Source organism: Urocitellus parryii, chromosome 5 (genome assembly GCF_045843805.1).
Source record: "Urocitellus parryii isolate mUroPar1 chromosome 5, mUroPar1.hap1, whole genome shotgun sequence".
Taxonomy (NCBI): Eukaryota; Metazoa; Chordata; class Mammalia; order Rodentia; family Sciuridae; genus Urocitellus; species Urocitellus parryii.
This window is the reverse complement of record NC_135535.1, coordinates 158,546,586-158,617,324: the sequence shown is the minus strand read 5'-3', so window position 1 is coordinate 158,617,324 and position 70,739 is coordinate 158,546,586. Positions and strand designations below refer to the sequence as shown.

Sequence of the window (70,739 nt, the reverse complement as noted above, 5' to 3'; positions counted from 1 at the left end):
CAGCCCCTCCAGAACAGGACCACTCGCCATCTCTAGCCAGCTGACATCTGACGGTCACACCCTGCCAAGGCAGGAGGGGTCAGGTGGTTTAATTCATGACCTGCATCACCTGGGCAAATGGTGCCTGCAAGGCACCCTTGGTCTTCATTGACCTCAATTCTAATTCAGTCTTTTCTACTGACTGGCTCTGCAACCTTGTCACTGGGCCTGGGTTTCCCTAAGTGCCCGTAATGAGATTGAACTAAGTGACCTCCAAATTCCCTCCCAGTACTGAGCCGTCCCCACCCAGTTTCCTTCACCCACAAACAGCAGGAACAATTCTCTCCCTTCTCTACAACGTCAGCTCCACCAGAAGTCAGCCAGCTGTGTCTGCCTGATTCACCCAGGGTCCCGAGGACCTAGAGCAGGACCTGGCACACAGTGGGCACTCAGGGAATCCTTATCAGTGAAAGGTCGAGTCAACAACAGCCACTATTTATGAAGTGCATATTATGAGCCAAACACATGGCTCAAGGCTCTACACATGATCACAGACGAGCTCTCCAGGACGGAGGGGAGATGATGGGGGGAGGGAACGGGCTGGTGAGTTCAGCAGGGGGCCCTGGAGACTTCCAATGGCTCAGGGTCTCTCCCTTTACAGTCTGCACAGCCCTGTAACTGAGGTCCTTTCTTAAGTCCGCATTTAAGTCTCTTCAATTTCATTGTTCCCGGTTTAATTTTCAGAGAAGGGGAAGTGCCATTTAATATCAGGTATCAACATACCCAGGAACAAAGTCAAAAGGCAGGTGACTAACTGGATAAAATATTTGTACCATATGTGAGGGACAAATATTAAAGGTCTTAACATAACGAACATTTCAAGTCACTGGGAAGAGATGAACTAAGATTCACAGATTCAAATACTCCATAAGCTACAAGGAAATTTTTTAAGTCATCAACTTCACTAATAATCCAAGACATGCAAATCCGAATAACAGTAAATGTAACGTATCACCTGGGAAACTGGCAAAGAGCTGCTAAATCCAGGGCCAGTTGGAGAGTCAGCAAAGGAGACTCCTGATGGTATATTGTGGGTACAGGGCAACTGGACAGTCAGAACTGAGTCTTTAAAAGGTGCATGCTTACATAGGGACACGACCACATCAATCTTTATAGCAGCTCAATTCACTAAGCTATGGAACTGATTTAGGTGCCCTTCAACAGATGAATGGATAAAGAAACTGTGGTACATATACACAATGGAATATTAGTCAGCCATAAAGAAGAATGTCATTATGGCATTTGCAAGTAAATGGATGGAACTGGAGACTAGGATGCTAAGTGAAATAAGCCAGTCCCCCCAAAACCAAAGGCCAAATATTCTCTCTGATATTTGGATGCTAACACACAACAAGAGGCAGGGGAGGACAGAAGTTCACTGGATTAGACAAAGGGAAATAAAGGGAAGGGAAGGGTGGGAATGGGAAAGATAGTAGAATGAACCAGACATAACTTTCCTCTGTTCATATAGGAACACACGACCAGTGAAACTCCGCACCATGTACAACCACAAGAACAGGATGCTAAGTTACACTTCATGGGTGTATGATATGTCGAAAAACGCTCTACTGCCACGTATTTTGAAAAGAACAAAAAAACTGCAACCCAGTGATCCTACCTCCTGAGTATTTATCCCAAGGAAAGCCTCAAGGATGTTCATCCAGATGCCCATCAAGTGGCACTGGATAAGTGCCTGGTTGCCCAACAACACAGAATTAGGTGAACCTGGCACCTGCACACACCGACTATCAAGAGCCACGCAGATGGCTGTCCACGAGTCCCCGTCCTCAGAGCATCCTTAGGAGGCCTCAAGACAGTGGAACAGTGGCGGGCCTCTGGAGGAGAATGGGGTAGGGGACGGACGTAGGAGAATTCATTTTGCGTTCCGTTCTCTTTCGTACTGTTTGAGTTATTTGTTTATCGTGTGTGTGCACTAACCTGTAAAAACAAAATTAATTAAAGATTAATTAAAATTTAAAAGGACAAATCGATATAGAAATATACTTTTGTCAGAAGGATCATTAAAATGGAGTTGGGGTGGGCGCCACCCATCCAATGGCGGCTCTGCCTACTCCTGGGAGCACAGCCCCCAGAAACGCCCTCAGCCTCCCTTCCCACCCTGCGCCCCCTTTCTCGTTTTCACCCCGTAAGTGAGAAGGACTTTCGCTGGGAATCCTCACAGGCGGGGGTCAACTTCCCCAGTGGGCAAGGTGACCTCACTACAAAGCCACAGTGGAGCCCTCTCTGTCCCACTCCCTGTGCCCGTGCCTGGGATCCGAAGGTGGGCTGGTCCTGCCCTGAGGATGCGGCCATCTCAGACTTTGGGGGAAGGGACAGGAAGCCCCTCGGAGGCCCCAGGCTGGGCTGGGGTGGCCATCCTAACCCTGAACGAGTTCCACACTTAATTCCACATTTCTTCATGGGGTAACATTCGGAATCCTGCTCGGCCACTGTTTCTAGTGCATGCTTCTCTAGATCCGCACTCTGCATGGGGTCATGGAACGGGGTCCCGATCTGGGACTTGCTGGGTGTCTAGCTCCACTCAAAATAGCCCAGAAACTTCTCCCCAAACTCAGAGCAATTCTCCCTGGATACTGGGATATTATAGAATCGTTTTCATGCTTGTGCCCGTCTGCATTTCCTCATCTGTCCATTATTTATTAATTCTAAATAGTTTTCTATTTAAAAGCAGGAAACGATCACCTCTGGGACGGCCTCACTGAAGACAGTGCCCTGGCCAACGTTTTTCGAGAGACAGACACCTGCCGGCACAACTTCCCTTTTAATCAGGTCATCGAATTCTCCGAAGAAGACTTTTGTAGACATGGAATTGGCACCATGCTTGGAGGGGATTAGGAAATGCCAGTTTTTATCCCGGGGGATTGGTTTTGGAAGCATCATGTCTTCTGAGGACCAGAGGGGCGGTGAGAGAGGGCCCGGAGTCAACACGCATTAATGCCTGACATTTGTACAACATCCTGCGATTTACAGAGAAGATTCACATCCATTATCCCCTTTGATCCTCCCAGAAACCCTGGGAGAGGCAGGCCTTCCTCCTGGGAATGGAAAAAGAATTATTAGTATTTCCACTGAACTCCTGGGGAAACTGAGGCAGAGAGAGGTTAATTGTCCCCCCTGCGGGGGACCCAGACTATAAATGCAAATTATCTGACCTGTGCATGCTACACCCTAGCGCTTTCCCAAGTTGTGTAAGGTGAGCCTCAGTATCTCTGAGAAATGGGGAAAATAATAGTACCCCCGGCCCCAGGGTGGTTGTTAGAATTAAGTGAGTGAACAGACGGGCTGTCTTAGGACCAGGTTCTGCATACAGCAAGTGTTCAATAAGTGAACTGGTCTTAAAGGTGGCATCTCCGAGGTGTGTGCGCCTGGCCGCGGTTTGAGCCTACTTCCTGCATGTGAGCCGAGCACCTCCTCTGCATAGGGATCTGGAATTAGGACAGGGAATTAACGAAGGGAGAGGGGCGGCTTATAAGGGATTCACCCTCTAGCAGGGCAGGGGCAGGCAGCTAGGCATCACCACAGCCTTGGGACTGGGAAGGCTTCCTGGAGGAGGCTCCTGGCACCTGGCTGATGTGACCTCCGTGGCTGTGTACAGAGTGGCCTGACAGGTGTGGTGTGTGCCCAGACACAGTACGGATGTTCCCCTCTTGCCCGCCCAGCACAAAGCAGGAGGCAGATAATGGCATGGAGGGGTTGCCTTCTGGAACTGCTTCCCCTGTTGCAGACCAGGTGGCGTGGCCAGGCTGGTGGTGTGGTGCGGCCTCTATGGGATTGGAGAGGGAGGGCAGGGAGGACATAGGCACCCCCTCTGGCCGTCTCCTGTCACAACCTCAGCCAGGTCCACAAAACCTTCCAAAGCTGGGCTGCCCTGTTTGGGGGCCAGAGTCTGCAGACAAATTTTCAGTGCAGGGAGAAGACTGAGCCGGTGGAGTCTGCCCAGGCCCACTGTGCCCTTGGCAGCCATCCTTTCCACAGGACTTCTACACCTTCGCTCTCTCAGGCCCTATCAGGAAAGGCTCCAAAGTCCTGGATGCCATTTGAGGCCAAGTACCTGCAAGCTTTGTGACTGCAGAGGGCTCTTTTGAGCCAGGGGGACACGTACAACCTACCTATAGTCATCCCCAGGACCTTGCCCCTGAACAGCCCAGAGGAGCACCTGTCCTGCCTACAGCTGTGTGACCTGAGCAGGCTAGTGACCCTCTGCAGGCAGGAAGTCCCTCCCTGCATGGTATCTGGGGGAGATCCAGTTCACGTCCGTTTTCCTGATATAAAAAGAACCACCTGTCAGTCTCAAACACTCTGCTCTGGAGGACAAAGGATTGGACTCCCCACACTGCCCGTGAGGTGGGTCTAGTTGTGCTGCAGGCCTCTCGGGGAATCCACGGAGCCAGATCATAGGAGAGCTTCATGCTTTGCCCGCTGTGACCGCTCTGGGATATCAGAGGCTAAAGTCAGTACTGCATGCTTAACAGTTGTCATTGTCTTAATTTAATGCCTTCAAGAGGGGGTTTTGATGTGGTGATCATCAAGGGGTCTGTGACGCTCCCATTCTGCTGGCATTTTTTCTGAAAAAGAATGTTCATGCAAGCCATGGACCTTACAGCTTCCCCCCTGTAATCCCAGCAATCCTCTTGGCTGAGACAAGAGGATCCAAAGTTCAAGGCCAGCCTCAGCAACTTAGCAAGACCATGTCTCAAATTAAAATCTTCAAAAAGGCTGGGGACGTAGCTTAGTGACAAAGTGCCCCTGGATTCAATCCCAAGACCCCAAAAAGAAAGAAAAAGAACACTCAGTGCTCTTAGTTCATCCCTGCGGGTAACTCCTTCAGGTTTCAGGTAAAATTAGCCAAAGTGTCCTAAGAGAAGCAAAGGGGACAGCAGTGCACCTTGGGACACACAAGAATTTCATCTTGTGATGGTCGTGTGCTTTGCAGTGGCCTTGCAAACAAAATCCAAAACCCACTAGAGCTTTCTTGCACAGGTGCGAGCCGGCTCTAGGAGAGGTCCAGGTGAGGGGCGTTGGACTTTGAACACTCCACAAGCTCTAGTGGGTTTTGGATTTTTTTTGGTTTGGGGCCACACTGGGAGTATTTACAGCAGCGAAATCAACAGACAATACAAAACAGGGAGCCGCCCCACCACCTCGCAGAGAGCCCCTAGTTACAGCTCCAGCAGCACACCGCTGCTAAGAGCCCACAGAGTTTAGCAATCCATGATGAAAGGTCGAGGAGAAGGTCCCATTTTTAATCCAGGGGCTACCGTGTGTGCAGCCTCTTCCCTTCCTCCTGATTTCTTTCCAGCCTTGGGCTAGTGAAGTCCAGGAGCTCCCTCTGGGCTTGGGGATCAGGAGGGAGGGGCTGCAGTCTGATGCCCAACAGGATGTTTACCTGCAGTTGGGAACTTTCCAGGATCCGGAGGTCTGGATTACTAGGTCAGGCATCTGGGGTACCCAGTGTCTGGCTGGGTGCCCTTCTGCCAGCTCTCCTGCCTGGCCCAGGGTCCACACTGCCTGGGGTTTGCAGTGTGCCTGTGTCTACAGGCTCACCTCCTCAAACAAATGAGGGCCCAGTGGATATCCTGCCCCAAAGCCTTCCTGCCGGGTATGCAAAGCCTAGGCAAGCAGCCGCCTCCGCTCCACCAGGCCACCTGGACCCTGAGACTGGAGGTCACACCAGGTGGACCTCGAAGAGCCCTGTTCTGGTCCTATCCAATGGTGCTGTGCCCACTGCCTCCCTCCCCACCTCCGTCTGCCCTTCCATAAGACAGAGGTGACAAGGAGGAGGCACTATATTCCCTGCCATTACTCTTAGAATTTGGGGGGACAGCCCTACATTTATTTGGGAAAAATACACTGATCTTCCTCTTGAGGAAGGAGACCCCAAGGAACAGGGCAACAGCACGAAGTGTGGCCGTGGAACTCACTGGCTTCTCAGGTCCTGGTCACCGGTCCGCGGCCTGTGGTGCCTCACACGGATGTGAGTGGGGAAGGCTGGGGCGGGAGTGTGACTGGCGGGTGGGGGGGGGATGCCAGGTCCTGGTGACCCATCTGGAGCTGACACGGTGGGGACACAAGAGGTAAGAACGCAGCACTGAGTCAGAGGGGCTGACGGAGGGGCTTCGGAGAGAGGAGACTCAGCTGATGGGTTTCTTCTCAACTTCCTGTCGTGCAATGTCATCTGCTGCAGCCCTATGGACGCTCACCAGGGGAGGACGCTGCAGGCACCTGGCAGATAGGACACCCGCCCCTCGGACCCCCGTCAACTCCTGCCCCACCAAGCCATCACCCGCCTGCCCTCCCACACCTCCGGTGGCTCCTGCCTGCTTTTAGCATCACATAAAATGGGTCATGCAGATGCGTCCTCTGGGTCTGGCTTCTCTCACTCAACACTGGGATCAAGACCCCACCAGTCTGCACGAGGCCATGGACGTAGAGTATTCGGCTGCATGTGCAGCCCTGGATTTGCTCACCTCCTCCACCTGCTAGGGGTGTCTGGGAGTCTCTGCTCTTGGCTACCCTGGGTCACACTGCTCTGGCCACCCTTCTGTTGTGCCCAGGCGTGGGACTGACAGACCGGATGCACACGTGTGCATCTTGGGTAGATACTGCACAAGCATTTTCTCTCCTTTTTGGTACCAGGGATGGAACCCATGGGCGTTTAACCACGGAGCCACATCCCCAGCCCTTTCTTATTTTTATTTTTTATTTTTTGAGACAGGATCTTACGAGGTTGTTTACAGCCTCACTAAATTGCTGAGCTGGCTTCGAACCTGTGATCCTCCTGCCTCGGCCTCCCCAGCTGTTGTGATTACAGACGTGGGTCACCGCGCCAGGTGACAGGAAGGTTTGAAAAATAGAAGGAGCTCATTTGGGGAACTGTTCACAGCTGTGAAGTAGCTGAATGATGGGAGAAGGCGTGGCTGGGAGGAGGCGGACCAGCAGTTTTAAGTAGGAAGACCCCAGAAGGCTATCTGAGGAGGTGACATTGGAGGGGAGATTAGAGAGGAGCCAAGTGCATGAAGACACCCGGAAAACATTCCAGGCGGGAAGAAAGGCAGGCACAGGGGTCTCGAGGCAGGAAGGAACTTTCTAGAAACCAACAGAAGGCTAGCGGGTAGGGGTGTGGAGAGTAGGGAGAGGGTCATTAGGGCTGGTCAGGCAGCCTCAAAGGTCACCCTAAAAGGCTGAGCTTTATTCTAAGTGCCACAGAAAGCGCTGGCTTCAGCTGCCGCGGGTGCCTCCCACCAACAGGGAGCCCCCAGCACCTGCCGCTCCCCTTTCTGTGTCCTGCTCAGGGAGGGGCGCTGGCCGGGCCCTGGCCATGCAGAGGTTGGGTTCCGGCTGTTTGGAAAGACGAAGGCAGGGCTCCAGATGATCTGCATCTCTCCACCCACAGGACTCGGAGGCTCCTGGCATAACCTTGCGTGGGCAATTGGAGGCTTGGGTGATGCCCTCCTCCTGACACCCCATGTGAAAAATTGTCCAGAGGAGGGACAATAGGAGCACAGACTTTAAAGGCTTTAGCAATGATGGAAGGGGACCAGGGTGGGGTGAGTACCACCGTGCACCCCGCACTCCTGCATCTGCAGGGTCTAGTAAAGTAGCTCACAGCCCTGTGAGGCTGTGAGCCCTTGATGGAGATGTGCTTAGTAAATGTCAAATACTCAGCAAATGCCAAGGGCTTCCTATAAAAAAAGAATATGAACTCTCTCTAACACCTTTTTATATTGGTTACATTTTTTTAGAGAGAGAGAGAGAATTTTTTAATATTTATTTTTTCAGTGTTCGATGGACACAACATCTTTATTTTTATGTGGTGTTGAGGATCGAACCCAGCGCCCCGTGCATGCCAGGTGAGCGCATTACTGCTTGAGCCACATCCGCAGCCCTAATATTGGTTACATTTTGAACTAACAACTTGGATGCATTGGGTTAAATTAGATATATTACAAAGATTCATTTCCACTGTTTCTTTTGACCTCCTTGGTGGGACCATTAGAAAATATGCAATGACACCTGTGTACCCTCTGTCCCGGCCAGTGCTGGGTGAGGAGCTGACGGCCACTTTCCATTTCTGCCCCAGTGTCAAACCCTATGAGCAGATGGATCCTGCCTTTCCCAGTGTGAAGGCTGGCGTTCAGGGAAGCCGCGCCCCTCGGTCGTGCTCCCTCCTGGGCCCCTGGGTGCTGGCGTGAGGGGCAGCGGCTTTTTATACCAGAGTCTTCTGGCCCTTCAGGTAAGGCTTCAAGCCCAGGTACAGAGGTCAAGTTCAGGCAGTTGACCCTGGAGGGCCCACCCCGCCTGGAGACTCTGCTACGGGGGTCAGTGGAGTGCGCTAGAGACACCCCCTCGCTCCCCGGGACCCCCTGACTCCAGGACTGGTGACTTCCCAGCCCCACCTCCTGCCCCCCCAGCTCCACCCCCTCGACACCATCCCTGGTAATTTATAGCCGCTATCAAAGTTAATTAATGCCCTAGTTACCAAGCCATCCCAATATAATTACTGTGTAATTGGATTAGAACTTAGGTAATTCCCAACAAAGTGCCCCTTCTTATGCGGGAAAGCCAGGGATTTTACCAAGTGATGGATGGGGGTTGTTGGGGATGGTCAGGGGGGCTGGGAGGCTGAGGTTGGGGGGCACTCCCCGTCAGGGGGTCGCAGCTCGCAGCCTTGGGCCCGGTTGGAGAGCTCAGAGCGAGGAGAGCAGGTGGGGAGGAGCTGCATGGCCTCTGAGACTCGGGGTTGCTCTCCAGCAGGACTGGCGGGGCCCTCGGGAGTCACTTGTCCTGCCCCACCTCCCTCCCCCTCCACAAGCTTCTGCCTCCAGCTCACATCTGGCTTCAGCTCCAGGCCACCCAAGACCGTGGTGGCCTGTCCACGTCCTCACCTGAGTCCTGCTCTGTCCTGCCCAGGAGCAGGGGAGGCCGTGTTTCATTTTGCAGGACTCTTCCCCCCACCCACCCCTCCCCGCCCCCTGCTGCTGGAGCTCAGTGATCCCACAGTCATTCAGCAACAGGAAGAAAAGGTCAGCCAGACACCAACGCCGGACAGACTCGGGGCAGGAGCAGCCACGGCGTCACCCATACCCTCACGCTGAAGGTAGACAGAATACAGCCCTCTGCTGCCCAGGACACCTCCAGCCACCTAGACCTTGGCCAGGAGAGTGACTCTGGACTCCACCAAGGTTCAGAGTGGCCAAGAGCCTCAAGTGCTCCCAGAGCAGCCTCACACCCGACTTGACTTGCCAGGCCGCCACCTGTGTGGCCTCCGGGAGGTCAAAACTTTCTGGAGCCTTGGTCTGCCTCCTTGCTACAGGGGAGGGTAAGAACACTGTGCCTTTAGAGTTTGTGGCTGGGAACCACAGAAACCGAACACATAGAATCTCCTAGAAAACTCCAGGGGAACTTAAAGGGTCTGCAGAAAGAACTTAGAGGATCTGTTCCAGGCTCGGGAACAGATTCCCAAGGACTATCAGGAACAGAAACGCAAACCAGCCATGACCTCGGGCGGGAAGTGCCCACTCCCATCTAGGACACACTGGTGGGCGCTCGTCTCTTGCCTGGGCTCCTCCCCCCCATGGTCACAGCCCCCCTGTGTGGCTCCCCTATGGATCCCTCTCCTGCTATACAGCCTCTCCCACCCTCTGCCCCTCAGGCAGGGTGGTGACAGTCCCTACTGTAGACAGCCTCAGGTGACCGCAGCACCTCGTGTTCCTTGACCCCATTCTTGCACTGAGAAGCTGTCCTCACTAAATTCCCCCCCTACCGCCCCATTTCCTGCAGGAGCCTCAAACCATGGGGGCTCTCAGCCAGGCTGCCATGACACCATCTCCACCCACCCGTCTGTCCCCCTTCACCCCCCGGGATCCAAAGTCCCTGGGGGATGTTGGGTGGGTCAGTTCAAGTCTCAGCTCACCTCCCAACCGTCACCAAGTGGACCCCTGTCACCAGGGGAAAGATGTGTCCTGCTTAGCATCTGGCTCTGAGTTCCTGGAATTGCCCTTTCCTTAAGGCTGGACACAATAAGGACAGGTCAGGGCCACCAGGAAGGGCAGGGGATGTGGAGCATTAGAGAACGTCCTGCTGAGCCCTCTGCAGCTGTGGGCAGCAGGTGTGAAGTGCCCGGTCAGTGCCTGTGCACAGTAGTGACCACAATGACTGACAGCAGTTCCCATGGCCCCCGGCTGCCCTCAGGGCCACAGATACCCTCCAACCTGCCTTGTCCCTTGAAGCAGGCTAAGCGAGTATCTGCTCCTTGTGCCCTGAGATCCCCGTGTGCTGGAGATGGCTCACTTTGCGGTCTCTTCCCTGCATGCTGGTGGTCTGGCGCATTCGAGGAACACGGGGCCTGCCTGGGTACCGCGTCCACCCTTGGGCTCGGTGCGGCCATTTCCAAGGTACCTCCATTGCGGTCATTGCACAGCATTGACTAAGCAGCTTCTGTGTCGGGCTCTGTCCTGGGTGCTGGAATGCGGCACAGAGACCCAACGTGAGGAATAGCAGATGTGGAATGCGTGGTCACAGGACGAGGACCGACATGGAGTGATGTCTACACTCTGACCTGAGGGGTGACAGTAACTCAGATATCTGCTGACCGTCAGGGCTGGAGAGGTTCAGAGGATGGAGCACTCCCCGTGGACTTCCTGGAGGAGGTTGAGTTTGGAAAGGTGACATAAAGAGACTGAGACAGGAAGATTCCACCTGGTGCTGCCTGAGCATCTCCACCCAAGCGCTCCCTGTGTGGCCCTGGAGCGCCATCTGGGCAGGAGCCCTGATCACTGAGGCTGGCTGAGGGCAGGCGTCACCAGCTTGCTCTGTGTCTCCCCAGACTCCAGCAGGGCCCACCTGGAACACACCCAGTTTGGTGGGCGTCCTCTTCCTGGGTGTCACCCGCACCTTCAACCTCATGTCCTTCCCGGCGCAGCTCTGCCCAGAATGTCCGAGGAGTGGCCAGCCCTCGCTTTCAACCAATCTATAGTGGCTTTCTGGTCTGTTTGGGTTATTTTCTCTCTAAAAATAATATGGTTGCAAACTGTGCTATTTCTGCGTAGGACTCCATGAGTCGTGTTGTGGTTATATTTAGAAGAGGCGCATCAGGGTCCCTCCTTTCTCCTGTCAGGCCCTGGAAGCAGAGCCCAGGCAGGGATTGGGGCATAGGATTTACCAGGATTTCCCCGGAAATTCTCTCAGCAGGGAGCAGAGCGGGACAGGAAGAGGGCAGGCCCAGCCCAGCTGTCCTGGTCCCCTGTTGGTAAGTCACAGGAGCCTGCACTGAGAGGAGCAGGGTGGGCCCTGTCCCAGCTTCCTGGCTCTCGGGGAGGGGGGCTGGGGGGCTCTGGCGCCCCCTGGGGACATCTCCAGAACTGTGACCAGTGCAGGAGGGTGGCCCGGGAGAGGGCCACCACCCGTCAGAGGGCCCTGGGAGGGACCCGACATCTCTCCCGGATCTCTTCACCACACCAGGCCCCCTTTAATATTTTCTTTCTGTGCAACTGAGAGAAAGAAAGAAGAAGGAGGGAAAGAAGACCCACACTCCACCTGGCCGATGCCTGCAGAGTAAAATCACACAAAATGTGTCAGAAAGAAAATAAATAATAGGAAATATGAGTCACCGAGACTGCCCTGAGTGTCCCCCAAACCCTCTCCCCACTCGGTTGCCCCAGGTCTCTCCTGTGCTGCAGGGACTGGTGGGGAGGGCCAAAGGGGAGAGCCAGGCCTGGTCTGTCCTATTCTGTGATGACTGAGATGTCACCCGACTCAGGGAGGTAAACTGCCCCCGGCCCTGCGATGGGAGAATGGAGGACGCTGACCTGGCAGAACAGAGCAAAGCTCAGGGACAGCACAGATGGACATGCTGCACGGCAGGCCACAGGACAGGGCAGGCCCTGCCCCAGGCTGGCCCCAGGACTGCAGGTAGTGGGCAGGTGCCTGCAGCCCAACACTCCCCACCCCAGGAGGCAGTCAGAGGAGGACTCTGAGGTCGAGGCCGGGTGCTGAAGGACGCAGCGACCTGGCTGGGCCCTGGCTTCAGAGTCACTTTTGGGAGACCCTCTGCGAGGGACAGGGGCTGGAGAAGTGGGGACGCCGGGGACACTCTGGGCCACCCCACGGCCCTCGGCCTCACCCCCAGGCGCATCTCTCCCCCTGTGAGGGGTTGCCAAGCCCAGCCCTGCGCAGGCAGAGGTGTCCCACAGGGGTCAAAGGGCAGGCCTGAGGTCACAGTGGACAGAGCCACCCACTGTGCACAGTGGTATGTCTTTCACACTCACATGCACACGCACACACACACACAGTCTCAGAGCTTCATTTGCTCAACATTTGACATCCAGCAACATCATTCCAACAGAGGACTCTTGTCCCATCTTACAGATGAGGGAAACTGAGGCCCAGAACTCCAAGCTCCCCTCGTTAATAAGTGACACAGACTAGACACAGAGTCAGGCCTTCAGACACTAAATTCCCATGCTCTCCGCTCAGCCACAGGAAACAGGAATTAATGAGGCCCATGTCTTGGAGGCAATGAAACAATATCATAAATAACCTTGGAGGCCTTGGGCTTTCTTTTTTAAATAATTGTTCTAGCTAAGTCGGAGGCATGCAGAACAAGCTGTTTTGCAACCTGCTTTTTTTTTTTTTTAATATCTTGTGAACATTTCCTCATGTCGTTAAATATTCTTTTACTAGGCCATCATTTTTAATGGCTGTATGGTATTCCATCACATGGATGCCCCATAATTTATTTAACCAATCTCTGTGTCAGACCTTTAAGCTATTTCCAGGGTTTCACTCTCATAAACAAGGGTATGATCAGCATCCTTGGACATAAATCGTCGCACCCATTTCAAATTGCATCCTGGGGGTGGAAAGGATGCCTTCTTTTAAAAACAGATTTTGATGTCTATGACCACGTTTCCCGAGGTTGTTCATTTTCTTTCTCTTGTCCTTAAAGATGATAATTTTCAAAAAACTTAAAACCCAATTTTTTTTTTTTAACTGCACCATATTCCCCAGTCAGCAGGTATCAGTTGTGTGACTTTGTCTAGTCAGTCACCTCCCTCTCTGGTCCTCTGTAAATTCATGTACCAACTGAGGAGTTAGCCAAGGTTATCCCTAACCCGCGCAGGAGCCCCCGGGTGCTTGGGCTGTGGCAGCTCAGTGGAGAGAGAGCCCGGGGGGTTTCCTGGAGGAGGTGGTGCCGGGACCTTGAGAGACGCACAGGGGTTGGGAAGAGGCACAGAGGGGAGAGGGGTGGGGGATCCCGGCACCCCCTGCCGTCCTGAGCTTGGGTGGAGGCTAGAGAAGCACACAGCGGGGAAATCATGACGTGGGAAACACTGGGTGACCAGCGGGAAGGGGGGTGTCAGGAAGTTTCCCAGAAAAAGTGAAATTTGTGAATCCATGCAAATAGCTCAGGGGTGGAGGGATGAAGTGGGCGGGAGGATGAGGGGGAGTCCCAGGCTGAGGGAACAGCGCAGGAGAGACCCGTGACAGGGAAGAGGCTGGAACCCCTGGGAACCTCCACGGCCAGGGCAGCTGGTACGAGGCTGCAAAGGGGCAGAGACCTGGAAAGGCTGGAGGGGCCGCCACAGGCAGGGTCTCCCCCAGGATGAGAGGTGGCCTGGAGCACTGTGACAGGGACCGTGCCCCGTCCAGAGGTGCCCTGAGCAGAGAAGGGGTGGGAGGAAATGGATGGGGAGAGGACGGCAGGATTGGCTCCTGGGACGCCTGCTCACTCAGGTGGGCAGCAGGGGTGCCTGCTGCTGGGTGCCCGGTGAAGGGGCTCCTCCTGCTTCCTGGGAGCAGCCTGGCATGTGAGCTGGGGACCGGAGGCTGCCGTGAAGGGGGTCCGCCCTCAGTTTATTCATCAGCTTGTGGCAGGGGTAGGAGGTGGGGACAGGCTGGGGCCCCCAGTATGGTGGCCTGGCAGGCTGCTGCCTGTCAGTGACCCGTCATGGACAATGAGACTTCACCCCCGGCCCTCGCAAGGCAGCAACACGCACATCACAATGCTCGCTGCTTCTGTTGGCACGGCAGAGGGTGGCTTTTGGAAAACTGGCACAGGGAAGACAGGTGACTCTCCAGCCTGGCCCAAGTTTAAAAAGTCGATTTTCTACCCACATCTGACGAGTTCTGACCCAAAAGAGGACATCTGGGGACCATATACCACCCCCTGAGCGACACTTCCACCCAAGTCCTTAACCCTGGCTGCCACACGGGAAGGGGCAGGCACCCCACTGCAGAGGGGCTGGAGGCTGGAGGGGGCCACTTCCCAGATCACCACCCGCCAGCAGGGGAGGAAGCCAGCTTCACCCCAGTCCCCCAGCCGCCCAGACCAGATGCTGGTGGGCTTGGAAAAGACCCGCATCCGAGGAGGGGGTGACAGCACCCGTCTGTTCCGGGGCTCACAGGCCAGACTGGGAACTGGCAGGCGGGACCCCCACTCTCCGGCTCCTTCTCTGACCTCAGTCCACTGGCCACCGGCCCCCCGCTGGCTGGGTCTGCCCGTTGGTCCATCGGGCTGCAAAATGCTTTTGCTCACAAAACGACGCGAGGATCACGCAGGGAGCCAGGTTCCAACCAAAACAAAAGCGTGGTCCACACGGCGCTCGCCGCTGTCAGCGTCATTATTAATGTCATTAATAACGGCGCGGGCCATGAATCCCGCGTCTGCCGGATCACGTGCTAAATAGAGGGTGACTGCTCATTTCCCCTCACACTTGTCTGTCGCTCTGGGCTCCTCGAGACCCTTCCCATCCATCATCCTTTAATCACCCCGCAGCCCACCCATGGGGGGGGGGCTCCAGGGAGGCCCTGCAGGAGCCAGGCCCAGGACCAGTTGGTGACACACCCTCCCATACCCTGTGTCAACAGAAGGAGTCCTGAGGCTCAGGGACGGAGGGACTCACCCAGCGTCACCCAGCCAGCGAGAGGAGGAGCCGGGACTTGGGTCCAGACTGCAGACCCCAAATACAATCCCCCAATCTCCCTCTAGCAACAGGGTGCCGCACCCCACCCAGGAGAATCAGCACCTGCAGCCTCATGCTCTTGGAGACCAAGGTGACGCTGCTGTGACCTCGGACCCCAGAGGCCCTGGACACGGTGGGAAGGCGAGAGAGCTGAGACCCAGCTCCCGACTCCTGGCCGATTCCTCAGACTCTTATTGAGGGGTTCTGCCTCCCTTCACCCGCCTCTCAGGGGCCTGGAGACCTCACGCCCCCAGGGAAGGGGCACCCTCAAAGGAATTCCCAACTGAGTGTGGGATGGGACCCCAATGGGAAGCTGGCCTGCCCCACGTCCCTCCTCTGCCTGCCCACAGAAGCTGCGGTCTCAGGTGGAGGGGGCGGCTATGGGTGGCCCCTCTTCCCAGGCTCCAGCCTCCTGGGGAGTCAGCCCCATAGATGTGCATGTCCCCCTGAAGCAAGAGGGACTCCAAAGGGCAAGATTCGGGCAGCGGAGTCCGTCCTCAGGCGGGGCAGGCTTCTCCCCACCACGGCCTTCCTGCCAGGTCCCAGCCTGGGGACCGCCATTCCCAGTTATGCCACCCACTCCCTCCATTCCTGAGCTCATCTGTTGGTTCCCCTCTCTGGATCCAACCCCCCCAGACATCCACCCCCCAACCCTCCCCCACAGGCTGGCCGTGCTGGAACCTCAGGTCTTCCCAGGGGCCCAGGTCGGAACTCCTGGGCCTACGTTCAAGGTCTTTGTGACCAGAGACCAGACCCTAAATCCCAGCCACTGCCACCAGGTCAGCCTGCAGCAGAGGGGACCCTGGCTCTTCTCCAAACAGCTCTGCCACCTGCCTCAGCACCGGGGCCTCCTGCCCTGCCTGGCAGACTCCACCTCCACGCCCTCAGGTGTCCCCAAGCCCCTGAAATGTCACGGCTCCCAGACAGGCCATCCCTGTGAACCAAGGCCAGGGTTGCTGATGGTCCCTCTGCTGGCTCCCCCCCCACGCCCCCCGTCAGCCTGGGCCTCCCTGGATGTGTGTGCCACACACACACACACACACACACACCCGTGGACCGAGGTTCCCTGCTGTCAGCAGGAGGGATCTGCACCTGTGGCCAAGGAAGGGGTCGCAGCTCTTCCTGGGGGGCCATCCGTCGGTGGCGCAGCAGACCCAGCAGCCCCCCACCACCTTCTTTCTGGATTCTCGTCTTATGAATTCAAAGAATGAAACCCGCGGATGAGGGTGGGTGGGCGTGGGAGTGGGAGCCATTGAGTGGGCCCAGGACAGGACTCGCGCAGGTGAGAGGGGCCAACAGGCTTGCCGCCCGAGTGTGCTGGTCCAGGGGTTCTGAGGCTCTCGGGTCAGCGCTGCCCGTCCACATGTACGTAATCAGGGTTTGGGAAAGCAGCAGAGAGACCCCACTCAGGTGGACCCCACTTCCGTTTCCCTCTGCTGGTCAGGAAACGGGGGTCCGGGTGGGGGGATTGGGGATGTTCAGGGACCCCACATTGCAGCACTGTGTGAAGCAGGCGTCTGCAGGGCCAGGCCAGGCCACCACATGGTGACAAGCCTGTGTGCCCTGGCTTGTGTTGGCCCAAGCTCCACAGGCCTCAGGCCCTCACTGCCGGGCCACGGCTCCACAGTTCCACCCCCACTTCTAGGTGGAAATTAGTGAGCTGGCAGTGAGACCTGGCAGTTGGGCAACATGTCACCAGGCTAGCAGCTCCTTGACAGAGAAGAAATTGTACCCAATGGTGTCATCAAAGAACTTGCCAAAAGGGACCAATGCCAAAGGGATTGAAGTGTTGTATCAAAATGGCCCAAACCCAGCCATGCCGCTCCTAGGTGTACATCTGACAGAAATGCATACAGACGATCTCCAAAATACAGGTACTAGAATATTCTGAGCATTTCTATTTATGTAGCTAAAAACTAGAAACACGTCCCATGTGGATGGCCTGAGTGGGTAAACTGTGAAACAGTATGCAGCACCGAAAACAAGCGAACTACTGCTACCCTGTCACACACAAATCTCACACACACGGTGTTGGGCAAAAGAGAATGAGTTCTTATGAAAACAGAAGAGAGAATAATAGAGCAGAGGAAGGGGATCAGGGCAGGGCAGGGCGGGGCTGGGGTGTGGCAGAGTGCTTGCCCAGCACGAGGGAGGCACTGGCGTCAATCCTCAGCACCACCTAAAAATAAACAACTAAGATACAGGTATAAGACGAAGAGGGAGGGAGCAGGGGAGGGCCTTGGGAAATGGTGGGGGACAAAATCTACCAGATTATGCTATGTCCATGTACAAATAGACCATAGCCAATCCCACTATGATAATGCACTAATGAATAATAATAATAATAATAATAATAATAATAATGGGAAAAATTACTAGAGCAGAGCAAGCAGATGAGTGGGAGGGAGGAGAAGAGGGCAGGGAGGTCCTGGGGAAGGAGCCTGATCACGTGGGTATGCTCCTGTATGATTGGGCAAAGAGAATCCCACTTTTACGTATAATTATAATTCACCAATAAGTAAAGGACACATGAGTCCTGGGAGGGGAGATCCAGCATGATCCCAACTGCACAGAGTTGAAATCAGACTGGGCTGGGCTAAGGGCAGGTGGCAGCTACCTTTATGGGGACAGAAATGCCCCGGGGGGCGCAGGGCCCTCAGGGTGCTGGTCCTGGGGTTCTTTAGCGGGGGGGGGGGGGGGGGGGGGGGGGGGGGGGGGGGGGTGAGCTGGACTGGGTGCCCGGTGTGATATCGGGCTAATCATCTGACTTCTGAGATTCTCAGTTTGCCAATGGTTACAGGGTCCAGTGCTGCCCTCCTCCGCTGTCCAGAGGCTGTGTGAGAAGACCCTGGGGGCGAAAGTGTCCCAAGCTGAGGAGGTTCCGGGACAAATTCTACCTCTGCCAACACACAAACCAGCGTCCCTCGAAATGGTTCCCTTTAGGCAGGTGGCTGGGGCCGTCTGGGCCCAAATGGGCAGATAACCCGGCAAATGGCCGAGGGCGGAGAAGGCCTTCTGAAAGATGGGGAAACCGAGTCACAGAGTGACAACACGTGACCCAGATTCCCAGAGGTCAATGGGGCACTGCACCTCCTGGTGTCCCCTCCTCTCCCCGTGTCACCTAGCTGGTGTCATGGCCGGGCCACGGTGGGGGAAAGTGGACACACACCTCCCCTCTCCACTGCCTCTCCACCCCTGGGAGGAGGCGTCTGGGTGCAAATATTTTCTAACCTAAGGTCACAAATATTTTCTCTTGTTTTTTAATAGTTTTACATATTACACTTAAGTCAATGATGCATTTGGAAAAAATAGTGCATGTGTGGTGTGAGATAGGAGCTGAAGTTCTCCAGGTGCAGTGGCATAGCCCTATAATTCCAGCCTCAGCAATTTAGCAAGGCCCTGCCTCCAAATAAAAAATAAAAAAGGCTGGAGATGTGGCTCAGTGGTAAAGTGCCCCTGGGTTAAATCTCCAGTAACAAAAAAAGGAGTCAAACTTCACTTTCTTGCTGAGGCGTAACCAATTGTTCCAGCAAATTTGTTGAAAAGATTACCTTTCCTCCCTCAATTCCCTGGCACCTTTGTCAAAAATTAATTGGCTACGTATATGCAGATCTATTTCTGATCTCACTATTCTATTTAATCTCACTTTTCTGTTTAATTTAGCTATATGTCTTGGTTATGGAAGCTTTTGACAAGTCTTGAAAATGGTAGTGTGAATTATCCAACTTTGTTCTGTTTTCAGAATCATTCTGGCGGTTCTAATTTCTTTGGATTTGCATATATATTTGAGAACCCACTTGTCAATATTTGCAAGAAAGTATACTGGAATTTTTATTAGGACTGCATTAAAGCTATAGATCATATAGGGAGAATTAATCTCTTAACATTGAGTCCTCTGATCTATGTACATATTATATCTCTCCATTTATTTAGGTCTGCTTTGATTTCTTTCATTCACTTTATAGATTTCAGCACAGAAATTTTGCATATATTTTGATAGATCAATCTATAAGTATTTCATGTGCTTTTATATTGTTGTTCATGGATTGTTTTTTAATTAGAATTTTCACTCATTCATCAGAAGTACATAGAAATATAATTGAATTTTGAGTATTGATATTTTATCCTGCAACTTTGCCAAATTCATATGTAACTTCTAAAAGCTTTTTGGTACACTGTTGGGATTTTATGTGTAGACAATTATTCTATCCACAAATAGAGACAGTTTTATGTATCTTCTTTCCTATCCTGGTACCATTATTTCATTTTCTTGTCTTGTTGAACCGGCCACATCTTCAAATGCAATATCAACTAGAAATCGTGTGAGTGGATATTCTTGGTTGTGCTGATCTTACAGGGATAGCATTAAGCCTGTCATCATTAATTATTATAACAACACTTTATCAGATGGAGAAAGTTCTTTTCTATTCCTGGTTTGCTAAGATCATCTCCCAGGAATGTGTTAAGTTTTGTCAAAGATCTTTTCTGTATCTTTTGAAATGGCTGTTTTGTTGTTGAGGTTGTTTTTTCAAGTTTTGCCACTTGGTATGTTGAATTAAATTGACTGATTTTTAAGTGTTGAACTAATTTCATTTGTCATGATGTAGTAACTGTTTAACACATTTTTGAATTTCAACTTGATAAAAATTATGTTAAGAATTCTTAATTTGTGTTCAATAGGGAATTGGTCTAAAGTTTTCTTACTCAAATTCATTTATCTTTTTTAGTATAAGGATGATATTGTAGAATGAGTTGGGAATATTTCCATATCCACATCAAGCAATTTTTTGTTGAATGCTGGACATTGTAAGTTTCATATTTGTGTTAGTCAACTTTCTGTCATGATAACAAAATACCTGAGATGAATCGACTTATAAGGAGGAAAGGTTTGTTTGGGCTTGTGGTTTCAGAGGTTTCCCTCCATGGTCACTTGGCCCTGCTGACTTTGGGCCTGTGGCCAGGCACCACAGCATGGTGGGAGCACGTGATGGAGGAAGTTCCTTGTTTCATGGAAGCTAGGAAGAGAGAAGAAGGGGCTCGGTTCCCAATATGCCCTTCAAGATCACACTCCCCGTTCACCCGGCTTCTTCCTACGAGGCTCTACTTCTTCAAGGTCCCCCCACCCAGCAGCACCACAGCTGACAACCAAACTTTCACAGATGGGCCTTGGGGGACACCTGTCCAAACTGTAGCCGTGTGTGGAAGGCTCCATCTTGTGGTCCTTAAGAAACCATTCAACTAGATTTTATTGTGCAGTTAGGCTACTCACAGAGTAGTTGGATCCTTTCAGGCTTGTTCTACAGTTTGGTTAAGGCGGTTCAGAGTTCCGCTTGCTCTGAGCTTGTTTAGGCCTCTTCCCGATGCACGTCCCTCCCGAGGACCCTCCAGTCTGACTGACCAGCACTTGATCCCTTCTGTACCTGTGGAAACTCTGGGGGCTGCCCAGCTCGTAGCTCTTGGGCCCTTCTTGCTTTCCCTACACATCTCGGGATTCAGAAACAGGGTCTGGGGTTCCCGTGGGACTTTCACAGCGTGAGTTCTCTGCTCACACGCTGCCTCTCTCCTCCAGTTCCCTGCTCCACAACTTCCATCGGCCTCAGCCTCCTCAAATAATAACCCATCACCTCAGTGGAGCGTCCACTAACTTCATCCCTGCGATGCTGTCTGAGTAGCGCCTCCAGGCCAGGCTGACCACAGTTCTGCTGATTGGTGTCCCTTCTCTAGAGACTCACAGTCAGAAGCTGCTGCTGTCCAATACCTGAAAACCGTGGTTCCGTGTATCCTGTGTGGCTCTCTGTGTGTGGGTAGAAGGATGGAAGTCAAGTCTCAGTGGTCCTGTCACGGGTGGAAGTGGTGGCCTCCTTTCTTGGTTGGGGTCCTGTCCTGTTATCACACCGGTCAGCAGAAGACGACTCTGCTCCTCAAATCTGGACATGGCCCCCGGGAAGAGACCCGAGCAGGCCAGGAAATAGCCTCACAAGCCCAGTGCCCCCCCACGTGGCCCCTACAACCGGCCCCTTCCTCCTTCCTACTCAGGTCTCCTTGAGCTCCAAGCCTGGTTTGTCTCCCAAACCAAAAGGATTGAAACCAACAGATGCTGACCTTTCTGTGGCAAACACGGATCCAGGCGTTCTGACAGGAGCCATTTCTTGAAATCCTCCCAGACTTCTGTGAGGATGAGAGAGAGCTACTGTGGTCCATTTGGCAGGTGCTCTGGGCAGGCCACACGCCAGGCATCTCACACACACCACTGCCTCTCAGAGTCACCGTGATCCTGGGATATCGTGAGCGTGAACCCCACTTTGCAGATGAAGAAACGGAGACACAGGCAAGCTGAGTGACTCGGTTGAGTGTCCAAGGTCCTACAGCTAAGCAGAGCGCAGGAGGACTTCCCTTTTTTTTTAATGAGCCAAATGGAAAAGTCTAAGTGCTATAATGACATTTGTTTTGCAACATCAGGAGCAGCAGAGATACTGAATATAATTTGCTTAAATCATAAATCCTGAGACTGAAATATGCACGTGTAGATCACATTCAGGCTCCACAGACTGGAAGCTCCTTATAAACACCCAGCAGTATGTAAAGCACAAGATAAGCAAGATGGGGGTACTTTGTCCCCCACTCCTCCAGCTTCAGGGGGAGGTGGCTGGGGTGTTCTGGGGAGCATCATGGCCTGTTCCTGGCAGCCTTACGCTTCTCTTCTCCCTGCAGGTCCTGAGCATCCAAGGCCAGCAACTGCTTGGTCAGCGGCTCATCGGACTGAAGTCCATCCAACGAGAGGACGTCTCCCTGGATCTCCAACAGGTCTCCAAGAACATTCCAGACCACCTTAGGTGGTGAGTGCTCCTCACCAGCACAAGCTCCCTCTTCTCAAGGGCGTCCTTCAGGGGCACGGAAGCCATCAGAGTTTGCACCCTCCCCCCCCATCTTTCCTGGGCTTCCTTGACACAGGGATTGTTTATTTTTTTTCCAGACTCACCTCATCCAGGTGTCCAGTCAAACCCTGCCGTTCTGTCTTGGAGCTCAAGTTCAATTCAGGAGGACTCTGGGTTGGGAGAAGTTCATTTTTTTCTTTCTCTCATCCTCTCGAGGACCCAGGTCAAATGCATGAGCAGTATCAACTTCCTCTTCTAAATCCAAGGACTTCAGTAATCTGTTCATCTCTTTGGACGACCTCCCTCCCATCGTTTTTGGGTTCTGTGCACCCACACAAACCTAAAGCGCCCGGTTTGCAGCCATGCCTGTGAGCTCACCTTCTAAGTGCCTGCAAGTGTCAGCACCGTCCACTCCCATCAGAAGCATGGAGCGCCTTGGCCTTGTTCACTTGGCACATCACAGAGCTGACCTTTGTGGCAGAAGATGAGTGTCCTTGGAGAATGGCGGGAAGCCAGCTTTGGGCTGTTTTCAGTGATCTCTGGCACGGCACAGATTTGGGTTCAAGTGTGAGATTCTGTTTTCCTCAAGAAGACCGTGCCTCCTGTTGCAATATGTGTCGGCCTCAGGATGAATCCTGAGGCCTGCCTCCAGCTCGTCAGCCGCACAGTTGTCTCCGCTGTAAAGGGCACAGTCTTCTCTTTCACAAGGGCCTGGGCTTCCTTACAGATGCTCTTTGTTTCGATCCGTGGGAGGGTTTGCACTCTCCTTGAGAAGGCGTCCGTCTCCTGCGCTCCTCTTCCTGGCTTGCTGAAGGTCGCCTTTTCCTTCTGTTGCTATAGAGTCCGTCTCCAGGAGTTGTTTTGTTAGAATTCTCTCCAGTTTCTTGTTTAAAAGATACACATTGAAAAAAAAAAAAAAGGGGCTTGTTGTCATTGTGATCCAAGAGACACTCGAGTACAGAAAGGAGGTGACTTATCGAGTCTCTGTCCTACCTGGACATGGCAGTGATTACACAAACAGCCGTTACTCAGAGTCCAGTCGGAGCTGGGGCTCTGGGCTGTGAATTCCAAATTTCTTCCACTATAAAGGAGAGCCGCAGGGGTTGGGGCTGGGGCTCAGTGGTGGAGCACTCGCCTATCACACCTGAGGCCCTGGGTTCGATCCTCAGCAGCACATAAAAATAAATAAAATAGAGATGTTGTGTCCATCTATAATCAAAAAGAATAAAACTAAAAAAGAGGGCAGCATACGCCATCCTAAGACATATCCTTCATAAGGTGTCTCTATTGGCCTAGAAATGGCGAGAATTCTTTAGATCTTAACATCATGAGTTATTCTCTGGGAACCAGCAGGACACCTCAGTGGAATGTAAACCAGTAGCTCACCTTCCAAACCTCGCAGGACCCCACCCCTCCAATCTGCACAAAGACTTTCCAGAAAAGTCACTAGGCAGAAGGAACAGGGCCACCGTGAGCCCCGTTCCTACGTTCCTCACGTCCCTTCTGCCCACCCTTCAGCATCTCAAAGGCTTTCCCTGCAGGAGTCCCCGGGAAAGGACACATGCTAAGGGGACGTCTGGGGCTATAGAGGACTAGCACCTCTTGGCCCCTACAATGTGCCACCTCCACCCCAAGTACATGCCGCAGAAAGGTGACAACTGAATACTCTCGTCACTCGTCTCCCATTTGGAGTCCGGAATGGCTTAGTGCCTATTCCAAGTCCCGGATTTCTAGCAAAAGGCTCACTCTCTCAATCAAGGTGGACAGCCACCAGAAACCAGTCCCTGGAGGGTGTCGGAGGCCCATGCAGGCCTCGGTCCTGACTGCTGCGCTCTCCCTGGTAGGTCTCGGTGACAGCGGATCTTGTCCTCCCCAGAAGGGCGGTGAAGTGGCCCTTCACCCAAGTGGCGGCGCAGAGTTGGGCTCCCAGCCGCATAGCACTCGCTCCTCCAGGCTGGGTATGACCCTGGCCACGGGGGGACGGGTGGGCAGCGGCAGCTACTGGCCACAGCAGCAGCTCCTGGTGTCTCGGCCCTGCCTTCCCCTTGAACTGGACCATAAGCCACCTGCAGGGAGCCCAGCGCAGGGGGAGACCTTGACCGCACCAGTGCACCCCACCACGCTCATCGGTCAGCGCAGACCTTCCTAAGCAGCACTGGGAGGCCGACCCCAGGATCCTGGGCTCCCCGCAACCCGCAGCCTCAGCAGGCCTCTATGCCACGCTGCTCTGGGCGTCTGGGCCATGCTTCCTCCTGGGCCTGGTCCTGCTAGCCTGGTGCCAGCTTCCCAGCTCCAGGACTCTGCGCTGCCGCGAGGGTGACTCAGCCAGGGAGCAGACGCTGAGATTCTCTGATTCTGTGACCCCTCTTGACCAGTCCCCACCCATCCGGCTTCAGTGCCGTGCCCTCAGGAGCCCCCGCCAAGCCTTAATCCCCTTGTGACTGCCTGGGTTACTTCCAGTCTCTGCACTCACACCTCTGAAACCACAGGTCACCACTCCCCCATCCACCTGGGCCCCAGGGGTAGGGGGCTTGAGAGGGGCTGAAAACCTCCAGAGCTCAAAGTTGAATATGTCCCCTGGGGGAATTCCCAGGACCCCAGGACCCCTGGGGAACCACCCCCTTCAGAGTGCCAATGACAATAAAATAGTCAGTGACTGTGGGTAGGTGGCCCCTGGCTCATTGTCTACTTTCCAGTTCCCCAGGGAAGATTATTCGTGGGGCGGGGAAGGGCCAGCTGCAATGTCCTCCACCTGCTTCTCTCCCTGGACTCACGACTTTGACCTTCAGCACCTTTCCCTTCAGCTGGGGCCAAGGAGGCAGGAAATCGGGATGTTACTTAAGGGCCAGGTAACAAAGGTCAGGTCTAGTGAGGACCCAGGAGTTCTGTGCTTCTGACCAGGGCTCCAAACCCAAGTTGGCCCCAAAGCACAGCTACTATAGGAGAAATACAAACAATATCCTTCATTTGGATAATATTTTAATCCTGTCACTGTGAAAAACAGACTAACAGCCATAGCAACCACTGGCCCAGCCCTGACTCTGAGCCAGATGCTGCTAATCCTCGTGGCCTATAGGATAGATATCATAATGCCATTTGCCCCAAGAGGAAACTGAGGCACAGAAAGGTGGGGGAAAGTGGCCAGGGCCCTTGGAGCCAGGGGAGAGCAAAGCTTGCTGGATTTCCAGGCCAGGAGGACCTCTCTGTACCCCTCGCTTGTATCTGCCAAGCAAGGAGCAAGCTCGTCCTCCCCAGCCCTCACAGGAAGCCGCGAGAGAGGCAGAGCGGGGCCGGCAGGACTTGCAACAGCCGGGGAAACCAAGGCTCCCAGGCCAAAGTCCCCCTGCAGGCCAGGAGCAGAACCAGGACAACCTCTGAAGCTTGCTCAGCCCTGAGCGTGGACCCTGCCCACCCGTGTGAATGGGTACTTCTGCTGTTTCCATGGAAACTTGACCGAAGCCAAGGGACGAAAAGGAAACCAGCCCAGTTTCAGACGCGGCTTCGCGGCTTCACTCCGTGGGACCCGTTTCTGGCAGGGTACACGCCACTCTAGAGTTCATGAGGCCCTTTCTCAGACGCTGAGTTTGATCCGACAACAAGCTGAGTAGGGATTATTTTACCCATTTTATAGATGGGGAGCCCGAGGTCCCAGATACAGGCATGTGGCCCTCTGATCATCAAAGGCTTCTTGGAAGCCCCAAGAGGGGCCCATTCATAAGCAGCCATGTGATGGACTGTCATGGGGCCGGCACACATCTGAACATCTGGGCTCCACAAAGCACTAATGAGCTGGGGGGAGAGCAGGGACTCAGCCCAGCCAGGCCCTCTGGGTCAGGCCTGATGCCGGACTGTGAATAGGACGGGCTGGGCAGAGGCCCCAGGAAGCCGGGGCCTGGAGGCCACAGCCAGGCTCTCTCCCGGGGCACTAATTGGGGTTGAGCCAGGTCAGAGGGGCCCCAGAGTCCCACCGGCAGTGGTGTTGGGAGCTAGGCAGGGGGCAGGCAGCCTCCGTGTCTCCTTTTGCCCCTTGGTCTCTGACCTCAGAGCAGAGGCCTGCATGAGGTTGCCCTGGGGACTTGGAATCTGAGCTAATGAGGCCCTCCAAGCCCGCCCCAGCCGGCGGGTGCAGCAACCTCGCAGCCAGAGACAGAGAGCTCGGGACCTTTTCTGAACCCAGCACCCGGGCCCTCTTGGGGGTAACAAGCATCCAACAAGTGTCTACTGAGTGGTTGGTAAGCAGGCTGGGAATACAGGCCTGAGCAGGGCTGTCCGCAGGCAAGCTGGGAGGAATAGCCACGCTACAGTATCCTCCCCATGTAAAATATAGACCAAGGATCAGAGGCATTGTGATGTGCCCCGGGACAGAGCTGGCAGGCCACAGATCCAAATCAGAGCAGACCACAGCCCTTGCAGCCATTCCCCAACGTGCCAAGTGCTCCCCTCTCCCCTCTCTCATTGACAAGCTCTCGCCCAGGCCGGACACCTTGCCAAGCACTTCCCATTGATAATCTCGTTAAATTCTCATAATCTGCCTAAAAAAGGACTATGATCCTCCTATTGGAGATGAGGAAACAGGACACAGAAAGGCTAAGTGACTGCCCAAGTCACATGCATAGGCAAGTTAGACAGGAGACAAGGTTGGTAAGGGGGCTAGCGTCAGGCCAGCTGTGAAGTGGACCAGCCATGGGGGGGATGGGCGAAACAGGGAGGAGCGCTAATCCTGGAGGACTTTCTAAGGGAAGCGGCCACCATCCCACAGAAGGGTGGGAGGGGAGTCCGCATCATGACCTCTGAGCTTGGCCCTCTCCTCCCATCACTCCAGCTACTTGCAGAAGAACGTGTGTCCCAGGTTTGGCATCCAAACCCAGCAGGTTGAGATCCTGGGTTTCCACAGCAACCGCATCCCTAACAGCATCCAATAAGGACATTATCTGGCTGTGGTAAGCACACACGATCTTCTGATTACCACTGAAGGTATTGAGAGCAGCTTCCTCCTTGACAAGGGCCCCCTCCTGTCCTTGAAAGATAGATGCTGCCCTCCCTGGGAAAAAAAATGGGGGACTGGGAAGGAGGAAATATCCTCACACAAAAGAGGGAGAAGTGGGGGGATGATCAATGTTTGCATTAATGGAGTTGCCTGTTCAGCGCTTCTCCTCTTTTATAGATGAAGATAACGTGCTCATCAGGGATATCTTCATTTCCCAGAGCAAAGAAATTAATTACTCACTAATGGTGCAATTCAGAAATTAATTTATGCCATCATCTCAAATATGTCATTATTCATCAATTGACAGTGGGGGACTCCAAAGGGGGTGTGTCCACTGGGTCTGGGGTGCTCTGGGATGGACCTGTATTTGATGGACACTTTCAGAGGCTAGATGGGGGTCATTTCAGAGGCTAGCAGGGGCTGGAGGCTGCAGACCCAGAGGTTGGGGATGCCCGCTGGGACAGCTGTAGGAAGAGCCCTAGGCTGGGAGCCAGGTGACTCAAACTCCATGGGTGACGTGGGGTAAGTCCCTCTGGGACTTGATTTGCCCCCTCTGTGCTGAGCAGTGTGTCCAACTCCCCATCACCGAGCACCCACTCGGCCATCAGTGTGGGCCACTCCAGTCAGCCAGGTGCCACAGGCACAGCAGGCCTGAAGACCCCCGCTCATCCCCCTCTCTCTGGCCGTGGACCCCAGGGCTCCAGAGCCCAGGCACACACCCTGGGGAGGGCGGCCTCTGGCCTCCTGGGACCCCCAGGTTCTCTGAGAGTGTGGGCCTGAGGGCGGTGGTTTAGTCCTTCAGGGAGGCATCCCTAGTCCTGCAGCCCACTGACCCACATGCTGCTCCATGGCCCTGCCATGGGGCCATCTTGTCTCTCGCCATCCCTGGCCAGCCGGGTAGGAGCAGGGACATACTCTTCCAGGCCCAGGAGAGGTCTGAGACCCAGAGAGGTCTGAGCTGGATGGGCCAATCCAAGAGGGCGGGGCCTCCCTGGCCAATATGTCGTTATTAATCAATTGACAGTGGGGGCTCCTAAGGGGCCTCCCTGCCTGCTGCACCTGCAGGGCCTTGTACCCAGCAGGCACTCCATAAATGCTTACCCTAGGAATAATGTCTTGCCTGTGGGCAAGCAGGCTGGGAGGGTTGGCCAGGCCCGTAGAGGAGGTGGGGGGTGAAGGGGACTTTGGGGACTGAGGCCTGGGGCTGGCACAGGGAAGCATAGGGTAGTTCCTGCAGACTAACTAGCCCTAGTCCCCACACACTGAGCACCTTGCTTGCCCACCCCACCAACCTCCAGATCACTCGTGATTATTCCCCATATTACACGTAGAGCTTGCAGAGTGGCGACCAGCTGCCGAATCCAGGTGAGGCAGGTCTGGCCCTCACCTCCCGCAGTGACCTGTTAATAATCTGCTGTTTCTCCACAATGATTCTCTTCTCCCATGAGCTTTACCCATTCCCTGGCAGAACCCACGTCGCTCTACTCCTTTTACAGATGAGGAAGTGAGGCTCAGAGTCCAGAAGCCAAGCCAGCCTGCGTGGGCGGTGGTCAGCTCAAACCCTGGCCTCCTGGCCCCACCCTTTGTGCGGGCAGTGGGGGTGGGTCGCACCTGGTAGAGAGTGAGATCAACTCAGCCCAGCCCCAGTGGAAGGGAAGGGCCAGGGAATGTGGGCTGCACACCTGTGCGTGCACAGCCTTGAGCTCCGTGGGGTTCCAGAAGAGCCCAGGGACACGTGGAAGGGAGGGTTGGAAGGGTTAAACCCGCAATGTTTTGCAGATGGGGAAACTGAGTCCTGAGGGCAGGATCCGGACCTCGAAGCAAAGGAAGACAGATATTCCCTGGGTGAGACGCGGAGGGGGCCTTTCTCTGTAGGATCCGTATCCCGTCTTTGCCAATGGAGGTGGGGCTCACTATGAATTGGAAGGTGGACAGGATGCCCCTCGGGCTCCGGGAGGCCTGCAGATGTGCAGTTCAGGAGGCAGAAGCGGCAGGTATGCTCGGCTGAGCACAGAGGATAGGAGCTCTTTCCCAGGTGGCTCAGAGCCTTGGGAGCCGTGTGGTGGATGAGTTGCTGCCCCGGGTCTCACCCTGCGCCAGGGAAGAGCCTGGAGCTTTTATAAAGCAACACTTCTGGAGTGCTTACAAGGCGCCAGCTGTCTCCATCTGTCATTGTCTTTGGCACCCTGCTCGCTTGCAGGTGAAAAGACAAAGGCCCAGAGAGGGCAGGGGCTGGCTCAGAGTGGCCCAGCTCAGCAGGGGCCCAGTGCTGGGGAAGCAGGGAACTGCAGAGCAGGTGTGAGGAGGGGTGGTTTCCCTGGCGACGCCGACGGCCCACAGCCACCCTCACCCAAGATACCAACGACCATCCGCAGCATCAGTGGACACTGGAGGCGTCCCTGTGCCCGGGGCAGGCGTCAGGGGAAGCAGGGGGTCTTACAGGCATTGGAGCCACGAGGGCTCTGTCCTGGTCCCAGCTCTTCCCCAACCCCCTGGGGGAGTCTCTGTCCCCTCATCAGTTAAACAGAGTTCAATCCATCAGATTCCATGAAAAGACTGACCCCAGGGGACTCAGGGGACCAGAAAACCCTTATCCCAGTATCACTTCCCGGCTAGCAAGTTCCCTGGCTTTACAGGCCTCCTCCCAAAGTCCAGGAGGCTCACTGTCACCGACGCCAGCAAGCACTGATTTGATCTCAGCAAGGCGCGGTGTGGACCTACTGTGCGCCACCTCCCAGGGCCCAAGGTGCAGCTGGCTCAAGGCAGCCACCTTTGTCTGCAGCTGTTTTCTCTAGCGGCTGCTTTGGCACACGTACACACACACACACACACACACGTACACACACACACACACACACACACACACACACCCTGACCATAAATGTGAATCGAGGCAGCAGGTGGCAAACAGCATAATGGCTGCCCCTTTCAAAGGAAGGCAGAGTCGGGCATTAGCAAGCTCCTCCACCTTCCGCCTTCCCCACCTCTCTTCGGCTTCCCTGGTGCCCTGGAAATGGCCCTGCCATGGAGGCCTGCACCACCTGGGGTGCTCCTTGTCTCTCACCATCCCTGGCCGCCAGGTAGGAGCAGGGCATCCTCTTCCAGGCCGGGAGAGGTCTGAGAACCAGAGAAGCCCAGTCACCTGCCCAAGGCCACAGTGTAACACGGGGTCCCACAGCTGAACTCCTGTGGTCATGGCCACAGCCCTGCCTCTTCTGGCCCATCCAGCTTCTTCTCTGGTGCCTCCCCCTCACCTGTCTCTGCCCCACCCGTCTGTCCTCCTCTCCTTGTGTCTCCCTCCTTTGGGTCTCTCTGGGGCTCTGTGGTTGTTCCTAAGGCTCCGCTCCAGTGGGTCCCTAACTTGCTGTGGAGCTGCCTAACCCTAACCCTAACCCTAACCCTGACCCTAACCCTGAAGGCTCTGTCTCCTTCAGCCGGGTGGAGGCTGAGAGGGCAACTCACGCACCCTCTGCTCCGACCTTTCTGGCCCATGACACCCTGGCTGGAGGAGGAGGCCAGGGCGGGTGCTGTGCATGTGAATGTGAAAGGGCTTTCCACACCTGTGCTCCGACTCCCTCAGAGGCAGGGTGAGCCCCGTGGGAGGCCGCAGGAGCTGGGTGGCTACCGGCTCGTGGCCAGCCCTTTGTGCGCAGAAGGACATTTTGACCCCCTGGCTGCACGGATGCCATCACTTCTCTTTAAGTTGAGTTAGGTTCCCTTGCCTCAGACAGAAAGGGGTGGGTTTTGACATGGAAGGGGGAGTCCAGAGAAGATGAGTGAAAATAGGGGAGCTGGGCTTGGTCAGGGCAAGAGCTAAGCTTGGGCTGGATTATGGAGAGCTGCTTCTCTGGAAGAAGGGTTGGAACCCGGTCTACACTTCTGGGTCATAGCTGGCCTGGGGGGGGGGGGCCTGTGTCTGGTCCCCTGTTCCTTACTCGGTGCCTGTTACAACAGGACTAGGCTCTCAGGGCGTGGTGGCCACACCTAGAACCCCAGCGACTCAGGAGGCTGAGGCAGGAGGATCGCAAGATCTAGGCCTGCCTGGGCAACTTAGTGAGACGCTGTCTCAAAATAAAAAATGAAGAGGGCTGGGCGTGTAGCTCAGTGTAGAGCACCCCCTGGTTCAACCTCCAGCACCACGAGAACAAGCAGGACCAGTTCAGCCCCAGGAAAGAAGAACGTGGTTAGAGCGGGGGCTGCTGGGGCCGCGGGGAACCGTGCTGCCTCCGCCCTGGGAACCCACAGCCCCTCAGTCCCTCCTTCCAGCCAGGGATCTCTGCTCCCCAGAGGTGTTCCCTAAACAAACAGGCAGGAGGGAGGTCCCAGAGGACAGAGGGTCCTGGGCCCCGCAGGAGCGCAGTGTGGCTGAGGCCAGGAGAGGCTGGTGGCAAGGTGGCCGAGTGAGGCTTGGTGTGGAGGGGACATTCTCTGTTACCCTCCAAAGCTCGCTCGTCCTGGTGGCAACTCCCTGGAGAAGTGAGTCCACCTGACCCAAGAACTGGGTCCTGCCGAGGGTCCCCTCACAGGGCCCTCGTCCTGAGGAGCCAGCTGCCTCTTCTAAACACAAAGCTCTCACGCAAGATGGGGCCTCTGCTGCGGAGCCTGGGGAGGGAGGGGCGCCATGAAATTCAGGGACTTTGGTCCCCATCCAGTCGTAGGGTCCTCTGGGTCCAGGCCAGCACAAGGGGGGCGAGTGACGGGCTCTTGCCGACGGTGGGGAGAGGCTGCCCTGGAGAAGGGCCTCCCCCTCTGTCCAGGGAAGAGGAGGGAGGGTGCTGAGGTGTTCACGGTCCCTCGCAGGCGCCACCCCCTCCGGAATCCTGCAGCGCTCCTGGTGACCGGCATAGAAGGAGGGCCAGCGGCGGTGCCTGGGGAAGCGCCTGCCCTGCTCCTTAGGGGGCGCACCCCCTCTGCCATGACGCCACCCACCGCCATCATGCCACCCTCAGTGTGTGACGAGAGGGCAGGATTAGGACCTCTGCCCCAGAGAGGAGGGACACCTACCAGCCACCGCGACAAGACTCGCCTCCTTCCTGCAGCCTGGCCCTGGCCCGAGCGGGCTCCCACCCCCCCCTCCCTGCCACCAGGCTGGGGATGAAGCCAGGGAAATGGGAGCCGCCTGGTCAGGGAGAACCAGCCTTCCCCACTGCAGGGAGGGTGGGGACTGAGCACGGCAGGCAAGTGTGATATTACAGGAAGGTGTGTCTGGGCTCCGTGATGCTAGAACATTCCAAGAGCACTCACCGTCAAACCCTTATCAGGCTCACTCTGAGACGGGCTGGGCTGCGTGGCAGGAGGGAGGAGCCCTCGCAGGAGAGCGCCAGCGGGTGCCGTTCTACTTGTCAGTGCCTCCAGAAAGGATTCCCACTTCCAGAAGCATCATCCGGCCCTTTCTACATTTGGGCTCTGTGATTCTGCCTGGCGAAGCGGGACGTAGAAGGAAGTGCCAGGAGCCAGACCATGGGGTTCTATCTAATCCCAATATTAGCTGTGTGATCCTGGACAAGCCACAGACCCTCTCTGAGCCTCAGTTCTTCCATCATAAAATTCTGAAAATGAATGAATCCCTGGAGTCCAGACTATACTTTGTGGATCTTGGATTTCCCAGAAGCTGCTCAGAGATGCTGAGTGGGTGACGGGAAAGTGGAGGGGATACGATTTCAGGTCCCTTCCCCAACTCCAAGACCCTGTGTGAACCCAAGGTCCCTGCTGACAGAGGCACAGAGACTCAGGGAGGCGGTAAGCGCCTCTGGGCTCTGGTGTCTGGACCCACGGTTTCTTTTCAGAGATGCTGACTGACCTTCATCCCTCAACCTTCGCTAGTGGGGACCCAGGGACATCTAAGGCATGGTCTTTGCCCTCAGTCCCCTTAAGAGGAAAGCACCAATGGTCACGAAGACGGGGGCTTGTCATTGGGTTGGTTTAATCTATTTCTTAGTTCAGTAAAGAGCCGCGCTGCTTCCTGGGAGAGACCTGGGACCGGCCACCTTGCGGCATGGGGTGTGGCTGATGGGAAGGTGGGGGGGTGGCACCAGAGGAGAAGAGAGGGGACGGCGTCCCACCCCTCACTTATAAGGAGGCAGGTAGAGCCGTCCTTGGTATGCCCAGAGCCATAAGTGACCTTTCTCTGGGTCACACCAGGGACAGCTTCCCTTTGGCAGCACCAGGAGCCTGGGGACATTCAGCGCGCCCTGAGCCATGGGCACAAACACAAAGGGCCGTCACCAGGTAGCAGACGGGAGCTTGCAGATGCCACCTTGGGGTCGCCAAGTTAGCCTGCAGCATTTCCAGGTGCACACTGCCACCTGCTAAGCCAGGTCCTTGGGGCAGGGGACATAGGCCAGCCAGCACTGGCACGTCACGCCAGACTGTTCCCTCCGCTGCCGGACTCGGGTGTGTGCAGCACATGAGTGAGTGGCCCCGGCTTGAAAGGAGAGGGTTCCCTGGAGGGAGAACACATATGGAGGGGTTCAGTCATTTCTTTTTGCAACTCTTTTATGACCTAAGAACCATAAAGTTGTTGTTGCTCCATCTTACTCTACTGTGGGTCGGTGACTTGGACGAGGGACGTGGGGAGGGCTCCTCTGCTCTATGATGACTGTGGCCTTCACTGACTCAGCACAAAGGCTGGGCACTGGAACAGACAGGCGCCTCTCTCTCTCCATATGGCCTCCCACGCGGCTAGCTCAGGCTTCCTGGCGTGGCAGCTGCTGGTACAAGAGGCCAAGGTGGGAGCGGCCCATACTTTAAAGGATGGGCCTGGAACCCCTGCTGCTCGGTCACAGAGGTCACGGACCAGCAGGATTCACAGAGGGGAAACATACCCACCCCTGAAGACCTCAGAGACTTTATGACCCTCTTTAATCCACCAGAAAGGACGCTTTTGTTTTCTGTTGTCATTGTGCAGATTATCCCAGATTTCTCTGGGTACACCACACCCCTTTATTACCTCCGGATCCTGGAGGTCCGAAGTCCAGCCCAGCCCGGCTCAGCTGGGTCTCTGCTGGGTCTCTGCTCTGGGATTCACCAATCAGAATCAAGGAGTTCTCAGGGCTGCTGCGTTCCTCCCTCGAGCTTTGGGGCTGAATCTGCTTCCAGGCTCATTCATGTTGGGGACAGAGTTCATTCCCATGCCATGGCAGGATCAGTGGAGGGAATACGATTTAGGTCCCTTTAGGTTTACCTGCTGGCCCCTCTCCGTGTCTGCAGGCCATCTGCAGCCTTCAGTTCAAGGTCTCCTTCCTCCAACTTCAAAAGCAGCAACGCAGGGCCAAGTCCTCCTGTGCTCCAAGTCTCCCTGACCCTCCGTCTGCCCACCTCGCTGCTGCCTTCCCTCACCCTGCGTCTCTGACCGACTCTTCCGCCTTCCTCCTCTGTGATGACGGCTCCTGTGACTACACTGGGCCTACCAGGTCATCCAGGGTGACGTCCCGATTCCAAGGTAGGCTGATTAGGGACGTTAAATCCATTGGCAAAGTCGCTCCACAGCATACTTGGATTCACGTCCAACGGAGTAACCTTGGACAGGACTTTAGGGGAGACATCTTTAAAGTCCCACCTACCATGGGTGACTTTCCAAGAAGAGAGAGCAGGTTGGGCTCTGCCCACAGTGAGACCTGGAAGGACCCAGAGCAAAGGGGCCTTCCCGGCAGGAGTGCCGCAGAGGCAAAGGCCCCGAGGGACTGTCGCCTTGTGCTAGAGCAAGCTCTCCAGCTGGGATCTGCCACAGGAACCTGAGCAGGAGGCAGGGGTGGGAGCTGGTCCCCAAGCAGGTCCAGGCTGGAGAATTCAGACTTCAGGGGGAATGATACGTTGAAGTAATTAACTGGGATTTCACGAACGCTCGGGGAGACACAGGGATTCGGTGTGCCCTAACATTTCATGGACGATGCTCTCCCTGCGTGGACACGAGCATTCTTCTTCCCTAGAGGACTTGCATGACATGCCCCAAAGAGCCCCTGATCTACAAAAGCCACAGCCCATTGCCTTACTCTTTCTCTCCCCAACCTCTCCACTTAGCCAAGCTCCAAGTTAGTAAATGCTACAAGAATCCAGTCCTGTGACAAAATGGTCCCTTCCACTTGGGTGTTGGGAACCTATGGCCATAGAATTGTGAGCCCTATTTATTTCCCAGCTTCTTTCTTCCCTCTGCGAGGCCCCTAAAAAGGGACAGACACTTACGATCAGATTAGACCTGTTACCTCCCGGTCGGTCAGGCGCCCACCTTGCAGAGCGCCCCTGCTGGTGAGCAGGCTGCACACCTGGTAGCTGTTGCCAAAAGATGCGACCAGCTGGGACATACCGCTGGTGGGAGAAAGAGAGAAGGCCAGTCAAGCAGGAGGTCTCTCTGAGCTGCGTTCTACATCAGCCACATCAGGGATGTCCTGGTGCTACATCACGGACCACCCAGTACCTCCGAAGGACCCACAAAATGTTTTGCCCCAAACACTGGCCCCTGGGAACCTGGCACAAAGGACATCAGCAACAGGAACAAGAATGCCAGACCCTGTTCTTTCATCTCCCTTGCCCTGGCCCTAGAGGATCCAGAAGCAGGAGGGCAAGAAAATAGATGGAAAAATAAAACCACTCATGCTTCATTTAGGGGTCAGTCCTGCACTGAGGAGAAGACAGAGGTTCAGAATTGGGTGTGAGATTGAAGCTTAGATTGAAACTGAACTGGCTTTGATGGAAAGTGAGTCCTGATTGCTAAAACAAGATTCTCTTTATAACCAACAGTGGCCCCAAACTAGGGACTCTATCCAAGATGATGCAAGAGACAGGGAAAGGAGACTAGGTAGAAGCAAGTTTAAAGGCATGGAGAAAAAAATACAGCTATTCCCCATGAGCATCCCGTCAAGTTCAACCCCATTATATCAGTCAGAGAAATTGCCCCCAGCAGCTCTGATGCACAGCCCCGACATCTCAGTGGCTTGGCAAGGCAAGGTTCATGTCTCCCTTGCGGGAAATCTGATCCGTGTTGGGCAGCTTTGGGGGATGTCTCTCCTCCATGCAGTGACTCAAGGATCCAGGTTCCTTTCAGCTTTGGCTCCGCCCTCTTGCAGCTTCGAGATTCCTCTGGCATCACCTCGGCCACATCAGGGAAAGAGGGTGGTGGGAAAGCAGTCATTCACCTTATTCCAGAAGTAACACATCGACCTGCTGCTTGAATTCTATTGGCTGGAATGAGTCATATGACCAACTTAAGACTAAGGGACGCTGGCAGGCGTAGAGAAACTTGCGGATATGGGTGGCCGCTGCCAGTTTTTGCCACAGCAGCCAAGGCCCTGGTCAAGCCTCCGCCAATCACCAGATCTTCATTCTACTGGTTCTTACCAGAGGCCACTGGAGCTCAGTGTTGTGCTGGCCCCTGGGGAGAGCCCACGAAGAGGAAAGCCTGGTGCTCGTGCCTCAAAGACACAGTCACACGGGGTGTTCGACATGGACAACTTGGGGTGACAACTGCAGAGGTGGGGAGTCCAGAGTATCTTGGGAGCACGTCCCAGAGCACAAGCTCAGACTCGGGAGACTTGCTGGAGGAAGTGAGACCTGAAGGGAGACCCGCTCAGCCAGGAGCAAGGTGGGAGGCGGAGGACAGGAGAAGAGCACTCTGGGTAACACTCGTGAGGGCCCAGAGACCGAAGCGGGGGCCTCTGGAGAATGCTCAGGCAGCCCTGCTCCTGGGTGCTCCTGGGTGCTCCTCCCTCCCGATCCAGAAGGGTCCTGGCTGTGCATAATTCCAGCTGGCCCCCACCTCTCCAAGCCTGATTGGTTAGGAAAGGTGCCACATGGCGTGTCACATGGGTTGTCGACCTTGGGCAAGTCGGTAAGCCTTAACTTCCTACTAGTTGAATAAAGCACTCGGTAAATTCCAGAAGACTGGATAACTCAGCCTGTGACTTTGACCCACCTGATGAACCCTCTTTGGGGACCGCCCTTGCCCTCTTGTTATCGCACTTCAACAAGAGAGCAAGGCAAGCTGAGCCCTGAGGGAGGAGGGAGGCCAGGTGAGAGCAGGTGAGCTGGGGCGGCAGGGAAGGCAGTCGGCTGCCCGCCTTCCAGACCAAACCCACCACTAATGAGACCTGTCTGTGGAATAATTAGCGGCAATCACAGTGCGGGTGCATTAGGCAGACGTGGCCTCGGTGCAGCCGTGACAGATCCTGGGACGCAGGAACCCGGGGCTTTAAACACTGCATTACAGCAGGGGATGCGTCCTAATGTCACTTAATTACCCCAGACAGCCACGGCTGTAATTGAGCCCGGATGGGCTGGCGGGAGTGAGCACAGGCGTCCAGAGGAGGCTGATGCTTTTGTAATGACACCACTTTGCAAGACAAATCTGGCCTTGGTGAAGAGACAGAGGATGAGGTGGGGGTGGGAGGCAGGAAGCTGTGGTGGCTTCCAAACTAGGGCCACTCCATTCCCCCAAACCCTAGGCCCTCTGCACCCTAGCTCAACCGGACATCTCCATGCCTGTGCACGAGGCAGCAGGAAATGGGGCATAGCTTTGCTGGCCAGGCCCTCATCCAAAAGTGGGTGTGGGTCACGCTCTTCCTTCTCATGTCCTGGGAACGGGAAGTAACAGGAAGGTGAATGTGGGCAGTTGAAGAAGCACCTGCAGGGGGAAGCTGAAGATGGGGCACTGTGTGGGGGTTGGCAGACACTCCAGAGGGAGTAATGGATACGGGTGACCTCAAGGACGCAGTGACCTGGGTAGAGGAGAGCCCCAGGGGAAGAGAAGAGCCCGAGGTACAGACCTGGGCCCTGAGCTTTGAGGGTGGACTCTCAAAGCCGCTCTCCTGCCAGCGCATATCCCTTCAGAGACCAGAGCCCTCTGAGAGGTCCTCCGAGGCAGGGGCCACGTCTGACTTGCTCGCCTTACAACCCCAGCCCCTAGCACACTGCCTCAACAAATATCTACGGACACAAATAAGTGACTGAATGCCACTCACCCACTTATTCCCTCTTTGGACCTCGGTGTCCTCATCCGGGAAATGGAGCCCAAGATGCCCAGCTCACTTCCCAGGGCTCTGGTGGCACCTGTCAGGTGGGCTAACGACACAGAGTGCCCTGAATGGTCAGGATCCCCACACAGAGGTGAAAGGAGCAGCCACCTCTGGGGCCTGCTCTGTCCTACCCTCTCAAATCCCAGGGCCCACTTCAGGCCGGAGTGGCCACCTGGACCAGTAGGAAGTGAACGTCTCAGTGACCAGAGCTGGTAAAGCTGCTGAGTTCAGCAAGGAGCCAGGGACTCACCTGCCCTTTTCTCCTGGGATCGCCCCTCCCCTCGGGCCTGACGGGTTCTGCACACACCAGGAAGGCTGGCCTCTGGCATCTAGCTGGGTGACACTCAACAAGGTCAGGAATGGGCCATAGAAGAGACAGTTGTCTGGGGGGAGACCCCTGGATAATAATGGGCAGGGGCATTGATGACGTGGCGTGGGGGTGGAGCACCACTCGGGGGAACTCTGTGCAGGCAGTGAGTTCAGAATGCCAGGTGCCAAGTGCTGTTATAAATGGCATCTGGGCACCTGCCACCCATGTGTTATCAGACAAACGAATGGGAGGGGCTGGAGGGCCTCATGGAGCAGAGGGAGGCTCGGAGGTTGGGGGAGTGGGCAGAGGCTCCGGTTGCAGGTGAGAAGGAAGATGAGGCGCAGACAGATCATTGAGATGTCCAGGAGCAAGCAAGAGTGGGGCTGCGTCCTCCTCCGTCAGGTGAGGAAGTGGAGCTGGCTGCCTCCTGCCGTCTCTCTTCTGCCTCCCCGGACCACCCAGCGCCCTTTAGGAATCTCCACTGCAGCTCACTTCGGGGTCTTGGTGGATTCCTGTCCCTCTCTGGGCCTGTGTGTCTCCACTCGGACAATAAGCTAACTGGACTGGACGGCGGTGGTAGCACCTCTAACTTTGACATTCTATCTGCCTGTTGCACCAAGGGGACTGGCTCTGCATGGGGCCCTTGTCACTGTACCCCAGAGCCTCCACACTCCCTCCCTAGGGGCCCAGCCGTCACTATGGCCCACAGTGACATTGAGGGACGGGCAGTTCTCTATCCTGCCCAATGGGCCATGTGCCAACACCTGCCTTCTCCCCAAGAGCCATCTGTCACTGTCTTGGCATGTCGGCGGGAAGACGGCTTCATTAGCTCCTCCGAGCCATCCGTCCCCTGGGTGCAGATGAATCCCTGAGACAGGGCTGAATCCGTCAGCCTAGGGGAGTGCAGAACCCTGACGTCTCCACTCCTGCACAGGTCCTCTGACTGAGGTCTCGGGCACTCTCCACCAGGCAGGAAGAACCAGCCTGTAGGGATGTATCACCAATGCTCCCTTGCCACCTGCCACCATGCCCAAAGTTCCCCACCATTAGAGGGGTCACTGAGGCGCTTCAGCCCCGCTACCGTGTCTATTAAAATGCAAACCGCGCTGCAGGCAGAGGAACAGCCCAGGACCGAGCTCGGCTGATGCTTTCCCCTCCGTAGGGAAGCCCCAGTTCCCCCTGTTTCAATGAAGGAGTTAGCATAGAATCTAGATCATCCCTAAGGCCCTTGATCCCTGAGTTTGCAGAAGAGTAACTGGGGGACTCTGAGAATATGGCACTCCCTCCCTCGTGCCCCTCTCACTCTACTGATTGTTTGTTTGTTTGGTACCAGGAATTGAACCCAGCGGAGCTTAACCTCGGAGCCACATCCCCAGTCCTTCTTATTTCCCGTGTTGAGCAGAGTGCCACTGAGTTGCTTAGCACCTTGCTAAGTTGCTGAGGCTGACCTTGAACTCACGATCCTCCTTCTTCAGCCTCCTGAACCGCTGGGATTAAAGCATGCACACACCCCCCCCCCCGCGGTGCCTGCACCCTCATGCACAATCTTGAAAGAGCAATTATGGTTTTAATAAAAGCATTTGTTGGGTCAAAGTACCACAAGTTCTTACCCTGTCCCCAACCACCACCATCCACATGGTCATCAGAAAATCTGGTGAGTCCTGATCGTGACTTAGAACATGGTCCTGACACCGGGGAGCACTTTAAGGGGAATCATAAAGACATGGGCCTGGTCTCCAGACTTCAGTGAGGAAGCTGGAAAAATACCTAGGGTAAGGCCACTGCTGTTCAATGAAGGTCCCAGGTGGTCAGTCTTTCAGAGATTAGGGAGGGAGGGTCAGAGAAGAAGAAGGGCAGTGGGCATGCTCTCTGGAGCAGAGAGGAGGAGCACAGCTGGGCTAGAGACAAGTCTCGAGAGCTGGAGGGAGAGCAATGTGAGCAGTGGAGTCAGGTCCGAGAGGAAGGCCTGGTTATGGGGTTATGACTTGCTCCTATGAGCACAGAGAACCGACCAACAGACTTTCATTCATGGAAACGGCTGGAGCTTGGAGGACCCTGGGAGAGCATCTACCCAGCCCTTCATGTTGCAGGCAGGAATCCCCAGACCCAGAGGGACGACCTGTGTACTCCATGCCAGAGGTGACTGTGCTCCGTGCAGGGACATGCAACCTTGCCACTCCAGCCGTGGGGACAGTAGACGCTACCCTTCAGCTCTGTGCAGGTTGTAAACGGAGTGCAGCCACCCAGCTTCCACCCTGGAGTCATGGGGTAGCCGGTGGCTTTTCAGCACCAAAGATCGTGGACAGTTCCTTCTTTCTGCTCACAAGTGATGGGGGGTGGGGGGGTTGCAGACATTTTCCCAAGGTGCAAGCCATGGGCAGCTCCCGGCCACCCAGTTTCCCTTCAAGGGAGCCCTGGGAGGGGGCGAGGAGCAGTAGGGAGAGGGACTGGTGTGTTGACTTCTATTATCAGGGGACCCAGATGTAAAATGAATGCCTGTGATATTTATCCTTGTCATCGCTAATAATAAGTGGCCTGATTTGCCAAGCGGGGACAGATTCAAAGATGTCAATTAAGAAGAGAAAAAAGCCCAGCTGTATTTTATTTGTCTGTGGCACAGATGCTTGGTGGGGGGAAGGACCCCAGATCTTGAGACCTGGGTGCCCACCCCGCTCCTGCCGCACTTGACCTTCTTCCTACCTTACCCCGCCTCCCCGCCCTTCCTCTCTGCTGCTCCTCCCTCCCTTTCTTCCCTGTGCTTTGGTCTTTTCCCCTTTTCTCATCCTGTTTCTTCTCTTTCTCTCCTCCACTTTCTCCCTCCCTCGCTCCGAGCTCACTGAATCATCTACCTGGTTTTTGTCAGCTCTTTTTCATTGCTTCGTCCAAAACACCTGACAAGAGCAACTGTAGAGGAGGGAATGTTCATTTGGGGCTCACAGTTTCAGAGGTCCCCAACCAGAGACAGAAGACGCCAATTGCTCTGGGCCCGAGGTGAGGCAGGACATGGTGGCAGAACAGTGCGGAGGAGGAAAGCCACTCAGGTCACGACAATCAGGAAGCAGAGAGAGACTCCACTCAGCAGAAACAAAATGCCTGTCCCAAAGGCATGCCCCCAGTGACCCGCCTCATCCCGCCATACCCCACGGGCCTATAGTTACCACCCAGCTAATCCACTCGAGCCGGTTAATGCATTGCCTAGTGTTCTGGTTTGGAGGTGGGGTGTCCCCCAAAAGCTCACGTGTGAGGCAATGCAAGAAGGTTCAGAGGAGTAATGACCTGGTTGTTAGAGTCTTAACCCAGTGGGTGAATTAATCCCTGATCGGAGGAGCTGAGTGGTGACTAGAGGCAGGTGGGGTGTGGCTGGAGGAACGGGTTCATGGGGACATGGCTATGGGGTGTCTGCCTTGTATCTGGGGCTGGAGTCTCCCTCTGCTTCTTGATCACCAGGATGTGAGCGGCTTCCCTCTGTCACACACTCCGCCGTGACGTCCAGCCTCACCTCCAGCCCCGAGAAACGGAGCCCCCCTTCTGTGAACTAAGACCTCTGAAACCGTGAGCCCTCAGATAAACTTTTCCTCCTCTGTAGTTGTTCTGGTCAGATCCTTAGTCACAGCAGCAGAGACCTGACTGAAACACCCAGGTGAAGGCTCTCCTAACCTAGTGAAATGTCACCTCTGGACTTTCTTGCCTTGTGGGGGGACACCTCATATTTAAACATTAACACAACCTTTTATCCTCATTCTGTGATGTATCAGCACCCCCCTTCACCTCCCGCACTACACCCCTCTCTCTCCCCCGCCGAGTCCCTGTCCTTTGCCCCTCTGGGTGCTCTGACCCTGGGATTTCCGCACTGGCCTCCGCCCATGATCTCTGTCCACAAATCATCTTCTGGATTCAGAGTGTTAAAGGGATGTGAAGGAAAACGGGAAAAGCCGTGAACCTGGAGATTTTCACTGAAATCACAAGCTGAACCAATTTTGGAGAGGATTTTCTTGAAAACCAAAATAAGACCCTAGGGAATCCGCTGGACCAAGTCCCTGAATCTAATTAAAATTGGACACCAACACCTGAATCTAAACAAGAACTTCTCAGTCCTGCCTTCCCTGTCCCCAAACTAATCAGGTCTGAGCCCTGGGGTCCCCGGTGCAGGTCTCCCTCTCACAGTGGAAGGAGTCTAAACAGCACTAAGAATCCTCGGTCCTGTATCTGGGGACTCTCCAGTCAGGAAGTCATAGAGAAATGCCCCCGGGGTGAAAACCAGCCCCAAGGGCCACTGTACTCTAAGCCGGGTCCAGGAGGGATGTGGGGATGTGTCCGTTTGGCACTTTCTGTGGGGCCGAGGGAGCTCAGAGAGGGTGACGACACTTCTGCCTGGCGATCTCTGCCCTCGGGCATGGTGGGAATCCTTAGCTGCTCCTGGCCTCATCCGCCTGGACGTCCCAAGCCGAGGGTGCCCTCTTCCCTGTCCCACGGAATATTCCTATTTCCAGAAGGGAATCCCAGGGCCACGACTTTCTGCAAATCGTGAAAGGGTTGATGGATTCTGGGATTCTGGGTTCAGAGGAGCCAGGGGAGTGGAGACCCCCCTGGCCCGCGGCCTCTCGGGCCCTTCATGGCTTCACGTGGCAGAACCCCAAGACTGACTGTTGAGATGGACTTGGGGCTCCGTCCAGTCCTGCTGGGGTCAAGGGCTCGACGGTGTGGCCGTCCATAGTCAAAGAGGAAAGAAAGCCATGTGACCTCTGAGAACCTGCTGGTGTTGTCAGCCTGGCCAGATGTCACTTCCTGGGCCTCACCAGCTGGATACAGACAAGAAGCCTGTTAGCCACATCCTGAGAGGTCCCCCAGCATGAAAGAAGGTTGTCCCCAACCCATAGTGGTGCTTTTACCCCGACTCCTGTGTTAATGACTCCCAACCCCATCCTCTGCCCCCCTCCAGCCTCAGGAATTTGCCCTGCTGATGTCCCTAAGCGAGAACTTCAGGCACCCCCTAAAGACCAGGGCTCCCGTGGTCCCCTTCTTCCTCTGCTCATCCTGATGAGGCACAAGGACGTGGTCAGCTTCTCCAGTAGCCATGGTCACCCAGGCCCCTTGGCAGAGCCCGTGTACATGGGACTCAAGTCCCCTGGCCCTAATCCCAGCTCTCTGCCACTGGGGAGTCCAGTCCGCGGTGGTCTGTAGTTTCCAGAACAGTTCCACACTCACGGCTGTTTGTCAGGATCTTATTTGATCCTCACGAGGCCCCAGGAGGAGGCAGAGACAATGTGGTTTTATCTTCACTCTTCAGACCAGGAATCTAACCTCCCTTTAAAGCCCAAATTAGAATCTGGACCATTTCCCAGTGATCCCTTCTCTGCTCTGTGTCTTCAGAGCCTGTGTCAAGGACGGACTGGGGACCCCACAATAATGACCACAATGTCTGAAGCTGATCTTTGAGTTCTTGAAAAGGGTCCTGGTTTGACTCTGTCCTCAAGACTCAAAAGTCCGTGTATTAGAAACTCGTTCCCTAAATTCACATGTCAGTGGTACTGGGGGGCGGAGCCTTGGGGAGATTATCAGGATTAGATGAGGTCATCAGAGCGGGGCCCTCACGATGGGACTGGAGGTTTCCCAAGAGGAGGAGGACAGATTGAATTGGTGTGCTCCCTCTGTCTCACCCTGTGATGGCGTCTGCCATGTTATGATGAAACAGGAAGAACTGTGAGCCAAATAAACACCTATTCTTTATAAATTACCCAGTTTGCAGCATCCTATTTAAGCAGTAGAAAAGAGACCAAGACAGAGGGACAGGTGTCATACAAAAAGAAATGATCGTGCCGGGAGCGGTGGCACACGCCTATAATCCCAGAGGCTCTGGAGGCTGAGGCAGGAGGATTTCGAGTTCAAAGCCAGCCTCAGCAAAGGTGAGGCACTAAGCAACTCAGTGAGACCCTGTCTCTAAATAAAATACAAAATAGGGCTGGGGATATGGCTCAGTGCTCAAGCGCCCTTGTGTTCAATCCCCAGGACCAAAATAATAATAATAATCAGTGATCATTACAGCCAGTATTTATGTCCCCACAGATATATACAGTCAATTGCTAATGGCTCAATTTTAGCTCACAAATCCTGGTGTGAATCTGTTTTCTAACTCTCACAGATGAGACATGCCACTGAAATTTTCTCTGGATTGGTTCGTGGGCAGCATTTTCTACAAACCTGTGTCTTGTTCCTCCCTTTTTTATGTATCACTGGAATAATAATAATGACCATAAACATTTATGGTGCACACAATGTATTCAAGGCACTAAATACTTCACATGCATTATCTTGCTTATTGATCACAAGGATCCCATCTCGGGGGTACTAACATCTCCCCCCTTTTCAGAGGGGAAGACCGAAGTTCAAGAATACTAAGGAACTTAACCAAGTTTAGCAGCAGCAGCCAGCTCTTGAACTCAGATCTGCGTTTCTCCAAAGCTGGGGCTTAAAGGACCAAATTCCTCATGCCCTCCTGTCCTGAGGTCCATCTCCTCGGCTAAGGCCTTGGCGATTCTTCCATCCACCACCCCGGGTCCTGTGCATCCAGGTGGCTGGTGACTGGGGCTTTGCGGGGGCTGACCAAGGCCCACCCTCCTTTCCCAATCCTTCTCCACCTGCTCCTGTAGCGGGGGCCGTGGGAGCTCCGCCCCTTTGCCCCCAACCATTGCAGGAGCCCTCCCCAGCTGCCAACGCCCCCCAACTTCAGTTCTCCATCAGAGGACTTTGACTGCGGGACCCTCTTTGCCAAACTGTCTAGAAAATGGCAGGGGATCAAGGCTTCCCAGGAGCCGCTCCAGCCCACACCTGGCGGGCGGGAGGTGGTCCACAGCTGCAGTCCCCTCGCTCCCGGGGGGGACCAAGCCCAGCTCTGCCCCCTCGGAGCTCCCCAGGGGAACGGCTCTGCCCACCCACTGTGGGGCTGGCTCAGTGACCCCTGCAGCCTTCCATTCCTGGTGGATGTTTCCTGCACTTCATCCCGTCTCAGGGTGGACGCTGGTGAGTCCAAGTGGAAGGCCCTGGTCCCTGCCCTCCGCAGAGGCCCCAGGACCCACAGCAGGAGTGCGGCAGGGTGATCTACCATTTTCCTACCCACGTCCCCCAGATGGCTCCCCAGTGCCCTCCCGATGACATTAAGAGCTTTCTACCTGGTCTTGTCCCTGCCTGCGTCACCTCAGATAACCCCGTACCCACCCCTCCAGGACTCTGCCCACCTCCCTCCTCCGGGAAGACCCCTCCCTCTACCTGCAGACACCTCTCACCTTTCAAGACTCGGTTCAGGGGCCACTTTGGCAAATGACCCCTTTAGTGAGACCATTTCTGAAACCCTGCTCAGGAAATAGTCATGGTTCTGCCACGGAGCCCCCAGCGGAGCTGAGCTGGCCTCTGCTACAGCCCCCACAGCCCTTCAGGGGCCTGCTAGGGTCACCCCCCCACTCAAAGGCCAGCTCCTGGGGCCAGGGCCAGTCTGGCTGGCTCCCTGACATAATGTCCATGGACTGAACAGCCGTCCTTCTCTGAGGCTGAGGAGCGGGCGCAGGCGGGAGGCAGCGTGGTCAGGCAGCTGCAGGGCCTTCCCAGGCCAGCTGTGCCCGCCCCTATCAGGGTCTCAGTGCCCGGCACCCCGTGTTCCAGTAGCCCACAGCTGGGGCCCGTGAACTCAGAGGGGTGCTGTCTCCCTTCCTCTCAGTCAACATCTAACCCAGTCTCTTCTGTACCCGCCCCATCCCAGATGGTCCATAGATAGGGCCCCCAATCCTGGAAAGATCAACCTGGGTTGAACCCCCTGACCGTGGGCCCTGGGCAAATCACTTATTGTCTTCCCAACTGAACCTCAGTTCTTCCAACTGCCATGGGGGCTAATGTGAGTAGCCCCCTCTCAGGGAAGCTATCGCCACTCAAGATGTCAACCACAAAGAGCCTGGCACCCTCCCCGAGCCTCCCCACCCACAGTACCCCTGGGTGAACTGTGGGAGGCGTGGGCACGTCGGGAGTTGCTCCCCACTCGGCCCATTTCAGAGATGTGCAGACTGAGGCCCAGAGGCCTTCTTCCGAGGCCAGTCAGCCTCTGGGGACAGAACTGCAGTCTGAGCTCCTGGACTGTGTTCTTCCCAGTGTATGGGGTGGCTTCTTGAAAGTCATTGTTGTTTGGCTAAAAATAGTTAAAATCCCTTCCCATGGTGGGTCCTTGGGTAGTTTCCTGAAGCTTCCCCGCCCACCACCCTGCCCCGGCAGGCCCTCCCACACCCGAGGCCCCCGCCTGGATGCCCCCTTCCTGCCGTCATCAGCAGAAACCTAGGCTCACCCCGGGAAGGGTCTCCAGGGCTGCAAGGCTGAGGAGTGGGGAGTCCCGCCATCCCCACCCCACCCTGACTCCGCTCAGCGGGAAGTCCAGACCTGGAGACCAGGGGGCAGACAGACACCCCTCAGGCACACTCGTTCTGCAGCCGTCTGCTGACCTGCAAAGATCTAAGCTCTATGCTGGGCTTTGGGGACTCATGGCTAAACCAGTCACCCTCTGTCTGTACCCCCAAGCTGTTCAGGGTCGGGGGGACACGCCAACAAGCATAGAATGAGCTCCTTGGGGGAGACCCAGCACCCCTCAGCACACACAGGAGCTATGGGGCTGGGGCCTGCTGCGGGGCGGGGGTGGCACAGGCTACTGAGACTCCTCCAGGACCCACCACCTGCCCACCTTCTCCCCCAGAATCCTGAGTGCCACAGGGCCCGGCAGTGAACCCCAGGTCCCCTGGAGAAGGCCTGCGGTCGGATCCATCCGCAGAGCACAGCTCTGCTTGGCCAGGAGGGAGCAGGACACCCTCCCCCTCCCCCTCCCCCAGCCCCTCCCCAGCGGCCCAGCCCCTCCCCTCCCGTCCTATTAATAACTTGTGATACCATTTGCTTTTGCTGTCACCAGCACTGACAACTCAGAAGCCCCCAAGAGCTGTCTGCAAAGACACAATAAATGAGAACTCTTAATTAACACCTCCCTTCACTAAGTAGATTAATGGTATGCAGTCCTGATGTCAGCCACCGTACTTGCCCAGGACCCAGGCAGCTTGGGCAGAGGGCAGGCTTGGCTGGGGAGCCTCTGCAGGACGTCAGTGGGCAGCAAGGTCATGGGTGTGGGTGCCCAGGGCTGGCCTGGGGACAGGGCCACCGTCAGGAACTGCACAGTGGAGAGGGAGGTGGAGAGGGAGGTGGAGAGCCCCGGGACGCTCCCCAGCTCTGGCTCCAGCTCCGGGTGGCTTTGGGAAATTGCTCCAGGCCTCGGTCTTCTTCCTCTGCAAAGTGGGCGCCATCTCTTTTGACGCCTGTCCTCGGAGTGTGGGTGGGGTAAGAGATGCCGGATAGGAAGGAGGTCTACACACTGTAGAGTCCTGCGCACAGCTGACAAGTTTCAGCCCCGCCCTGCAGCGGGCAGAGTCACTGTCAGCTGGACAGGCCCCTCCTGCTGCCGCTCAGGACACGCAGAGGTCCCTGGGCATCCCTGAGCCTCCTCAAGGACACCTGGGGATCAAGCAGGACACCTCCTTGACCATTACCCTCAGGAAGCCCAGGGTCCACCGGGTCAGCTGGCGGTGCTTACAGCAGATGAGGCCGCGACAGCAGCGTCATTCTTAGTCACTCTCTTCCAAGGGAAGTCATCCTGGGCCCAGGCTGAGCCTGGCCCTGACCGAAGGGAGCCTCAGGCCCAGCCCTAGCCAGCCCTGGCCACCCTCTTCACTCAGGAGCCAGAGGGACCCCAGCCATTGCCCCAAGCCCACCCACTCTGGTGCTCCTCGGTTCCAGGTGACGCCATGTGCCAGGACTTGCCTGGCAGAGAGACCCTGCTTCCCCAGGGATTCACACCGTGGGCACTTTCCACCAAGGGGAGCACCCACTGCCCCCACAACAATTAGGTGTGATTAGCCATGCTTCCCAGTTAATGCCATTCCCAGGGATCTGCACACAGAGACCAGAGACATCTAGTAACTCACCAAGGGCCACACAGCAAGAACTGAGGCAGCCACTGAGAGATTCCTCTGTCTTCCTCTTGGCAGGGAAACCTTCACTGCCCTGGTTTTCCTTCCTCACTTTCAGGGGCTGGAGCAGTGGCAGTTCCGTTTCATTCATCCACTGAGTCACTCAGCAAACGTTCATGAAGCCCCCACTTCATGCCAGGCACATGGGGGTCCATAATTGGCAAAATAGACATGGCCCCCCTCTCCTGGGGCTCAAGGCCCTGCAAAGACAGCTTGTCCCCTGTTACCTGCAGCAGATGTTTCACAGTGGCTACCTCACCTCCTCCCCAACACACACACACACACACACACACACACACAGAGGCTGGCAGAGCTGGGTCACACCTGAACAGAGCTGTAATGGACGGTGGTGGGGCCAGGGGGGGGAGAGGCCCCAGATCCCTGTGTCTATCTGTGATTCTACAGTAAAGGGGCTGTCGTCGGCTATGGGAACACAGAGTGCTTCATTAGTAACCGGGTCCTCGCGGGCAGGCGATGAGCAATGATGTCATCATGTCCCCAAGCACGTGGCTGACCCACAGTGACCCAGCCCAGAGCCAGCATCTCTGCAGCTGTGGATGGCTGGGGACAGGACAGGGGCCAGGCAGCAGCAGAACTGCCCTCCAGCCCTGGCCCTGGGTCAGCAGGCCATCCAGCCTCGCCTTGGCTTCCTGATACTGCGGGTGCTTCACCCCGTCCAGCCCCCAGATTCCCAGGGCCTCCTCAACCCTCGATGGAGGACTTCCAAGCCGAATCTGGACCCTCCACCCAGGGGCAGCCAGGAGTCTGGAAGTCGGGAGGCCTCAGATCTAAGCTTCAGCCTCTGCTGGGCACGGGCAGCCGGGTGACCTTGGGCGAGCTCCTGACCCCAGGCCCCTAAGAAATGAGGCTGCCACAATGTCCTGTTCTAGTGGGCTTCTCACTACTGGGACCAGAAGACCCGACAAGAACAATTTTAGAGGAGAGAAAGGTTATTGGGGGCTCACGGTTTCAGGGGCTCAGTCTGCAGACAGCCAGCTCCGTTCCTTGGGGCCCGAGGTGAGGCTGGGCATTTGGTCCAAGGTCGTGCGGCAGAGGACAGTGGCTCAGGACATCACACCAGGAAGCAGAGAGAGACCCTCCTCACTACACACCCCAAGGCGCGCCCCCGCCTCCTCCAGCCACACCCTCCTGCCTCCCAGTGGCCCCCCTTCCCCCCCCCCCCCCGTCCGTCCCTATCTGGGTACCGGGGCTCTGGCTGGGCCGACCCTCCTCTAGCCACCACCTCACCTCTCAGCCTCTGGGAGGGCCTCACACGTGAGCTCATATCACCTTCCCACTGCGCGTGTCCCTGCGCCGTCCCTGGGCTGGGCTCGGGCTGCAGACCCAGCCAGGTCCCCCCTCCGTCCCCTCCCAGAGCCAGCTCTCCAGCCTTCCACACCAGAGCCCATTGGCTCGGTCCCCAGGTTCCTTGGCTTAAATCCTCCCTGGTCTCGTCGGGTGGCCTTCTGGCTTCTGAAGAGTGTCCTAAAGGACAGACCACACTGTGCCCAAGGTAGACATGTGAGACTGCTCTGAGCCTACCTGGGCCAGCCACACGTCCTGGTTCCCAGGGAGTCCCCATGCTGTGGCCACCACCCAGAGTCCTGGCCTGAGTCCACACTTCCCTGGGCTTTCAATTAGGGTGCCTTGGGGAAAGCCAACCCAAAGACTGAGCCAACCCGGGGGGTCACTCTCCCTTCACTCTTTCCCCGGAACCCCCTCCCCGGAGGCTCCTGAGCCTCCTGAGTGCCACACAGGGGACAGGAATGTCACAGTCCTAACAAGCATTCCCTCTGCAGGGCTTCTGTATTGGAAGCTGGGACCACTGACCTGAATTCAGCCAAAGGAATGACTTTCTCATGGTGGAATCATGGACATGGGCATCTTGGCAGCAGGACGATTCGGGGATGGGAGCCTTCTTAGTGCCCCTCCGATTTTACCTCTGGGCTGACACGCTCCCCACTGGGGAGTAAGATTTTTCCTACACAGGGACAATGGATCTGGGGGAGGGTCACCAGCCCTACCAGCCCCGGGCAGGCACTGGGACCCGCAGCCTGCTTTTCAACAGCAGGGTTTAGCAGAGCAGTCAGGACAGCTGTGGCTTTAAGATGACTCCTGAGCCTGAGAAGCGACAGTGGAGGGGATTGATTTTTGGGTCCTCCTGGAGACTGGGATCCAAAATCAATCTGGCAATTACCAGGCAAGGTGTGGAGTGGCCGCGGGTTCCACCCCCACCTCCAGGTCGCCTCCTCCGCTGCAGGCGCGGGCCCCCACCCCCACCCCCACCCGGGTGCCACCCACACACTGGGGGACCCTGGCAGCTCCTGAGGACTCAGCCAGCCTGGCTTCTCCCGCCCTTGTCACCTGGGCAGGCACAGGAGAGCTGGGCTCTGCAGCAGGAGGCCCGTCCCCTGCACCCCAGGGCAGTGGGCATTTCTGAAGCATGGCAGCAGCTCCTGGGGACCTCAGCTCCTGAGGTCCAGGCAGGGGGTGCAGAGACTGTCCATCCTTGTCCTCCACCCACGCTGCTGCCCAGGCCTAGTGAATGGGCAACTGGAACACTTAAGCTCAGCACCCCACTCCCAGTGAGCCCCCACCCCACCCTGCCACACACATCTGGGAAGACAGTGGCTCCAGAGGAGAGGGAGGGGGTTCCAGAGAAGGAAGGGCTGCCCCCAGAGAGGGGACCTGGCTTGAAGAAGCTGAGGAGGAGGAGGGCCCCGTTTTTCATTTCTCCCCCTCTCCTGTGCTGTGTGATGCTGGATGATTTCCCTGCCCTCTCTGGGCCTCGGGTCCTATCTATAACAAGGGATTGAGACTAGAAGATCCGACGAAGTGGGTGAGACAGGACAGGGGACACTCAGGACGTGAACCATGACACTAGGTAGGGTTTTCCAAAGCACACATGGACTTTGACAAATTCAGCCTCTAGGGTCCCCAGCAGAGGCAGGCGTGGTTGAAGAGGCAGGGACATCCTTAGCCAGGTCCCCAGCGAATAAGGACTCACCTGGGATCTTAACCCTAGCTCCTGGCTCAGCCTCTTCCCTTCCCCCTGGCCTGGCTAGGGTGGGGGCCACTCCCTGGCGGGGCTCAGCTCAACCCCTGAGCCACCACACTGCAGGACCCAGGGCCACGGCTGTGAGGGACACTCCTTTGGGCCCAGAGCAGGAGGGTCGGGCCTTGAGATTCCTCCCCAGGCCTCCCAGGCCCCTCCTGCAGCCGGAGCAGGGCCGGCCCATGCAGCAGAGCAGGGGCCTGAGGTCCAAGTGCTGGGGGGAGCTCAGTGGTGGAGCGCTGGCCTAGCAGGCTCCATCCCAGCACCACACACACGCACACACGCACACACGCACACACGCACACACACACACACAGTCCACACCTGTCCAGCACAGGCCCTCCGCCACCTCCTTTGATCCAAGACAGATTCTCGGACACCCAACACCAGACCTGCAGCACCTCTGGCTGAGAGACAGGGCCTTCCTCTTCCTCGGGGACCTGGAGGCTCAGTCAGAGAGAGCTCTGACTCCTGCCCCCTCCCCCCTCCCCCTCCCCCACCCTCCCTCCCCCCTCCCCCCTCCCCACCCCTCCCTCCCCCTCCCCCTCCCCACCCCTCCCTCCCCCTCCCTCCCCCACCCTCCCGCCTAGCCAAGGACAGGGTCCCTCTAGCACAGCCAGCTGTGCCCTTGGCCAGCCGCATGCAGGTCCACCGGCAGAACGGACCTGTCCATCCGCCATCTGTCCACTCCACACGCCCTCTGCCCAGTATCAGACCAGAAAGAAATCCAGCAGAGCCTCTGTCCCCAGGGAGCCCTGTGGACAAGGCCACCTGGCCTGGGCAGAAGAGGGGAGGGCCCCAAGGCACCCAGCCACCAGCCCATACTCTTCCCCAAAGGTCAAGGGTGAAGGTCACCAGTCCCAGGGAGTGATGCAGGCAGCCCCTACTCCCACATTCCAGGACCTCAGAGTGGCCAAGCAGAAGGACCCTCGGTGGTCATCTCGGAAAAGCCCCTGTGCCTGTGCAGGCCGCTGGGGTCCCTGAGAAGGTGTGTCTGTCTCCATGCCAAGCGGGTGGCCGGCCCCCAATGCCCAGGGAAGAACTGGGTGTGGACTCTGAGCCACTGGAGAAGGCCTCCTGGAGAGGAAGACACCACTGGGTCCTGGGGGAGGACCCCAGAGGCACAAAACAGAAAAGTGGTACGGAGAAGAAGGTCCTGGGTGCTGAGCAGGCAGTAGGATGAGCCGGTCAGCGCGCAGGGCCTGAGGGTGGCCGACTAAAGCGGTGACATAGGGACAGCCCTCCAGGCACGGGCAGGACACGGTCCCCCCGGCTGCTGACACCAGCCTGGCATCGGCCAACTCCTGTCTGCCCTGCATGGCATGCAGGGGTCACCTGAGACCTGCTGATCTGCATCTCTTCCCTGTTCTCTAGGAGGCCGGTTGAGAGCCACCTTCACGATCTCCATGATCTCTTCAGTGCCCACGTTTCTTTCCCTCGTTTTTCTTGCTCAGAGACAGTTTTTTAAAAATGAGTCCCCGAGCTCAGCCCTTCCCAGCCTCGTTGATCTTGTGCCCCACCTCATCTGTTCCAAGGACCTCCGTCCCCCCGCCTGCCGCCGCCTTCCTCCCAACAGCTATATCCGGATTCCTGCTCGTCCTCGGTGACCTTGTGTGCCACTTAGAGCTCTGCGGGTGCTCTCTCTGCCAAGGAACGCTGGACGCCGGGGAACCACAGAGGTCACCTGCTCCTCACCCCCGACACTGGAGGCCCTTCCCGCACCCCCTGCCCAAGGTGAAGCGGCCTGGAGCCCCGTCCTCCAAGGACAGGCTGCTGGCTGTCCACAGGGCAGCCGTGTCACTGCTCAGCCGCCCAGAGTGGCGCTAACCTGAGCCTCCCGCGCTCCTCTGACATCGTCCCCCGGTGACTCTCAGGATCCGGCCCAGCATCCCCACCGTCCCCACCGCCAGCCGGATCAGGGACCCTTCATTCACTCCCTGGGACTCCTTCAGGCCAGATGTCCCTTGGGTGCTTTGAATGTCCAGGACACGTGACAGTGGCCCTCCACCCTTTCTTGCGTTCCTGCTGGTGGTGACTCAGTCACCCTGATATCTCCAGCAGCCGCCCAGGGACAGTGGTGACTTCTTCCTCATTTAAGCAGGAAGTCACCACCCCCCCCCCCACCTCTGGAGCCAGCGCTGCCTGCAGGGATCCCCTGGAGCAGGTGGGACTCCTCTGCCCAGGACAGACCTCACACACGGACACCAGCACGTCCCCTCCATGTCGGACGTCCTCCACCACCCTGCCCCCCGGGGCCCGGGCACCACCACCCCTTCGAGGGACACTCACAGTGGTCGGCATCCATCCAAGGGTAAGTCCCCCGGGCCACGTTCTGAGCACGGCAGGACAGATGTCCCCTCTTAGGCTCCCGCTTGTGCCAGACCCTTGGCAGCAGCTGCTCCCGCTTTGGGCTCTTGAGAAGCCAGTGGAAGTCCCAAGTGGACTTTGCATGAATGTCCTACAGGCGATGCTTGAGCCATCGGCCATGCGTCCTGGATGGCGGACCACGTTCTTTCTGCTGAATCCCGTGTCTTGGTTTCACCCCGGCGTCTCGCCCTGCGGAAGGAAACCTGTTGGGGCTTCTCTTGGTTGGGCTGTCCCTCCCAGCCTGGTGACACAGCCAGACCCCACCTTCAGAGGCCACCCCACTCCTCGAAGGCAGAACTTCCCACATCTCACCCTCAGTCAGCCACGCACCCTGCACTCTCTCTAACCCACCCATGGCTTCAAAGTCCTCTAGTGGCTGTCCCCAGTCTACATTTCAGCATCCCTAAGCTGGGGACAGAACATTCTCCATGTCTTGAAATCCAGCTCCTCCCTCATCTCCAGACCCCCTCTTCTGGGGGCCATGCACTACTCCCCCAGGTACTTCCATGTCCCTCAGAGTACCAGCCAAGTCCTGTCCCCTAGCTGCAATGGCCCTGCCCATATCCACACGTGACCCTGCACAGACAGCTTGGGGCCCGGGGGCTCTGCCAGGTGGGGCAGTAGACCATCAGGCCAGGCACTGGAGGGTGTGGAGTGCAGGTATGGATAGAACCAGGAGTCAGGCGGGCAGAGGGCGGAGGTGGTGAGATCACCAGAGACCAAAGGCAGGGAGCCGCCAGGCTCCTGGGTTTCCTCCTGCTCTGCCTTTATCTCCAGGCCACCGGGAGGAAGCTCTGGCCTCCAGGAGGACCACACCCCATGCCCCAGACAGACAGAAGCCCCCTCCTGCAGGTCCCTCTGCAACTTTGTCACACCAGGCCCCGCAGCTAGAACCTCAGGTGCCTCGGTGCTTCCAGGGGGCTTCTTAGCGCTGAGCAGCATGTGCCCCTCCCTGGGAACAGAGACCAGAGCCTGGCAGCCCCAGAACACTGGAGAGGAGAATTCCGAGGTTCAGAGAGGACACTCGCACGGCTCGCCCTGGCTCTGGGGCCCATCAGGATCACCGACTATGGCCCAGAATTCAGCCTTCTGTCCCCAGGAGCCTCTCTTTCCCCGAGGACACCCAGGAGTCTTAGTCAGTTGAGGCCCTTTGGCTAAAGATCTCTCAGAGGGGTTGAGGCAAGGAAAAAGCTGAAAAGTGTGGCCCGGAGAGAAGCCATTGTTGACAGGAGGAACTGAGGCCCGGGAGGGAGGCCAAGGCCAGGTGGAGCACGCCGGGCAGGCCCCCTGGCCCAGCTCCTGGTGGAGGCCGCAGCTCCTTGCTCCGCAGCCTCTGGGGGAGATCCTGTGTCCTGGCTGGTTTCAGCACGACCTTGGGCCAGTCACCTTCTCTCTCCCTCCTGCATTTAAAGAGGCCTCCAGCTCAGCCTCGGCCTGTGGGCCCATGAGAGCTGAGCCACTGCTGGAACCCGGCTGTGGGAGGGGGAGCAGGGCCGGGTGACCCTTCAGGCAGAGTCCCCCTGGCACCCTGAGGGACCAGGACTCCTCACAGACAGAGGGGCCCTGCCTGCTGCTCCCCGCGTCTCTGCGTCCCGCCCAGACCAGTCTCTCCAGCAGCTTTCCATCCTGATGTCGCCCTGTCCTTGTCCTCCGTGGTCGTTCTGAGAGTGGGACAAAGGCGCACGTGTGCATGCAGGTGTGTGTGGCCAGACGCTGGCTCGCAGCAGCACACACAGGGGCGGGCAGTGGGCCACGAGGAATGGGCGTGCTGCTCGGGGCGTGTGGGATGTGAGGGAAAGCGACACAAGGCCCACTGAGAGCCACACAGAGCGGCCAGGGACCCGGCCGAGGATGGCGGACATCTCTCAGCACTAGCAAGTTCTTAAACCTGCGGACAGCGGCCACTGCCCCCCGCCCTTCCCCAGCTTTCTCCCATTCTGAGAGCTGATGGACACCCGGCCTCCCTTTTCTTTCCCTGTCACTGTCCTTCAGACCCTTGAAGGCTGTGGGCACACCCCATGGGGTCAGTCTTTCCAGAAGTGATATCCACCCTCGAAGTGCTGGGATGAGCAGGAGAGGACATCGGGAGCCACATCACCCGCCCCCACTCTCACCGCCCCCACCTCCTCAACCCCAGGAGCCTCACCTCCTCACCCCCCCACCCCTCACCTCCCCATCACCCTCACCCCTCACCTCCTCACACCCCCTCACCCCTCACCTCCTCACTCTAAGACACCCTCCCCTCACCCCCTCACCCCACCCCTCCCCTCACCTCCTCACCTCCTCACCTCACCCCCTCACCCCCTCACCCCCTACCCCCTCACCTCCTCACCCCTCCCACCCCCTCCCCCCTCACCCCTCACCCCCTCACCTCCTCACCCCCTCACCCCCTCACCTCCTCACCTCCTCACCCCTCACCCCCTCACCCCCTCACCCCCTCACCTCCTCACCCCCTCACCCTCCTCACCCCCTCACCCCATCACCTCCTCACCTCCTCACCCCCTCACCTCCTCACCCCCTCACCCCATCACCTCCTCACCCCCCCACCCCCTCACCTCCTCACCCCCCCACCCCCTCACCTCCTCACCCCCCCACCCCCTCACCTCCTCACCCCCTCACCCCCTCACCTCCTCACCCCCCCACCCCCTCACCTCCTCACCCCCTCACCCCATCACCTCCTCACCCCCTCACCCCCTCACCTCCTCACCCCCCCACCCCCTCACCTCCTAACCCCCCCACCCCCCCACCCCCTCACCCCCCCACACCCCCACCCCCTCACCCCCTCACCCCCTCACCCCCTCACCTCCTCACCCCTCACCCCCTCACCTCCTCACCTCCTCACCCCCTCACCCCCTCACCTCCTCACCCCCTCACCTCCTCACCCCCTCACCCCCTCACCTCCTCACCCCCTCACCTCCTCACCCCCTCACCCCCTCACCTCCTCACCCCCTCACCCCCTCACCTCCTCACCCCCTCACCTCCTCACCCCCTCACCCTGTCACCTCCTCACCCCCTCACCCCCTCACCCCCCCACCCCCCTCACCTCCTCACCCCCTCACCCCCTCACCCCCTCACCCCCTCACCTCCTCACCTCCTCACCCCCTCACCCCCTCACCTCCTCACCTCCTCACCCCCTCACCCCCTCACCTCCTCACCCCTGGGCCCCTCTGTCTGAACCCACCAGGCCAGCCGTGCCCTCCTGGGGGGTTGGAGAGCAGGGCAGGTGAGGGAGTGTCCTGAGTTCACGGACAGCCTTCCATCCACTAACAGACCATATTGGGAGTCAGGGATGGACCCAGGGACAGCGGGGATGACTGCTGTCACCCAGGGAGGGACCCCAGTGGCGGGGAGCAGGTGGGAGTGAAGGAGAGAGGCCCAGGCCCTGACACAGGGACGCGTGCTCCCGAGGGCCTGGCAGCAGATTCCACGTGGGGGAGGAGAGGGAGGCGCAGAGGGTTCCTGGCCCTGAAGGCCACCCTCCCCTCACAGCTGGCGTCGGACGTGGGCCTGCCTCTGCTGTGGCTGCGGGGCCTGCTCCTCACGACACCTGGGCCCAGGTGACTCTGCTTCCAGGAAGCACCGGGGACCAGGAAGCACCGCAGACTCCTGGACTCACCAGCCACCGGCCCATGGCTCTTGAAGGTCCTCCGCCCAAGGCTGCCCCCAGAGCCCCAGAGCCGCCGGACCAGGTCCCTGCCACCACGCAGAGCCCCCTGTCAGAGGTGGCTGGCTCCCTCTGGGGCTGGGCCGGGGTGCAGAACCCCTGCCCCAGGCTTCCCCGGGTCTACAGTCCCTGTCTGAGCCCCAGGTGGAACAGCGCTCCCCTCCTTCCCTGTCCCCATCTCTGGCTATAAACCTGTCCTGTAAAAGCCCATCAGAGTCCTGGCCACCGGCCACCGGTGGCTGCTAGAGAAAGAGGAGGAGGTGAGAGGCTGCACCCTGCCGCTCTGTGAGTCATCAGAGGTGTGCTTTATCACTTCCCAACATGCTCTGTAAACGCCACTCGGGCGGCTGTGCTTACAAATCACGGAATTCATTTGATACTGGGGACCTGGCTGGTGGCCTGGGTGAATCCAGCAGGAACAGTCGGGAACAGCTCCTATCTAACTGTGCCGTCATTGGCAGCCAAGTCACAGTGTCTCAGCAGCCTCTGCCTCACCATCTGTAAAATGCGGATGCAGGTGACAGGGGGGATTTAGAGATCCCAGGTGCACATTCGGGGCTCAAGGCCTGGCACAGAGGAGGCCTCAATGAAGGAGATGGCAGTGACAAGTGTTGGAGTGTCTTTGGGACCAAGGGTCGGAGAAGGTAACAGGGTTTCCAAACCCAAGGCTCCCATCTTGCACCTCTCTGGAGACTGGCCGTTGGGTGGGTTAGTGGTTTTGTGGAACTGGGATCAAACCCGGGGATGTTCTACCACTAAGCTACCAGCGCTTTTTATTTTGAGACAGGATCATGCTAAGTTGCCCAGTCTGGCCTCCAACTTGTGAGTCTCCTGATTCAGCCTCCCAAGTTGCTGGGATTACATGTGTGGGCCACCCTGCCGGCAACGGGCCCTTCTGTATCCCAACCCCAGGGTGAAAATGATCTGAAAACAGGGCACACGGGGTATCACCATATCCCACCCTCCTCCTCCTCCTCCTCCTCCTCCTCCTCCTCTCCTCCTCCTCCTCCTCCTCCTCCTCCTGGTCTTCTTCCTCCTCTTTTTATACAGCAGCTTCAGGTTCTCTTCCCACATGACATGCTTGAGCCTCCCCACCTCCGAACTCCTTCAGCCCTTTCAAGCCCTCCATGCTGATCTACTGGGGTTCCCGGCTCCTGGATTAAGAAGGATTCTGCAGCTGGTGCAGTGAGGCACGCCTGCCATCCCAGCGGCTTGGAGGCTGAGGCAGGAGGATTGCAAGTTCAAAGCCAGCCTCAGCAACTTAGGGAGGCACTAAGCAACTCAGCAAGACCCTGTTTCTAAATAAAGTACAAAAAGGGGGCTGGGGATGTGGCTCAGTGGTTACGCCCCCCTGGGTTCAATCCCTGGTACCAAAGTAGAACAAGGATTCTGCAGCTTCTTCCCGCACCCCCGCCCAGGGTCTTATTCTTTCCCATAGTTTGACTGGTGCATGTAATCGTACATAACGATGTATTCGTCATCACATACTCATACCTGCACACAATTGGCTGCCTCGGTTTTCAGCCCTGTCCGCCACTGACCTTAGAGGGTGTAGGGCGGCCCCGAGAGTGGCCTCCCCCTTAACCCCTCCTTAAGTTCTGATCTCCTCTCTCCCCAGGTGAGGGAGGAGCTGCTGACGAAGAAGGGGAGGCCCTGGAGAGCCCGGGGCCCACTCCTCCCTAAGCTCTCACGGGGGGCTGCGTGCCCCCACATCCACACTGGTCACTTTGGATCCTGCAGCAGTGTAACAAAGCAGGCAGGGAGGTCAGAGCCGTGGCCCAGCGAGCTGGCGGTCCCGGGGCTTCAGGAGCCATCACGCTGGACCCTGGGCACTCAAACAGCAGAGAACAACCAGAGAGCAGGTGCCCGGAGCCCAGGAGGCCAGTGGGCAGGAGCAGGAACCCACAGGAGGGGAGCCTTCCAGCTGAGGCCCCCTCTGCACCCCTCCTTTTTGCCACTTGCAGTGTAGACGGCGATGAGCAGATGGGGGGCCGTGCAGAGGAACTTCTGAGGCTTCCAGACCCACCCCCCGCCAGACCTTGTTCCAGCTCCTGGGGGGCCCGGGAGGGTGGGCAGTGGCAGGTCAGCCTCCTGTTCATAAAGAAAGAACCGAGGCTCGGGGAGGGGACCTGGCCCTACCTCCCCATCTCCTGGCCGAGCCCATGTCTCCCTTCCCCAGGGCCAGGAGCGGCAGGACCGTGATGCTGCTCAACTGTCACTCTGCGGCAGGATGCCGCGTGTCCCCACTTCCTCCCTGCCCTGGCATGTCACCCCACCTGCCCTGTTCGCGCGCTGTTCTAGGGACTCTGTGCATGCCATCTCTGTCCCCTTCACCAAAGCCTCGTGCGGGAGACACTCAGGAGCCCCTGTGTGCACAGGAGGGAACTGAGGCTCGGAGCAGCTGAGAGGCCAGCTCCAGCCGGGGACTCCCCAGGTGTGTTCTTCTGTGGCCCTCAGCTCTCCCGCTGCCACCTCCAGCCAAGGACACATGTGTTGTGACCACGTGTTGCAGGGACTCCCTGGACGGTCTCCCCAGGGAAGATGGGGAGAGGATCTGGGTGGACACTGGGCTGGACACCGACAGACATGGGCTTGGTTATTCGACCATCCATGCTGCCCGGCGCCTGCCAGCTTGATGTCACACGAGATGCTCGGTGAAGTCTCGAGAGCCCAACGTGCCGTATCCAAGGCAGTGGGTGGTCTGCTGCCTGAGGACGTGGGGCATTGAGGGCCCAGGGGAGGCAGGAACAGAAGGACTGAGGCTCTGCGTCTTCAGGCAGGATCCTGTGGGCGTGGAGACTGTGAGGCAAGGGGCCCAGGACGGCCACCAGCCCAAGATCGGAGTCCACACGTCCCAGGGACCAGGCTCTGCCTCCAGCCCTGGTCCAGCCCGGCCATCCAGGAGCCCGTCCCCTGCACTGTCATCTCCTTGGGCTCTTCACTCAGGAACACGGGGGCCTTTATCAATCCCAGCGTGGTGCCACCTTCTGAACAGCAGTGACACAGGGGAGAGCAGCCCACAACAGAGCCAAGGTCAAGGTCTGGGCCCAGCCAAGCAATTTCCACCAGCACCCCCCCAGCTTCCCAGCAGGTGCCCCGCACACGGAGGGCTCACAAAAAAGATTCTGAAGGACGCACGGTTGGCTGGGTACAGTGGCGCACGCCTCAGCTCCCAGCGGCTCCGGAGGCTGAGGCAGGAGGATTGCAGGTTCAAGGCCAGCCTCAGCAACTCGGTGAATCCCTAAACAACTTAGCAAGACCCTGTCTCTCAATAAAATATAAAAAGGGCTGGGGACGTGGCTCAGTGGTTAAGCGCCCTTGAGTTCAATCCCCAGTACCAAAAAAGTCAAAGCATGGTTGAGTGAGCCAATAAATGACGTGCCCTGTGCTCCGTGCTGTCACTTTTAAGCAGAATAGTGGCAGCTACTGGGCAAGGTCACTGTGAGGTTCAGAAGCCGTGCATGGTGTCTCCAGCACCACGTTCAGGGGCACGCAGAGAGCTCAATAAACAGGAGCTATGGTTACAAGCCAAGGCCTTTGCCCTTCGGGGGCCACCAGCTAATCGCCTCTCGATGGCCAGGCCTCACCCCTCGACTTGGGCATGAGCCACAGGTCAGGCCACAGCCCCCGAGACTCCCTCACTGTCCAATACAGTCCAGGGCTCTCCAGGCACACGCAGAGCACCGAGCAGAGGGGACAGGAATCCTGACCGGCCTCGACTGGACAGACCCCACACAGGTTTCTGAGTTTTGCTTCATCAGGGTGACACAGACGGATCGTGACATAAATACCACCACTCAGGCCGGGACGTGGCACAGAGGTCACAGGCTGTCGGGCCAGACGGCCCGTGTGCTCAGTCTCCACCTGCTCAACTGCTGTCCCCCCTCTCCCAGGTCTGGGGAGACTCTCCCATGGGCTCCTGTGCTGCCCAGGCAAGGGCCTCGTGAGAAGGAGCTGGGAGCGACCCCTCTGACCCCTTCCCTGCCAACCTGACTGTCCCTTGCAGCCCAAGGTCCCCTGTGTGTTCAGGCAGCCGTGAGCAGGAGGATGCCTCCCTCTCTAGACACGTCCCCCCAGCGTGGCCTGCCCCCTCTCCCTCAGCACAACTTCCCTTGCAGAGTGGCCCAAAGCCACAGGCCTGGCTGCCCGAAGGGAGCATGGCCCCACCAAGTCACAATGAAAATCAGCTCCTGGGGAAGAGGGCACCAGGCCAGGAGGGCAGGGCAGGGACCTGGCCTCACTAGAGCAGGGAGGCAGAAGCTGAGACTGCTGGATGACTCAGGTGATGTGGGGTAGAGGAAGGCAGGGAACAGCATGTGCAAAGGCCCAGGGGTTGGCAGAGAACAGGAAGAAAAATCATGCTGGAATGTAGAGGGCTCAAGCTGGGGTCAGGGGGCTGAATCTCATCCCAGGCTTTGGACTCCCTGGGTCCCTTTACCCCATCTCTGTGACCTAGAACCAAGTCCTTTCCACATAGACACTTCCCTCACACGTCAGCATGTACACAGGTGCCCCTGTTGTCCCTGGCCTGAAGTAGCTCTGAGTCCTGGGTCAGACTCACCAGGGAACCTTCTGGGAGATGTCCCCCTTACACCCCCGCCCAGCCAGTCAGAGGAAGGCTGGTGCCTCACCAGCGACCTACCTGAAGAACGTCACACAGTACGGTCACTGTGCCAAAGCCATGGACTCTGGCTGAGTAACCAGCAACTTAGTGAACTTGGCAGTGAGTCCTGGTGGGCACTTGAAGCCCAGGCTTGAGGATCTACTCGGCCCCTTTCTGGAACCAGAGAAAGGCAGGTCATGCTCCAGGTCCAAGCTCTCTGCAGCCCAACCTCGTCCCCATCACCACCTCCTCCAGGGAGCCCACCCTTCCCTCTCCACCCCCATAGTTGCCGTTGCCCACATTAGAGGCTGAACTGGGGGCTTCATTTATCCTCTAGGGCTTGGTGACCTGGACGGAGGCCACCCTCCTCTTGGCAAGTTGGCTCAGAGGAGAGTCACAGTGAATCATTCAAGAGGAGCTCAGAGCCCACGACCTCCAGTCAGCAACCCTGAGCCGGGCTCGGGGGCACACGCCTGTCAGACCAGCAGCTCAGGAGGCTGAGGTGGGAGGATGGCAAGTTCAAAGCCAGCCTCAGCCACGCAGCGAGGGCCTGAGCAACTCAGCGAGACCCTGTCCATAAATAAAATGCAAAAGAGGACTGGGGAGGTGGCTCCGTGGTTGAGTGCCCCTGAGTTCAATCCCCAGTAGCCCCCCGCCCCCCAAAAAAATCAATCCTGGTGCCCATTGGGAGAAAGCCCCGCTCCCCTGGTACAGAGAGGAAGAGGTGGACTGCCCACCTGTCTGTATCCCCAGAAGACAGCCACTTGTCTCGTCTGCCCAGCACCCAGGCCAGGAGGGGGCCAGAGTGCGAGTGTTAAGTGAAACCAGGAGACGAGCCATCGGCCCCTCCGCTAGCCAAGCTCCCCGGCACCCAGGACTCCAGCCGAGCCTCTGCCCAGCCAGGGAGCCCACTGACCAGATCCTCCCTACTCACCCGAGGCAGCAGAGGGGCTACCAGGCGGGGCAGCGCGGTGGGTCCTCTGGGTGGATCCACGCTGCCCATGTGCCAAGGAAACAAAGCAGCCACGTGGGCGGGTGTGACTTATGGCTTTAATCTCCTGATAGAGGCCTTTAAAGATTATTTCAGGGATGAGAAAAAATAATCCTGGGTAATGAATCACGGCCCTAAGAAGCTGATAAGCAGTCAGGAATCTGGTGGGGCCTGAGTTCCTGATTTAATTAAAGTCTCCCAGATCCTCCCTGAAACAAAATCCATCGTGGCCATCAAGGTGATAAAAAGACTGCAGTCTCTTTAAACTAACTCACCTGCCTCGTGAATCTTCTTCCTAGGGAGAGGGCGGAGGAGGCCACGGCTTCAGGATCCGGGTCTCCATCCCTGCAGATGGCCTGTTCAGGGTCTGCTAGGGACCCCTGAGGGACAAGGGGTAGCACCCAAGAGCCAGAGGCAGACCAGCACCTAGAGGACACAGGGGGACAGGTCAGACAGGGGGCAGGATGCTGTGTGTCCTTGGGTCATCGCTGCCCCTCTCAGGTTCAGCTTCCACACCTGGCGTCCAGCCAGGGGTGAAGCCAACCAGTCTCCACCTAAAGCCCCACCTTCCCAAGAGGTGAGGAGAGGGTGGCGGGTCCACGTGGCTGAGGCTCCCTCCTGGCCCCCAGTGGTTGCCCCCAGAACCCTGCCCACGGCGCAGGCCTCCCTGTCCATGTGCCCTCTGCTCCTCCCGGTCCTTCTCCGTGTCCTGCTCGTGCATACACCAACCCCAGGGAAGGCTCCCTGCCAACACCCGCAGAGACTTGGAGCCACCCGTCCCTCTGGACACTCACAGTCCAGTCAGGGGTGGTGACTTGTACCATGTCCAGCCAGAGTCACAACAGGGACAAGCAAAGGGCAGGCTCCTGGAGCAGGCAGGAGCTGGGGACTCCATGTGGCCTGACCACCAGGTTCTACAAAGGATCCAGAGAGAAGCCAGGGGTCTGGGCCTGGGAGGGTGGATGTGAGTCCCAGAGAAGGTGAGGGCAGCAGCCAGTGACCTCTGCAGCTCAGAGTCCAGCCCGTGCCCTTAGGGAGGATAGACTTACAGGGGGACAGGCTTCCGGGGAGGTGGTCATGGTTGAAACCTTGTCAGCCTCAGCCCTGGCGGCCCGGGCCTGTGTCCTGTGCTGGGGACAACTAGCAACTAGCCCTGCTCCCCAGAGGGCCAGCGCCGCAGGGTCGGGGCTGCTGGGTAAGTTTGATTTTCAGATTAAATACAGTAATGTCCAGTGTAAAGGTGTCCCCAATGCTCCAATTTTTTGGTTACATCTGGCAACCTCGTGAGGGTCCCCTGCGCCCCAAGTCTGCCCCAGAACGGCCCCAGAGGGGAGTCCCACACAGGCAGCCTGGATGGCGAGCTTCTAGCACATGGCCTCCCCTCAGGGCCCAGGGTCCTGGAGCCCCGAGCTGGTGGGACAGTAAAGAGAGAAGATGCCACCCTGAAGCTGGACCCTGGGACAGGGGTCTGAGCCTGGTCCCCACACAGGCAAGTCCTCTTGGGCCCTTCCCAGGTCTGTGGTGGGGAGCCAGGTGCTGGCTGCCACCCAGCGGCCAGCATTGGAATGGCAGGCTGTGGCATCCAGGTGGGCGCCCCTGACCAAATGCTCCTCCTGTGGTGCAAGGTTAGGATTTTCACCCCACTAGACAGAAAAGAAAGCTGAAGTCCAAGGTCACCTTGGGATTTGCCAAGCCCCTATCCTTGGATCGGCCTAGTCCCCCGCTCCAGGCCTGCCTCTCTCCTGTCCAGTTCCTAAGTGGGCCTCGTCCTGCCGTGTCTACCAACCATCAGGGGCTCCCTAGTGCCCACGGATGAGACGACCCTTCTCTGTGCTGATGCGCAGAGCCCTCTACAACAGCCCAACTGTCATCCCTCACTCTGCCTCTGCACCTGCTCTGCCTTGGCCTCCTGGGGTCTCCCAGCCCTCCCCTCCCACCAGCGGGCACCTGCCACAGTGCCCTCTCCCCCATCCTGTGGCCGCTCGCTCCCTGTGTCCTCCAGCCCTGACCTTCTAAGTCTAAAAGCCCTGGAGAGCAGGCTTCCCATGTCTTTTCTAAGTTCATCTAACTCATAGCTTTGAATTCCATCTATCTAACAATTCTGTCCCCTGGGCCACGTGTCCCCTGAATTCCAGACTCTCACGTCTGCCCACCATTCACCCCCATGCGGGGTCTCACAGACAGCTCTAGCTGGTCAGAACTGGACCCCCACGCCTCCTTCTAAACCTGCTTCTCCATTCTCCCCGTTTCTCCGTCTTCCCAGTTATTCGAGCTAAAAATCTCTTTCCCGTGCACCCGCCCCAACCTGCCCCTGGGCCGCCCTCAACCCAGCCGGCTCTGGCCACTTCTCACAACCAAGCCCTGGCCCAGGGGGGCCACCCATCACACTCACCACTCAGGACAAGCCCAGGCTCCTGTGTCCATACTCTCTGGCCTGGGCCCACACGGGCCTCCTGGCTGACCTTCCCCCTCAGTCTCTTCTACACGTTCATTTTGTCATTCATCCATTCGAGGAGGGGCGGGGCCCACACTGTCACAGAGAGTCCCCGGCACGGGACAAGGCCACAAGGGAGCTATTGAACAGCCGATGCCAGGAGTCATTGTTTTGTGGGGACTGAGGTGGTGGCTACAGAGGAGAAGCAGAGGGGGTCCCTAAGCCAGCAGCCGGTGGGATGGCGAGGTCTGAAGCTGGCTCAGAGGACGACCACATCCCCGATGAGGGGGCTGGGAGAGGGGAGGGGGTCCAGGAGGAGATGACCAGGAGGGAGCCTGGGGGAGGAAGAGCCCAGAGTGAGGCTGGGGTGGGCTGGGGTCAGATCCTCCTGGCCTCCAGGCCATGGTGGCAGTCGGGGTCTATCCTGAGAGCTGCCGGGAGCCTTAGAGGGTGTGTCTCTGCCCAGGTCCCTGGACACCTCCAGATGGGCTTGCCCACTCAGCCTCCGGCCCCACAGCAGAGCGAGCGCTGAACGAGACTCGTGAGAAGCAGTCAGTCGGGCTGGTGAGTTCATGCACCAGCTCTAGGCCCAGCAGCCAGAGGGTCTCCCCCCAGTCCCCAGGGTCCCCAGGTACAGAGGTCCCAACCAGCCCAGACAGTAAAGAAGGTGCCTGGGCTGTGGCCTCCATGGCAGAGGCTGGCCTTCCCAGAGGCAGGGGATGTCCTGAAGGACCCCAGCTGTCCTCCTGGCCTCCCACACACACTGATGCGCACCTCCAGGGCGTGATCGGGGTTTGCCCTAAGGGCTCCCAGGGAGCGGTTTCCTAGGGGCTCCAGGGGGCCCTGGGCGCTCACAGGCTGACCCGCAGGTCCATGTGGGGATCCGAGGCTCCCTGGAGGAGGACATGGAGGACAGTCTTGGGTGGGTTCAGGAATAGCAAAGGGGCGGGGGGCTGTGTCTGCCTGGTGTGCACCCTCCCTGGGGGGACAAGAACTAGGTGTGGAGGACAAACAGAGTCAGATTGTTGGGGAGGTGGCGGGAGGGCACAGGGCCTCTGGATGGCCGAGACGACTGAGGAGTGTCCCCAGCTCAGGGCATGGGCAGCTCTCTGAGGTCAGCACGGGCCTTCTCAGTAGAGACAGGGGCACAGTGTGTTGTCCCTGGAGCCAGGTGGCCCCACGCAGCATCACCACGGGGCACACGATTTGGGAAGACTCTCTCCCCAGCAGGCCCCGCAGATCCCGAGGAAACCAGGCCCTCGGCGCAGGAGGCCAGGAGCAGTGGACACAGCAGCTCTTGCCTCAGCTCCCCCTGGGAAGATGGCAGAGGGGGGACAAGGAGACCAGGACAGGCATTCTGGGAGGTGGCGGAGTCTGGGAAGCACTCGCGCCCGGGCCAGGAGCTCCTAGGTCTCTGACCTGGTGCTTCCCTTCCCTGAGCCTCGGTTGCCTCATCTGCTAAATGGGCAGATGACCTTCCACCCCTCCAAACCAGGGTGACCGGGCAGACACAGCTGCGTGTGGACAGCAGGCCTGGGGACACGGGGACCTGGTGGAGCCGGGATGGAGCCGGAGGCACTCGATGTCCTTCTGGAGAAGAATCCGGAAGGGCAGGGCGCGCTCCTGTGTCTGGCCTCCTTCCAGAACCCACAATGGCCCATTGTGGCGTCCATCGGCCCCACCCAGCTGACTGTCTCCTTTCCCACACGATCCCAGGTGGAAGCTGGCTCCAGCCCCCCACACCACCCAAGGTGCTCGTTCCTGAAGGAGCGCCAAGTCCTTGGGTAGCTTCTGGTGGATCCTTCCTATCAGAAAGGGAAACCGAGGTCTCTTCCCCACCACCAAAGAACCAAGAGGGGATTAGGACCAGAGCTCTGTTCCCTGTCTGTCCCCAGGGCAGGAAGAAGGAGGCCCCCACCCCAGGTCCTGCAGATCAGCCTGCAGCCAGTCTCCAGTGAAGCCCAGCCCACAGGTCATCTCAGACTGTTCCAGGTACCCCAGATCAGGAAGGTCAGCCAAGGCTCGTCCAGAGACACAGGCATCCCAGAATACTTGGGTAGGCGTGGGACGCCTGTTCCTCGGGATAGCTCCTCCAAGCCCAGATGGCAGGCACAGAGGCCAGCCTAGGCCTGGGGGGTCGCAGGACCGTGTCAAGGGGAAGCCTCGGGACTCCAGCAATTGAGGAACAAGTGGGAAATGAGGTCAGTGGTAGAAACCTGACCCCAACACTTCCCCCCCCCCGTGACCTTGACAAGTCCTTTGTGCCTTCTGTGTCTCAGTCTCCCATCTGTTCAGTGAGACCTGAGTGCTGTGACCTGTGTGGGTTTATCTGTGACCTTTGGAGGTCTGCCAAGCTCCTTTGTCACTTCCTTCTGTGCCACTGCCCCAGGCCTGACCCACACCCTGGGGCAGAGTCCCAGGTGCTAAGTCACTGTCCTTCTGCCCCTGCACACCTGTCCTCAGCCAGCTGTCTCTAAGGTTGTTCACAGAGTCCTCCGACGAGGGGCCACATGTGAAGGGTGCAGAGACAGGTGACAGCGTCCCAGGAAGACGGCCCAGTCCACTCATAAGGCTCAAGCAAGCCACAGAGGGAACTTCCTGGGGCTGAGCGTCAGGAGAACCCAAGTTATGCCATGTTGGTTTGTTTGGTTTTTCTTTTTTCTTTTTTTCTTTTTGGTAAGGATCTTGGAGATTGAACCCAGAGGTGCTTAGCCACTGAGCCACATCCCCAGCCCTTTTTTATATTTTATTTAGAGACAGGGTCTCACTGATTTGCTTAGGGCCAATCTAAATTGCTGAGGCTGGCATTGAACTCACAATCCTCCTGCCTCAGCCTACGGAGCCGCTGGGATTACAGGCATGCGCCACCGTGCCCAGAATGATTTTTTTAATTAAGAATTTTTTAATTAAATTGAGATTGGATCAAAGGGTCCAAAATTGCAGTTAGATGGAATAAATACGTTCTAGGGATCTACTGCACAGCATGGTGACTATAGTTAATAATAATATATTGTATACTGTACTTGAAAATTGCTGAGAAAGTAGATCTTTAAATGTTCCCACTGCAAAAAGAAGTAATTATTCAAGGTGATGTATATGTTAATTAGCTTGATGGTGGTTAACATTTCACCCTGTGTGCATACATCAAAACGTCACACTGACACCATAAATAAATGCGATTTTTATTTGTCAAGTATACTTCAATAAAGAAAAAAAAATGTTACTTGCGAAATATTTTGAACATTCAGAAAAGGACAGAAAAGAACATGAGGACACCACCTGGATTGTACTGATGCTAATATCAGCCAGGTGTCGGCTCCGGGCACGCCCCTGCCCCTCTGAGCATGCGCGGTGCCTCCCGAGCCTGGTCCTCCCCTCGCGGGACTGAGGTGAGGCTGACGCGCCCCCTGCAGGCAGAGGCGGCAGGAGGACGGCTGCTTTTCTGAACCTCTGTAGTCACATTCTGAATCTGGTGTAGGGAGGTCTGTCCTCCCGACTTCACGTAGGAGAAAACTGAGGCACAGACGGCCAGGGGCTCATCTGAGGGCACACAGCACCCTGGAGGCCGGTCGAGACCAGACCCAGGACTGTCCCGGGCACAGTGTCCTCTTCTTCATCCACCCCTTGGTTCTTCTCCCACCTCCCTCCACTGGGGCTCCGGGAGGGGATGTTGAGGACCCTGCAGGATCAACAGGTGGGATTGGGACTGCCCCAGTCTGCCCTCTGCCCCTGCACACCTGTCCTCAGCCTACTCCCCCCTGCCTCTGAAAGCCCACCACAGAGTTGGTTGAGGTCCAGCATCGTGGAGGCGCAGGGCAGAGGTGGCGGAGAGACCGGCCCTGCCCCAGTGGTGCACACAGGAACCAAGACACCCCCTCATCCTACCATTAGGGCGTACAGTGATGCTCACAGAACAGAGTAGCCACAGTGGGGAAGGGAGCGAGCCGAGAGGCTGATTTTCTGGATGTGGACTTTGATTTGGGTCTTGGAGAGCAAGCCCTGATGACGTGGAAAAGAGGTGAAGTCCCACCTGGTAGGGGGCACCCCACATTGAGATCCCCGGAAACTTTGGGGAGTGGCAAGGGGTTCTGAGAGGGTAGGGAGGTAGGTGACTGGGGAAGACAGAAAAGCACCTTTCCTAAGCACATACCTGATAAATGGCTCAAGTCCAGAATATTTAAAGAGAGAGAGAGAAGAAACTCTAAATCAAGAAAAAAATCAGATGATCCACTTCTTAAAACTTTGACAAGACTTTAATAGGCCCTCTACAAAGACAGTATCCAGCTATGGAATAATTAGGAGAAAAGTTCTCAACCGCATTGATCATTAAGGAAACACAAAACCACAATGAGATGCTATTATACTCCCACCAAACATGCTAAGATTAAAAAACAATGGTAACTCCAAGTGTTGGCAAGAATGTGGTGCTACCAGAATGAATATACACCACTGGTGGCAGTATTAATTAGTCTAATCCCTTGGGAAACTGTTGGGCAATATTTATTGAAGCTAAGTACATGCCTGTGTATAACTCAGCAATTCCACTCCTAAGTATTTACCCAAGAGAAATGAAAGCAGATGACTGCCAAACAAAATCTTCAAAATGGTCATCAACATCTTATTCCTAATAGTCCAAAACAGAAAACAACTCCAAAGCCTATCTCTTATAGAATGGATAAATAAATGATGGTACAATCAATCAATGAAATACTATTCAGCAAGGGAAAAGAACAAAGTACAGATGCATGCAACCATATGGATGGGTCTCAGGGAAGGCAGACAGGAGACCTGTGTGAAGCTCAAGGAAAGATGAATTTAACTCTGGGGGTTTAAGTCTGAATAGTGGTTTTTCAATAGCATCGATTGGGGAGATTATTGGCTGGAAGGAGCACAAGGCATTTCCTTCCTGGGCTATTGAAGTCTTGCATCTGTGGGCCGTTTGCACAGTTTATCGTATGTACAAACCCATCAGCTATATGCTGAGAATATGAGCACTTTATACCAAGAAGTACTGCTGGGCAAGAGAGATGGAACGACCAGTTGGGGAGCTTTTGCAACTTTGCAGGTGAGGAAGAGTGAGCAAACCACCTGGATGCAGGTGCTGGGCGTGGGCGGGACCAGGAAAGGTGTGGCAGGGGAGGGTTCAGTAGGAGGAGCCAGCCCACGGTCTGGGCTGTGCCTCTCTGGCATCCTGGAGGATGCACCAAGGGCCCTGCAGGATCTTTGTTGGGGCCCAGGAAGGCCTGACTCTCCCTGTTCTGCAGATGAGCACACTGAACTTAGGGAGCTCAGTCGGGTGTCAGAAGCCCCATCTGTGACCGACCTGCAAGTGATCATGTCGCCCCCAGGTGGAGACCACGTCCCTGGGACGACTCGATGGA

At 56.9% G+C, this 70,739-nt stretch overlaps 1 pseudogene; it reads right to left on the bottom strand.

The window, feature by feature from the left end:
• Positions 1 to 21,689: 21,689 nt before the first annotated feature.
• On the bottom strand, positions 21,690 to 64,003 carry LOC113194664 (BAG family molecular chaperone regulator 5-like; annotated as a pseudogene).
• Positions 64,004 to 70,739: the final 6,736 nt, after the last annotated feature.